Raw genomic sequence first — 72,089 nt, forward strand, 5'->3', positions numbered from 1 at the left:
AATTTTAAAGTGTTTTTTGTATTGAGGTATTACCTAATCTCAACCTTTATCAATAGTAGCTCACACAATAGTGAACATCCACTGCATAACATAATAACCGCACTCATAACTTTTAGATTGTCTGTTAGACAACCTGTGAAAATAAATGTATTAAATTAATGAATGAGACACATTAAATTGAGTGAACACATATACTTTAAATATCTTAAGGTACATCCAAGTGAATCTTTGTGCGTTTGCACTTCCCCTCCCACTTCACATGTTATATTCAAAGTAAGCACTGAAATAATAAGATTTCATGTTAGAATACATAACATTATATAATATATAAGTAATAATAAATGTTAAATGAAATTTTCGTACATATCTATAATGTGTTTAAAATAAGTAGGGATTTCTTATGCAAGGAGCAAAACCAAGTCGTGGTATGATCTTGAACAGATATGATCAATAGTTGTCAATGACACCTATATAACAAATCAATTAGTTTCTCTTATTTCAATAATTTAGTATAACTTATTTAATAAATATGGACTTACTGATGGATGTAAGGAGCAAAATAAATTCGTTTTCCTCCATTCTTTAAGGCAGTGGTGATTGAATGAGTTGAGGGTCTAAAAACCCATATATATTGTGTTTCCCTTCATTGAAGCATAATCCACAAATATACCTAAATTTCAATAAGTTAGTACTAATATATTTAATAAATCAAAAGTATAAAGATTTTAATATTTGAACTTACATCATCCATAATTGCAGAACTGTTATGTTAATCTCTTGATTTTCGGATGCAAGGTCCAACAAATCAGACATGTGAAAGTACAACGGTACATCACTATGCCTTCCAAAAAGATTTGCATCCCATGAAACCTCTACGACTGTTGTATCTAGAGCTGTAGCAACTTCCACCAATACTGCCACATGATCATCAGTGGAGAATTTTTTCTTCCTCGTTTAAGATAGAGATCCTTTCACGAGCAACTACTCCGAGTTAACTGCTAAAATTCTTTGCATATGGCCTAGTGGCCACACCAGTGTTGACCTCAATAGACAATGGTATTTTTTTACCATCATTTATCTTCTTACTCATACTCTTTAATCTTGTGGGTCCTCTACCAGTTCTTGAATGAGGAACTTTGTCATCTGTCATGTTCTTGTTATCAAACAAATATGATAAACATAAAAAATATGAAATATAATAAAAATTATATATTGTAAAACTAAACATGAAACACATGCACATACAAATATATATTCCTTCGTCATGATCATTTCAAGTTGCATTTACAACATCAGCAACATCCTTGTACTCTTTATTGATCGTCGTTCTTGTAAGTGATTCAATCTTACAAATGTCATTATTTTTATCTTCTGGGTCATTATGTTGTTTTTTTCCATGTAGCACAACAAACCAGTGCTCAGACGTAGGATTTTGGATATAGAAAACTTGGGAAGCTTGATATGTCATTATGAATGGTTCGTCATGATAACCTATCTTTCGAAAGTCAACCAAAGTCATTCCTGATTCTTCAACTCTGACACCAATCTTATTGTCAATCCACTTGCATTTGAAATCAGGTACAATAAACTTGGTATAATTAACTTCCCAAATCTCTACTATGACACCATAATAAGGCATTGATCCCACAACAAGATTTTGATCCTTTAAAGTCGAAAACTGCATAGACTCTACCTCCAAGGTGACTCCGTTATTTTTCATTGTACTCCTATCATCTCGAGACTTTGTGTAAAACAAACAACCATTTACTTCATAGCCAGAACAACATAAAACATCAAACTTGATACCATTTGCAAGTTATGTTAATGTTTCAGGTGTTAATGGATCATTCATGACTTTTTGCTTAAACCATGACATGAAAGTTTTGTTATGCTCAATTAACACCCATTTTTTTTATTGTCTTGGATTCTTATATTTGACAATCTCTTTGTGTGTATCTAAGTATGGTAACACTTCATCAGTGTTATTCAGGATATACAAGTGTACTTGCAGAACCTCTTCTCTAGTTTTGTTATGAAATGTACACCTTTTGAAGATTTACTTATATATCTACCGAAGTGCCAACATTTTTCAGGAACTCCTATAGATTTGGTTTTTGACAAGTACTTGAAACAAAACTCAATAGATTCTTCTGAAATGTAACTTTCAATAATGGAACCTTTCGGATGACATTGATTCTTCACATATCCCTTCAAAATCTTCATGTATCGTTCAACTGGATACATCCATCACATATAAACTGGCCCACACGATCTGAGTCGAGTAGAGTTGACCATGACCCATGTTTAGTTGATTTTGCTTAGACCCAAGTCAAGTTGAGTCAACTTGGGCCTAGAATGAGTTGAGTTAGAATCGACATGGGCTCAAGTCAAGTCGAGTCCCATTGTGCTCAAGTGTAACTCATACCCAAGTTGAACCGATTAAACTCGAGCGGAAGTTGAGTTGAGTTAGAGTCAGCTCAAGCCAAAAACCAACTCAACCCTAGATCAAGTTGAGTCGGACTTATCCCAAGTCAACTTGAGTTTAGTCAAAGTCAGTCCGGGCTCATGTCTAACTGAGACCCTCATTGAGCAGAGTCAACCCAGTCCCAGGACTAGACAAACGGGGTTAGGTATGGCCAATTCAAGTTGGGCCTCTATTGTCCTACAACATCGAGCCTACATCGGGTTGGGCCATGTTCAATCAAGTTAGGCAAGGCCTAGGTAAGATCGAGTCTAGTTGAGCTGAGTGTAGCTTGAGCCAAGTTAGGTCAGACTAGGTTTAGATGGGCCTAGGTGGCCAAGTCGAGTTGGCCTATTTTTGGACGAGACATTGGGCCAATATCAGGTTGGGGCCATGTCAAGCTAAGTTAAGTCGATCCATGTCAAGTCAAGTTGAGTCGACCTATTCCCAGGTCAAGTTGAGTCAGTCTAGCCCCGCATTCAATCCAGTTATGTTGGATCTAAGTTGGATTGATTCGATCAAGATTAGGTTAGGTTAGGCCAAGATCAAACTAAGTCCAACTAATTATAAATTGAGTAGAGCTCAGGAGGGATCAAGACAGACTGGACTAGTTGGACCGGTGTCCGATCAATACACACATCAGATCAATTAAGTCAATAACACATGAAATTTAATATAATTACATGAAATTTAATCTATTTGACAAAATATATTTAATCTAATTTAAATTAAATTAAAAAAAATCCCAAATGAATTTGATCTAATTAAAATAAATTTAAATTTTAATCAAATTATTTTGGATTTGGATTCCATCTTAAAAACACCCGAGAAAAGAGTCGATATATATCTCCATATTTTCATGGTAAGTATGGTACATCAGGCTGCTGTTTTAATAGGCCCCGCATAAAGTTGTGTGTATCCAACGTGTACCTGAGTTGTTCAATAATCTTGTTTCTTGGTTAAGAAAAATTATACTACTAGAATAATTCTCCATGAAAATACCCTCTCTTTACATATTTTATAGACCGTAATGTTAATATCAACTTATTACAGAAACAATTTTAAAGTTGGTTCAAACTTTTGACAAAGTTACTTTATGATGATTCCTACACAAAGTTGTTACTTCACTTTAAATAAATTTTGTTATGCCATATCCTTTTTGAACATTTTAATGAGCAACTCTTATAAGTATTTATATTTTTATAAACTTTTTAACTTGTTCCTGCCGTTTGACCTAGCGCAAAGCGTTGTCTCGTCACGATCTTCCTCACCAGCTTGACACCACGTGCCCTTCAAGTCCACACCACAGATTGCCTCTCTGAGAACCTGAAAACACAAGGTGGCACCTCTGCGGCCGGTGGTGCTCCGACGCTCAAGTCAGTGACCAGAACACCCAAAAACTGAGAGAAAACTATACTCTGTAGAACCGTACTAAAGTGCACTCAACCTAGAACAATGAGCCGTAATGAAAAACGTACCTCTGCAAATTCTGTTCAGTTTACCTTTATAGTTAGGTTTTTTCTCTCTCCAGGTAGTTATGCTTTGGACGCGTGGCTCGCATCCAACCCTGCACGTGTCACCATCTAGGCTGGGGTAGCAGGTAGTACCCAGCCCTACACGTGTCATTATCTGAGCTAGGGTAACTCGAGCGTCACTTCTATACTGCATCCAACCCTACACGTGTCATCATCTGGGTTGGGGTAACTTGAGTGTTATTTCTGTGTAGTAACCAGTCGCACGGCTAAGTCTCCTATTCAAGGAGTAATCTAGCACGTAATACACTCTGGAACACCACCTGACAATGCGAGTATCGGATGCAACAAAGTGCACCATCTCTGTGATATCGCTTGTCGCAAATGGCTCCTTCCTTATTGCTACGCCATTCATGTTCTAGCTTGAGGAAACCTTGCCACCAGCGAATGTCCACTCTGGGAGTCCTGCCGCTGATGGGCAACCTGTTCCCTTCAACCCACTCGACCTTCACGCCCCATGCTGTCGTAACAATCGTCTTACTGAACTTACACGCCTGAACGTATTCTTTTGAGCCTCCAGCAGCTTTAACTGAGTTCACTGGGAGGTCCGGCGATGTGCCCCTCGTGGCAATGTCAGACCACCTGATCTCCCATTATCTAACACGTCGATGACACACAAACCCGGCGACAAACGACCATGTTCACTATAGAACGCCGGTTCCATGAATCGGCGACTATGCTCACTTCTGAACTGTTCATCTTTCTCTCGTCCACGTGCTCTGCTGAGCACGCCCCACGTAGTCACGTGCTAGACACATCATCATACCCGATGGCCTGATCGGTACATAACTAATACTTCACCTTTTGACAACTTAAAAAATAATTTATCACTCCATAATTAAATAATATGGGTTAAAAAATTTAGTCGAGATATATTTTATAATTATGTAGTATATAATAAGAGTAATTAAAGTTTACTTATATAGTAAAAAAATGTATTAATTATATATACTGTAATTTAAGATGTCCGTAATTTAGTGGAAAGCAAGAATGGCGGAATTGAACAGTTAATTGTCTATGGTCGAAATGAGTAATATGTAGTAATTGAAAGGTGATCTAATTAAAGGTGTTGTGTTCCCGACACCATTGTTTCCTTGTCTACGTACCTTGAAGACCCTTTGAGGTATACTCATGCATGCATGGATGCATACATAGCACAAAAGCAGACAGACAAAACATATGGATCATTTCTACCTTTCTAAGCATCACAAACACAGACACGGGGAGAGAGAGAAGGAAATAAATGAAACAACACCTTTTTCTTCTTCATTTTTTCTTTTCATTTAATCACCTCCAGTAACCAGAATTCCAGAAAACAACCCACCAAGACACATCTCACCTAACAAATAATCAAATTCATAAATTTCTAATTTGGAATTCATATATGCATAAGGTCCGCATAGTTAATTTATGAAAAATATTATACATAGACAACACGGTTTTTCTATTATCATTAAAAAGTATATAAAAAAAATAGCATTTGGATCTTTGAGTCCGTACACAAAAGACTTTTGGCTCTCTATTTCACTTCATATCATGGTTCTGTCTTCGAATTATCTTGTTTTTCAACACTCCATTCTTATACTTTTCAGTGAGATTGATTTCACTCCAAACATATTCCTTTTTTAGTTTAGTCCAACAAGTCTCCTTCTTCTTTTTTCAAGATGAAAGCCTAAAAAATACTACACAAGAAAATACAGTACGCAAAAAACTATTTTAGATGTTAGTGACATTATTGAAGAAAAAATAGTAAAATCTTTAACACCCATGTTCAAGTATATGATATAGATTCTTTCAGAATTACTTGAATTTTTCCTGCTTGGATTTCAAATTTGTACCTATATATATAAATGTAGGAATGTTGTTAATAAGTTATATGAGAAAACAATTTATACCCAAGCACTTGGAAAAGACTAGGTCCTATGTATTACTAGGCCTAGTCACATCTCCAAATGTTTCAAAAGACCTTTATGCTTACAATTGGTACTGGTATAGGAGAAACATCTAATATATCATTGAGACATTCTACACTACTAACAAGTGTTATATGTTTTAAAATTACAGAGTTATATGTTTTAAAATTACAGACTGACAAGTGTCTCAATTTTCTTATTTGAATTATTTTACTCATTTACTTTATTTTTATTTAATTTTCATGTAAACTGATATTAAACACTACAAGAAAAAAGAGATTTTAACAAAGGTTATTTAGCAGAGGTTGATATAATCATAGGAATTGATTTAATTAACGAAGGTTTTTTTAACATTTGTTAAATTTCAAAGGTTTATTTTAAAATATCAACAAACTAATGGAGGTTTTTTTTTTATCTTCGTTAAATTTCAAAGGTTTAATCTAAACCTCAGCAAAATAACAGAGGTTTTTTTAACCTTCGTTAAATTCCAAAGGTTTGTTTTTAAATCTTAACAAAATAATGGAGGTTTTTTTAACCTCTGTTAAATTCTAAAGGTTTTTTTCCTAAAACCTCAGCAAAATAATAGAGGTTATTTTAACCTTAGTTAAATTACGAAGATTTATTGTAAAACCTCAATAAAACACTTCATATTTTTCAAACTTCAATAAATGAATATAATTAAATCTGTTTATAAACAAATAATTAAGAACTACATAGTTTAATATATTTTATAACTAAATTCTCTAAAATTTTGAAAGTGTAACTTTACATTACATTACAAATAAGTTTTCTAAAGTTTCAAAAATTTATTTTAAAAACTCAGGAAGATAACCTTGGATAATAAGTATATCAACAACTAATCTTGGATAATAAGTATTTCAACAGTATTTGCATATTTTTTTATGACTGATGGTAGTTGGTTTATATAATTCCTAGTATTTTTTTGCTATGAGCTCATACTTCAAAAAACTTGACTTATTTTTTTTTAGTTTTTGATGTACATATATTTTATGTGAAATTTTAGTTTTAATTATAATTGTTAATATTTAATTCTCGTAATTTTGCAATATTTTAAATGAAGGTCTTTAGTTTAAAATGTATCTAATAATTAATTCAATGTGAAAGTGAGAAGTGATAAAGTTAATTTCTCCTCGCAATATATTATTGCAATCTTTATCCAAGAACATACATGCCTTTGAAGCCCACATCTGATAGATAATGTAAATTTAGGTTATATAAAACAGTGATAAACACCAGTTTCTGTCGAGCTAGGTAATAGGAGCTTGAGACCCAAGTTGGAGCAGTAGGGTGATGGAAGAAGCAATATTGGAGTAAGAAGAAGATAGTGCCTTATTTTGTGTTTCTTATCCTTAGATATAATAGACATAAGTGTGGCTGAATTGTGATTTCTTGTTAGGACTGTCGTTGGCGACCATTGAGCTTGTGTCGGAGAGCAATGTGTCTACAGTGGAAGAGAGAAGTAAGAAGGATTGTTAGAGATGGTGGAAAATGGGATTGAAGGTTATTTTAAATGGCAAGTCATTTTATGAAAATTTTTGAAACTCGTGATATTTTACAGAGGTTCTTAAACTCATGATATTTTACGGAGGTTTTTAAACCCATGGTATTTAATGGAGGTTTTGAAACCCATGGCCTTTTACAGAGGTTTTGAAACTCACGGTATTTTACGGAGGTTCTTAAACCCATGATATTTAATAGGGGTTCTGAAAGACTTTTCTTGAGGTTTAAAAAAATTCTCGAGGAACACGTTCCATAGGGATGGTTTAGTGGGGGAACCCACAATCCTTGGTAAATGACTTAATAGAGGTTTTAACCCTGGATAATATAAAAATAAACCCCCGTTAAAACCATTTTTTCTTGTAGTGAAATCAAATCAAATTATTATACATATTCTTATACTTAGAGAATACTACTATTAGGATTTTTAAATAGTTGTTCATTGTGAGTTTGATATCGTCCTTAAGGACAAATTATTATTCCTGATTCAATACACTTGCTATAAAAAAGAGTCATTATACCCTCATGTTTTTGTTTTTAATTTCAAAGTGAGAATACTTAGGTTAAAGTAGTCATGTTTAAAATTTATTTCAAAATAGATTGAATATACATCAATTAGAAAATGAAAAAATTGATTTTGGTACTTTATTTTTTATTCATATCCAAGCTTTTAACTTTGTCATCCCAAAAATATTCTCATTGTCTTTTGTATCATTTCTAGAAAAAAAATTATATTATCCTGATCCCACATACTTTTCATTAATGCTACCCACATTATCTTACATATCATATTACATTTGGTATTCAGTTCAGGCATACAAAACATATTGAAGTGTTGTTTAGATTGTTTATGTTGAGCTTTATTAATCCTATCAATTTATTGCATAAGTTTCACACCCGATTAGCTATCCTACACTCATATTGATGCACACGTGAAACACAAGTTGCAAGATATTTGTATTTCTCTATGTCCTAAATTATATTTTGTGACCACATAATTCAACCCCACTATCCATATGAAAAATTCATTTTGATACCTACTTCTATTATTATATATAATGTCATATGCATATTTAATTGTAAATTCTTTAGAGTAATCTCTTTTGCATTTTATATATCTTGTCCCTGTATTGTTGATATATGTTGTGATAATTCTTGCATCAATAGAGTGATCTGAGGTATTTCTCACTCAAACCAATCTTTCATTCATTTCATTTTTCATTTCCAAGTGTTATTATTCTAAGAACTCATCTCTGACACCAAGGATTGTTTTAAGTTGGAATTATTATACAATTTGGGGTATTTTTTGGCATAAGATATTTCTCCAATTTGTCATGTCAAAATTTAATTTTAGTACCTCTTCCACACTCCTTGGTTTTCTTAGATGAACCTTCTTGGGAGAATGGTATAACTGATATAGGATGACATGTGGTCTTGTTTTTTGTGAAGTTATCCTTTTGTAAGGGTTAGTCTTTTGTAAAGTGTAACTTCTCTTTATATACAAGATTGTGTATAGGGGTTGGGGTGTCCCATGTACCCTTTTATTTATATATTTTTTTTTGTGATTAAAAATAACACTCCCTTCATTTTCGGATGCATATCTCCATTTTCACTTTGCTAAAAGCGTCTCATTAAATAATTGTACTTCTTTTATGCCTAATCCTCCTAATTCTTTTGGTTTACTTATGTTCACCCATTTCATCCATGTTATTTTCTTTCCTTTTTTCTAAACCCCAACCCCATAAAAAAATGTCTTTGTATTTTTCTAATTTTCTTTACATAAGATTTGGGGCTTTGAATAAATAAATATTTTTGTGAGGCTAGTTACAAACTACCTTCATGGGGATGATTGTGTGAAAGTAAACATATTTGCTGAAAAACTGAAAATATGAATAACTTCATATTTAAGTTAACTCATCACATCAATCATAATCGAATGAAAACATTATCTAATGTCTAAGTTAAAAAGAATCATATGATACACAACTCCTTAATTTTTTTTTAGAATGATGATACTAATGTACAAATTATATATGTAACTAGACATATCCAAATAAATAGAAAATATCACACAAATATCAATGAAAAATTCAAAGTATAACTTAATAATCAAAGTATTTTATTGAAGAAACACAAATCTCATCTTAATACTTATGGCATAAATATAATCATATCATATTAAAAATATGGTACTAGAAACTCAAACAAAATGGAATAATTCATGAATTCGATGGTAATTAATCTGATTTGAACAATATGGCAAAATATTTTATTGATTTATAAATTACTTTTATAAAAATAATTATTTTAGTAAACATGTTTGTTTTATTAATTTATATCTTACAAGTTTGGAACTATTCCTTCAACTATTATCTAGTTATTTTATTACCTTTCATTTAATTCCATTTATCATTTGATATATTACCTTATCCTCTATCATAACTATATGCACGTGTCTTTTTATTTAATTATTTATTTATTGGATACTTTAAATAATACTTATAATTTCGTGAATATATTATAAAAACTAGCAAAAATATATGCGCTCTACAATTTTATTACATTAAATATATATAATTTTATTATTTTTATAATTAATTAATTAAAAAAATAATACAATTTAATATATACATATAGTTTTATAATAATAGTATTAAAAAATTTTGTAACTGTTATTTTTAAGAATAAAAATTATTTAGTTATTTTAAAATAAGGGAAGTTATTCAATTATTTATTTTATTAAATAAAAAATAATATTTTTATCTGATAAATGTATAAAATATTATATATATATATATATACTAAAGAGTAAATTATAATTATTATCTCTAATTGTTATTTTAAAAAATAGTAAATAATATTATTTTTATTTTTTATAATTAATTATTAAAAAATAAATTATATATATATAACCGTCATATATAAAAAAAGTATTTATTTATTTATTAAAGGATAAGTTATATATATTAAAAGGTTAATTATTATACATATATCGTTATTTTTTTTAAAAAGAAGGTATTTAGTTATTTTAAATAAAAAAATATTTAATTATTTATTTAATAAATAAATTAGTTTTATTTATTAAAGGATAAACTATATATATTAAAGGGTGAATTATTGTACATATATACCGGTATTTTTTAAAGAAGAAGTTTTAGTTATTTTAAAATAAAGAGGAAATATTTAATTATTTATTTTATTAAATAAATTATTTTTAATTTATTAAAGAATAAATAATTTAAATACGGTTTTCTTTTGACAAAAAGAAATATTTTTTTAAAATAATTATTAAAATAAAATATATTAAATTATAAAAAGTTATTTGAAGTAATTATAAACTAATACTTTTTATAATTTTATTGTGGTCAAATCTTTTTTATTTTGTTGATGATTTTTTTATTATGAGTAATTATTTAAATTTAAAAAAGTAGTTATTTAAAAAGTAAAATTTGTAAGAAATTGTGTATATCTTCTTTATATATTATCATAGATTACGCTTTTAAACGAAAAATTTATAAGTTTTAAATATTTTTACAAAATTGAACTTAACATATAATTAAGTATTTACACTGAACAAGTAAAAACGTCAATAATATAACCTTTAAAATCATCATCACCACAAAAGTCAACAATATTACATACATAACAATATACAATATAAAAACTTTTATGTGTTCAGTCTATATAAATATAAATTGTAAATTTTACCAAAAAAAAAGACTATGCAAGATTGATAAAAGGTACACTACTATTCTCCTTACCAAGCTATGAAGAAAAAATGAATATGAGAAGCAGATTTTGTTGAAAAGTTCTTCGTAGTTTGGTAAGGTGGGTGGTTTAATTATTGAACCTTTTAGGTTCAGAAGGAGCAAACACCGTGGTTCACGAGAAGAATTAGATTCACCTAAAATAAGTTTATATATTTTGGAACATAGTTATCGATTGTATTTAATCATTGAAATTGTTATAGTTTGAAACCATAAAATAGGTTTAACCACTCAAATTGAGTTCTCTGTTATTTAATATAATTTATGAGAGATTATATTTATGTCTTATACTGTTATACTAAATATACTAAATAATATTTATATTTTTTCTAATTTTAAAATAGATATTTATCTATAAGATTCTTATCTTCTTTAAATTTTTTTAATAGATGATATCCACTTCATTTATATTTAATAAAGTGACGCTTTTCTTCCTTATTTATTTAAAATATCATATTACAAAAATCTAAATAAATAACTTACGAAAATAAATAAAAAAAAGATATTTTATAAACAAATAATTGAATAATTTAATTATTATATTATAAAAATATCATAAAAATAGTCTAACTTGTATTAAATTATTAACTTTCATAACATAAATTGTATAAATTGTATATGGTTGTGATTCACCAATATTTAAATGATATAGATGTTTGGCCCTTTTTTTTCTTATAAAAAGCGATAAAAGTCACTATAAAAAATTGATTTTTTATTTTTTTTGTTTTATTATTTTATTAGCTGACCTATCATGAAAACAAATGAGTTGACTTTTTCAAATTACTCATAAAATTGTGTCAACTAAAACTAACCCTATTTTTTAGTACGTGAGTTTGTATTATTGAAATAAATGTACGTGCGTAAATTACGAAGTTATTTTTTTAAAAAAATTATTAACACGTATAAGTTTACTCTTTTCTGTTTAAGCTATACTTTTTTATTTTAAATAAGTGAATATTAAAAAAACTCTTTTTTTTCTTGTACTGGATATTCTTCTATCACATCCTAAAACTATTAAAACCTAATTTACAATTTAATAAATATTGATAGCACATTATTATTTGACACATTTTTCATATATATATATATATATATATATATATATATTACAAAATGAAATTTACTTTAGTGTTAAAATAAAAAATTAGTGTAATTTAAAATTATTATTACGATTTGGGAAATTTTTTTATTTATTATCTATTTGGATTAAGTTGTGGGTAGGGGATCGATTTTAAGAAAAAAGTTCTTAAAAGAGAAACAATTTGAATAGAATAATGAAGTTTTATCTATGGTGTATAAATTTTTTTACGGGTTGTGTAGAATTTGTCTGTCATTTGCAAACCTTTCCTTAATTATGTTAATTAAAATTGTGTTAAGGTAATACAACTTCAATGTAGAATAATATAACTAAAGTTGTGTCACTTATACACAAATTTAGTTTTGAATTCTTGTTATATTTTAAAAAAAAAAATTAGGTTAAGCCTTTTTTTAAAAAAAAAAATCTAGAATTGGTTTTAATTTATTGGTTTTTAGAGTTTATAGTTGATGATTTGAAGACACTATGATTAGATTTTTTTAAAATATATATTATTTATGTAATTATGTTGTATTTCTTATTGTTTGAATAAAGAAATTTGTATTATTAAATTTAGCGAAACAAGAATAATAAAATAACGAACATTCATATAAATAGTGATTGTTTTGATTACATAAATGAAAAAATATTTTCTATGGGAGGAAGTATCACATGGTGCTCTCCTTCTCAACCTTTATGGTCATCATGGGGGTGTAGGTTTGGTTTGTTGTAGACTATGGTCAGTAGGTTCCGATTGGTTTTGGTCAGGTGGTAGATTATCAAACCCATATGAAGGCAACGACGGACAATAACAATGCAATGATGAAAGCAGATGATATGCTAATGGAGGTGTCATAGTGGAAGTAGCAAATATGTTCGACGTCGCAAACATGTTTTGGTGTGATGCAATATGTTGGACGTTGCAGAAATCATAAACTTTATAAACCAATAACTAAAATCAATTCTTGATGTTTTTTTTTAAAAAAAGCTTAACCTACTTCTTTCCTTTTTTAAAAAATAAAAAAGCTAAACTGAAGTTGTACATAAACAAAACTTCAGTTGTATTATTTTATATTGAAGGTGTCACGTTGCACGACTTTAATTAACATAATTAAACAAAGTGACACATAACTTCAACACAACTCATAAAAAATCATACATCATCAACATAATTTCATATTTTTGTACAAATCGTTTCTCACTTTGATGACTTCTCTCTTAATATCGTTTCTCTTAGTCTTAACCCAAATAGATAATAAAAAAAAATCTAAATTAATAATAATGATTTCAAATTACACCAATTTCGTAGTTTGACTTTGGTCATAAATAATCCATATATAAAGAATGAATTCATCTATTTAACACGACTCAGCATATTCACTCACTTATAAAGTCAAGAAGATGTAAAAAATGAAGGAATGAAATGAGTTTTTTTAATAAACTAAAGAGTAAAATAAGGCAGAATCACCAGCAAGTTATGAACTGAAATGGTATTCCCTGGTTTTCAATAAATGGGCAAACAAGTTTTGGAAGACATTTTTACATTCAGAAACCGGGCATAGCATTATCAGAATCTGACCCTATAAAGCACCTCACACAAACACTCGACTTCCACCATAGCAAGAACAGTGAGTTATCATATTAATCCTTCTTTTCATCAAGTGCCACAGAGCTGCCACATTAACATCTCTTTCCTTAAGGCAGAAGTCTCTTATAATATGAACGATTCAATAAGATTTTATTTTAATGACAACATGATTTTTATCAAAGAGAAACCACATATACATGTGTTTGGTTCCATCCCATGTCACCTGTGTCGGACCCAGGGACGAAGCCACTTGAGGGACACACTTTTCAAACTTTTATCAATGTAATATGATTAGTATTTTCTCCATAATAGCATGGTTTAAGATAGGAAATTGAATGCAACAGGGTTCATACAATATGTTACAGCATAGAGTGAGGAAATCCCTGTTTGCCGCACCATGGCACTGACAGAAACAGTTAATAACTGTTTTTCCCTCGGACCTCACAACACGACTAGTGACTGTGAAGCAAATGAAGTGAGGTGAGTCAGAGATTGATGTTGAAGCAAAAGAAGAAGCGCGTGGGACCCACGCAAGCCAACCACTGACTGTCCAACTTTTCCTGCATTAACTTGAAAAAGTTTGATTTCAACCCCTTTCTGCTTTCTCCCATATAAACCCCCTTCACTCCTCTGCTTTTGCCACTTGCTGTCTCCTCTCTCTCTCTCTCTCTCACTCTCTCAACTCAAACCTTCACACCCATCATCAGACACTATTCCACTCTCTATTTGCTTATTTGTTGATTACACACAACACATTTTCACATGGGTCTTTCCAAAACTACCACCTTTGCCATCCGATTCTGTTTTGTATTCTGATCGGAGATTAATTAATCACAGCCAATACTCTCAAATTCTGTCTTTTAATTGGTGGTGGTCATGGCGTATAACAGTGGAATGTCCAGCAAGGAGGGTGCTGAAGAGACCCAGCAGCACAAAGTGTTTGGTGAAAGTGAAGGCCAAGATTCGGAGAAAGAGAAGAGAAAGGGTGTGGATTTGAGCTCAGGGAGGAGACAATGGAAGCCAGTTTTTGATGATGCTTCTATCTCAGAAAGGCCTCTCAAGAAAATCCGCAGCCCCGAACGCCAAAATCCCAATCAACAACCTTCTTCATCATCCTCCTCTATGCTCTCTCTCCAACCTCCTTCATCAAGAATAGTGTTTCCTTTTGCTTTTGAAGGCTCTCAACACCCAATGCCATCATTCCCACACTCATTTGGAACCCCAAACTTGCCTCTTTTTCGTCCCCCTCTTCAGCCAACGCAACAAATGATATCGTTTGGATCCCAACAGAACATGGGGTATCCACCATTCCTATGCCCAGATTCCACCATATCAAACCAACCACAGCTCCAACAGCAGCAGCAGCAGCAGCAGCAGCTTCTTCAGTATTGGAATGACGCACTCAATTTGAGTCCAAGAGGGAGGATGATGATGATGATGAACCGGTCAGGGCATGAAGGGAGACCAATGTTAAGGCCTCAAGGACAGCCTTTGAATGCCACCAAGCTCTATAGGGGAGTAAGGCAACGCCATTGGGGCAAATGGGTTGCTGAAATTCGTCTCCCTCGCAATAGAACTCGTCTCTGGCTTGGAACCTTCGACACTGCTGAAGATGCTGCTATGGCTTATGATCGTGAAGCCTTTAAGCTTAGAGGAGAAAATGCTAAGCTCAATTTCCCTGAACTCTTCCTTAACAAAGGTAAAGTAGAACCATCCCCACCTGCTCCTGCTTCTTCTTCCAACGAAGGTTCAACATCAACATCAAGCCAGAACACAAAGCAACCTGAGCCAGTTCCAGAAGAGACCAACACTGAGAGTGAGGACGTGCCACCAACTGAGACATTAGCAGAAGAGAATGCTGAAACCGAGGAAGGAGTTTCACAGCCTCAGGAATTGGTTTGGGGAGAGTGGTTCAATACAATTCCTGCAGGTTGGGGTCCGGGAAGTCCCGTGTGGGATGATTTAGACCCCAACAACAATCTTCTTTTGCATTCACAACTTCCCTTTGTGAATCCACCTCATCAAGAGTTCCGTCATGAAGCCGGTGCTGCTTCTCAGACACAACAAGATAACAACAACACAGAACCAGGTTCTTCCTCTCCCTCTTGTCCCATGAGGCCCTTCTTCTGAATGGTTAAGATTAAAATTCATGTCTAATATTAGAATCAGCATTAGAATCTCTTTGATTACTCCTTCTTTTGGATAGTGTTTGGAGAACTATTATAAAGTCTCATATTGAACAATTAAAGAAACTTTTTAAACCATACACCTCTCTTGCTTGATTCAGTTAACATTCACTTCGAATTGAGTCAGTTCGAAATCTCCTGCAGTTAGAGATTCCCATTAGTTTTCTTTCTTCTCCTGAACTGATAACTACAACCCCATCAGATATTCTATCTTGGTCGGTTACTGAAGCTTCGCCACATTCACATATGAGGACAAAATTGATAACCCCACCCCACCAACTTTATTTTGTTCTTACTGGTTGCTGATATTTTGAACAGCAACCTTTGAATCATAGATGTTTGAGGCATACAATTTTCATTTCCAGGAAACTTCTGCTTTGATTAGGCTTCATATTTTAAATGGCCTTTCAGCTTCAGACTCGTACCTTGTTCCTAGTGTTATAGTTTTTCTGATTTTGGGTTTCTTAATATCATTATTCTCTTTGCTCTTTTGTACTATTTGTTGCTTTTAACTATGCATGACCAAGAAGGAAACGTTTTTGTGATTTCCTTTTTAATGGTTCTTAGTTTATTCTTCAGCTTGTCCAGTTCATAGATAATTGGTGTAATGTTATGCCGACTTTATCGCCACACCTTCAACTCTTTCTTCTTTGGATTATATTATTTTATCTTATGTATGCTATCAAATTATTTAGTTATAATTTTATATTTTTAATTTATTAATTTATTGTATTAAGATTAAAGTAATATGTTTTATAAATAAAGTTAATAAAAATCAGTCTGCAGATACTATATTGTCGGATCATAAATAAGTCATTTAAATTCAAGTAACCATCTTATCAAAATTGTTTATACAAATAAGAATAAAAATAAGAAAAACCTACTCTTCCTATGAACATCCATGTTATGTTACTATTATAGTTTGGATTTGCCTTCATATTCATTCATAAAATAAATATAGTAATTATGTTATTCCCAATAGTGGACTAGTAAAAAAAGTTATTTTAATTTAATGATGTTAATTAAAAGTTGTTAAAATATCTAATTAAATCATTATTGTTTTACAAATTCATATATTAGATTAATCTATATTATAAAAAGATATGTATGTATTTTATATATTTTATAGTTTTTTAAATAAAAATATTTTAAAGTGATTATAATTTCGGTCTTTAAGTTTTATAATATACGAAGAAAATAAAAAATTTGAACTTACGGCTTCGTTTTAAATATTTAAATCTATCGCTATTAACCTAATCATAGTACTTATATTAGGTCATTATTTTTTTATTTAGAGACTAATATTTAATTAAAGATAATGATGTATAGTATAATAACTGACAAGAATCTAACTAGAAAGAAATTTGGGGTTTCAATGCTTTGGTCAATTTTTCTATTTGTCTTTTGATGGTTAGGACGGTGATGGCGGTGAAGGTAGGTAGGTATCTTAAAAAGGTTTTGAGAGCAATGAATATTGTAAACAAAAGCTATTTATGGACACCAAAATTAATCTATATCTAGTATCCAGGGGTGAACATATTAAATATTAAATAGATGCATGTGTATAAAAATAGGAGATTCCAATTTGAAAACAAACCAAGATTGGGTTGTGCCATACAATTGTCAACCTATTTTCTGAATTTCTTTAAATAGATAAAGTAAAATTATAAAATATATGTAACTTGTTAAAGAGAAAGTAAAAAATGTTACTTAATGTTTTATCCTTTTTTTTCTCGGTTGAAGTAGTGATGTTGTTGTTTTTTTATGGGTTTTTTTTAATTATCATTACAATAATCTAAGTATGTACCTTCAAGAAAACAATTTGCTCAAAGTCTTGGCAGTTTGTTGATTAGGCAAAGTTTAAGATTTTGTTGCACTTAAAACCTTTATAATTGTCAACTTTAAATACATTTAATCGTTATTAATCAATAAAAAAATTGGAAAATATTGTTTCCTAGTGAAAGTTCATTGATAAATGATAATAAAATTATATTCAATCAACCTAAATATATATTCATTTTTAATAATCTATTAATGAGTTTTCCTAACTAAAAATTGGTTATGAAACTTTAAACTATAAATACTAAACAAGTATACAAGTTACAAATTGTAGAGTCAAATTTCATAAGAAGAAACATTATGGAAAGATGAGAATGAAAGGTGCATGATGATTACAAGACTTGCAAAAGGTAATATAGGATTATCTAGATCATGAAGGTTAGTTTTGGTGTAAATTATAAGTAGGTTTTGATGCATATTCTATTATGTTTGGAAGAGGTGACTATCATTTTGAAGCTTAGACAAGTTAGTTCTAACTTTGTTTGATTTTGTTCTTATAATTTTTTGAAGTTTATAATAATCCAATGGAATAGAATATCACATGCGTGATTGTGACATTTGTACAATGGTTGAAATATCTCTAAAGCATTCTCTTTAATTATTATTATTTTTTTTTTGCATTCTCTTTAATTATTATTTTATTCTTTACTTAAAAAGAAGTATATAAGTTATTTTTTACCATTTTTTATTTTTTTAAACTTAGAAGTGCAAATACTTTTAATTGTCACTTTCCACAATAATAATAATAATAATAATGAGGAAGGTGAACATAAAGAATAACTTTCGTATAATATTATATAAGATAAAAATTTCCTTATAAGGTACCTTCACATATAATGAAGAATATTAAAAGATTTCTTTCCCCAAACTACTACACAAAGACCAAAAACAAAGAATATAGATTTACAAGCATTTTTCAAGAATGTAAAATTCAAGTTGTGTATTAAGATATGTTCTTTACATTCATTTTTTATTTTGTTTTATATTTATAATTACTCAAGAATACAACCGTTGTTGAGCAATTTTCATCTTGACATTATTAAATAATTCAAATATTAGTTTCCTTCAATCTATGTTATCAATAATAACTTGATTATTCTTTTTTAAGTCTATATGAAAGATTGTGCTTTCTTTTATTCTTGTGGTCAATATAAAAATATGAAAAAAACAATATAAAAATATAAACAAAAATAAGTACAAAATATCACAAATAATATATAATAGAAATGAGATTAATCATGTGCAGCGTTTCCTTTCCTTTATTAACTATGTTATTAGGATCATTATTAGATTGTTTGGTCTTATTATAGAAGGTTTTATTTTAAAATCATACAAAAATGTTAAAGATAAAGGATATGAACAACTCTGCATGAAAGTTTTTTAATAAATATCAATAACTCATTAATCACACTATTAAGGCAAAGTTCTGAACTAAATAAACAACTAGTAAACAGAATGCATTAAAGTTTTGAAAATAATTACTATTTACATTACAAGCCAATAAAATTGAAGAATATAAAGGTCAATTAAACACTAATATGAGAATATTAGACAAATTAGCATCCATTGTAGAGAAATGCAATTATATAACAAGTGTCTCGAAGTTTATTGATCAATACTTATAGGCTTGTATGTTAAAGTTGGCTTCTAGCTTTGATTTACCTTTCAAGCGGGTTTCATCCAAAAGGCTTTTTGCTAAGATGACCCATCTTTAAGGTTTCTCCTTATATTTTCATTGATTAACACAGTGTGTTTGTGTTGTCTCTTAGGATGTTTTCATAAACAAAAATCTTTTAATGTATTCAAAGTTTTTGGTCCATCTAAGGACTTGTCTTATGCTCGAGACATTAAAATAGCCAAGGGTAACCCAACTTTTGTCTTGTATTTATTATTATTTCCTTTTTTATCCTAAATAGAAGCATATATTTATTATTTCTTGTATTTTATTATTATTTCCTTTTTTTATCATTTAATCAACATATACTAAATTTCTATCCACTAGTGACATTTTCATATGGTTGATTTGTGTTATGGTTAATGGTATTTGGGTTGATAGTTAAGAGGAGGCTAAAAGTAACATGTCCAATGATAGAGAAGGACGGTTTCTTCCTACACCTACATATGTTTTCTCTCACCTCTATAATTTTTTTATTTCCAAAAATATCTCTCTGTAATATTTTAGATTACGTAATCCAGAAGTCTTTTTTTAAATTCGTAATTAGCTTCTGGATTACATAATCCGGAAGCTTTTTTCAGATGCATGATTAGTTTTTGGATTACATAATCTGAAAGACTTTTTAGCTTCCGGATTATGTAATCTGAAAGTCTTTTTTCAAATGTGTGTCCGGATTACATAATCCGAAAGCCACTCTATTGGGTGACACAAGAAAGATAAAAGGGTATTTTCATGTTTTAAATGAGGATGGCAGAAGAACATATGGAGGTGCAGGAAGAAACAGTCATAGAGAAGCTGCATATGGGCCCAACAATGAATGGCGTTATTACGGCCCAAATTCGTTGGTTTCTATAAAAATCTTTATAGATCCAGACTTTTGAACATTGATGAGTATTAATATTAACCTTGGTTAACGTTACTCCCTCTTCTGTTTCATATCTTATGTCTTGTATTTTTGTAAGAATTAATAAATAAATAAATTTAATTTTAATAAAATATATGCATAATATTTTTTCATCTCACAGTAAATATATGTATAAATTATTTAAAGGCGTGATGATATAGTAGTTTATAAAAGAGTAATTAAATTGATATAGCCTATGTTTGCGTGAAGATGACTTAGATGGGGCAAAGCCATAAAGGCTTTTAAAAAGTGGTAGAAATTAGTTAGCTGTTAGAAGACTAAATAAGTCTTGAAATACATCCAAATTGTAATTTGGAAAGTTGGGAGCGAGTTGGGTCTTTCAAAAGTGAAGTCTATATTTCATATTCTATGGTTTTTAAGGGAGTAATGAGAATCTTGGAGGTTCTCTAATCTATGGTTGGTGGAAGCATATGGTTTACTACAATATGTTTTTTAGTTGGTATTTTTGGTATTCTAAAAAATTTGTAGGGTTTTGTTCTGGTCACTTAGGAGAAGGACTTTGAGTTATAGAAGGGTTTTAGATGATAAAAAAATGATAAGATCAAATTGGGGAGTTGTGGATGTTCTTAAGGTTGAGTTAGGCTTAAAATATATTTTTTAATATGGTATCAGAGCCATTTAGAGCCTATTTTAGTGAGTATTTGTTGGGTTTATCAGGTCACCTGCTTTTGGGTCGCTATCAGATCACCCATAATACATTCCACGCACGAGTTGGAGGATCTGAACGTGAGGGAGTGTGTTGGAGATCTCACATCGACTAAAAATAAGAACATTTTATAATATATAAGTAGGCGCAAACATCATCTTATAAGTCAATTTGATAAGGTTGAGTTAGGCTTAAAGTACACTTCTTAACCTTAGTGTTTTCTAATAGGTTTCTCCTTGAAGGATCAAACATGTTATACATCCAGTTACAATCCATTTCTCTGCAAGTTCATCATAAAAAGTATAAGCTAATATACAACACGGAGCAAACATTTTGAACTTGTTTTCAAAACATTAAATTATTTTCTAACTTAACAAGTCCATAATGACTTATATAAGACCTTACAACCAAAAATCTTACGATTGTAGTATGTACAACTGTTTTTCAAGAAGTCAAGTGGTTACATGATTATTTACAAAATATGAACTGTTTTTCAACCAGTGCCTATAATCAATCTTCCTTGTGAGGTGATATAAAACCTCTCAACCAACTTGGTCTTACAACTTCATCGATGTACAATTGATTATGAAAAAGAAAAGTGGTTTTCAACTCATTTTGAAGTGATGAGTTGATTTGGAACCAATATTTATAATGAAACACTATTGTGAAGTAATATAAAATCTCACAAACAACAATATCTTATGAATGTAATGATTAACAACCATTTTGAAAAAGTTAAATGCATCTCAACTTATTATGAAAATATCAACTACATGTGAAGCAATTCAATTCATATACTATAATCATCATGGAATGTTATGGACAAATATTTAAATCAAATTAGTCCTAAAACTATTGTTTTTACAATCAATTTTAAAAATCATTCCAAATTATTCATACATATATTCATTGCATGTTTAGTCTTAATTTTTCATTAACAGTAATGTACATTTGACAAACAAAACACAAGCAACTCATTATATTCACTATCTAGCACAAATATACATAAAGAGATAAAAAAAACTTGAGTTTCATCATACAAACATTTGAAAAACCATAATTTTTTTCTTCATCAAATGCAACTTGAAATAGAATTTGATATAGCGATAAAAAAAAATTTCAACTAAAGTTAACTAAAACACTTTGTGATATCAATGAATGTCACATTGCTTTTGTACAATAAATTACTCTTTTCTTTTGTAGGGTGATAATTCTTTATGATATATGTAGATAACGTTCTCACTTTATCATCAATCTTTACATAAACTACATTGTCTGAAAGCAGTTGACAGCTAATCATAACTACGAACAACAAAGTCGTATTACCTCTTATGCATATTTAATTTTAAAAATATTAATATTATAATATAAGCTCAATTCATAAATTGCATAACATTTCCACTTTTTACTTTCTTGCTTTTTTTTTATTACAGACAATGTTTGGGATACAAACAGAACACATGGAAATATTAACTTCTTTAATAGTCTAAATAAATCCATGTTATATGGTCAAGTTGAAGTCATGTAAGTCCCCAGTAATTGACATGCTTATTTTTTTATTTATTTATGTGATAGTTTTACAAATAGATCTCCCAATCTTTAGAAAGATCTGGAATAATCCAAGTGGGCTTAAATTGATCTTGGCTTGAAACACCTTCCTCATGTATACATTATCATTTAGATATTTATATTTGTGTGTATGATTTAATTACCCATTAAATCTTATCTTTAGTTTCTTCTTATAAAAATTGTTTATTTGATCTATACATAATTACTTTAAAATTCAATGTGATCCACGTTATTGAAAATTTTTAACATTGTTCATCATAAATGATGTGGTAGTAATATGTTTTTGGTTTTGTTATAATTCTATTAGAAAAACAACAGATTGTTTTACAAAAAAACTGATTTAAATTATTTTTCTGTTAAAGATTTCATATCTAACAACTAGTTGTTTTATCAAAATATCTAGTTTTTTCAGTTTGACATAAAAGACAAAATAAACCAAAACTTTTTCAAAACCTTTTGAAAACCACTAAGTGTCATACAACCAGTTGTTTCGACAAATCAACTGAACAAAAAACTTGCTATAGTATCAAGACCTTTGAGTAGCTGCTTTTTCAGCATATTGATTTGAAAAACAACTAACTAAAATTTCATAGCTTTTTAGAAAACACTTCTTTTAAAAGAGATAAAGAATCAAGTGAGCTTGAATCAATACAAGATATGAATTGACAATTCAAAAGCTACTAAACAACACACACAAGCTGATATGAAATCAATAGCAAGATAGAGATGATTCTTTGACATTTTATGGAATCAACTTGAGTTGGATAAAGAATAGGCACTTTTAATAGAATTGGATCAATGTTCTATGTTTTAAGAACTCACCAAAACTTGCACCAAACACCAAACTCATATGGAAGATCCATCTATTGCCAATTGAACCGATTAAAATGTGTTTAAAAGCAAAAGAACCGAATAGAATGCTTCAAAACTGAAATTGAACCGAACAAACGGCAAGAAATGAAGAAGAAACAACTAGGAACAGCCAAGGCAAAGATGAACCGAAGCAAATTCAGAAACAAGATAGAATACCGAACGAAAATGCTAGAAAAGTAAACTAAGACATGATTTAGAATCAAATGAGCTAGGAGATGAAAGAAAGAAGAACTTATGGAGATGGAGGACTTGGTTTGATGGTCACGCCACTTGGATGGTGAAGGCTCCAAGATAAGTGAGCTAGTGCCACCACTTGAGAGAACCAATTGCACTCAAGATAAGACAAGGTGAAGGAGAAGACAAGTTCTCACAATTCTCTCTCAAATGGAGTAGAGTTTCTCTATTACCAATTTCAATTCTGAATTTTACAAGAGCCCACACCTCTATTTATAGTGTGAGGGTGCTGGAAAATAGGTGGGAAAATTCAAATAAAACTCATTTGAAATTCCCACCAAAAACAAGTCACATGGGAGGTGTGACCTTTTTCTACTATGACACCTCCTAAAAACTACACCTACACCTACTCTCCTAAGTCACATGGACAATGTGACTTTATTTTACATATTCATACTCCTTTATTTAATATCCACACCTCCTACAAGAGTAAATCAAATGATGCTCTTTTATTTAATGCTTGGCCTTGCCCCTCATGGGATGGACTTGGGCTTTTTGGGCTTTGGCCTTCTTGGGCTTGGGCTTTGGGCTTGGGCCTCATCTTTATTTTATGTATTCTTTTAATTTTGAGAAGACTAGAAGGAAGAACTTCAAATGTGAGGGTGAATGTCCTCTTCCTTCATTAATAAAAACCTCCTTTATTTGATTCTCATCACAAGCACAACAACAAGTTCTCCAAGTCTTCAAATCAGATTTGGAAGCATCAAAGCAAATTGTTCAACAATCTCCTCCTATTTGATGAAGACAAATCTCTAGTTTGTTTGCATTGTAGATTTAGAACTTGAAAGCTCTTGCAAAACATAATTATATACTATACAATGCAAGTATAGAAGCAGGATAAAACAGATTCACAAAGCACAAAGAGCTAGTTTTTGGATACTCAGAAATGCAGAAAAACCATAAAAACTCAAAGTGTTTTAGTGCCGAGTAGCAACAACAGAATGTAGCAGAATATAACCAAATCAACCATAACCTTCTCCCCCTACTTGTCTTCACAAATAGACAAAGAGAAGAGATATACAATTAGAAAACAAAATGATAAAACAACAGACCATCGAGCATACAAAGAGGCATATTGATACTTTGAGCATCTTGGCTGCACAAAACTCATAGTGATTCCTTTGGTCACTTGTCATGTTGTCCAAGTGGTTGATCTTCAATCTTTCAAATTGTGACATAAGAATCCCATGATCTGTGGGTGGCTCATAGCCCACAAGTGCATGCAGAGCATAATCTTCTACAACTCCAACATTGGACTAGCTTCATAATTCAGATCAACAACTTTCTCAGTTTGATTTTCAATACATTGTTCAGTTTGTTCTAGTTCAAATTGATTTCCAGCATTTGGTGCAGCTTGTTGTCCATCATTTATTTTAATTTGATCTTCACGAGAAGGACCCACTTGTTCTTCCTCTTTGCTAACCCATTTGTCACCAACTTTGATGAATCTCATCTTGCTAAGAGACCCATTATTAATTTTATGAGGTGGTAAACCATTCTTCATCAATATCAAATTCAAAATATTGAAGAAATTTAGATACAAGAACAACATAAGGAAAATGATAATCATTTAACCTCATAGACTTTAGCATATGGTCCTTGAAGATATGGATCCAATTGACTTTGATGTTCTTCATTATGTTCTTTAGGGAGGACAACATGATTATTCCCCCTTGGAGTGAGCATCCATGTGACAATGAAGGCAGTGATCCTTTCATTCAATTTTAAGGCACCAACATGAAAACCCTTCACTTTCAAGTGAGGATTTTTTAGACAACTCACATAGTATTGTATTTTGTTGAAATCCTCCACAATACTTGTGTTTCCTTTGTTGATCCTTACTCCTAAGTATTTTAGTCCAGTGATGGCAGTCCATACAGCAGGAGTAATCTCCATAGAATCATATAAGCTTGGATAATAACTGGGTGTAAATTAACAACTCAAAATCTACTAAATACCACACACACAGTTTCTCTTGAACAAGTAAAACAAAACTTCTTATTAAGCCAGCTTTGGAAGATTACTTCTTCCAAGATAACATGTTATCTAGGTAATAAAGCATGTAGATTTCATTGATCCACGAGTAAAAAATATGATGCATGTTGTTGAATTTGGATATCTACTCAACTTTATAAATATCAAAATTCACTTGGTTAATGCATTAGTGGAGAGGTGGAGAACAGAGACACATATATTTCATCTTCTGCATAGAGAAATAAAAGTGACTTTAGAAGATGTCACATTGCAATTGGGTCTTTCCATTAATAGAGAACCTATGATTGGATTAACTAGTGGCAACTTTGTGTAAATATTCAAACAATTGTTAGATTGTCATGACTCGACAACAACTTTCGTCAACTTCCTCATGATGCAACCAATGATGTGGTTGCTCAATATGCATGAACACATATTCTTTCACTCATTGGGAGTTTACTCATGTCAGACACATCAGTCAGCAAAGTCCAATTGATGTATTTATTATTATTGGCTTATTTAAACAACGCCTCAAATTATAGTTGGGGTTTGATTAACTTGACCTGTCTTTTCATGCATTAGATCATGGAATAAACTTCAATGAAGACAATATTGGAGGTTGTGAGCTACGTTTACATTATTGGGTTTCAGAATGCATTAAATGTCTGTCTCCACCTATCCAACCATTAACCGTAGAAAAAATTGATACTAGATTTGGTTTACCACTTGCAAAAGGGTATAAATATCAGTATACAATTACATCTCCCAAAACCCACGTTTGACTCATTTTTAACATTTTCAGCCTAAATAAAACATATATTGTTTACGATAGGTGGTCATGTGCATCGTCATAAATGGAACACCCACCACGAGTACTATGTCTCTAATAAAGGTGATGTTGGACCAATTACAACCGAAACAAGTTCTTTAACACATGAAACTTACATCCAATAATATTATCCTAAATTGTTTACTAATTATAATGAAAAAAAAATTGTAGTTCTTTTAGACTTTTTACACCAGGGACGATGTCGCTCCTTTGATTATTGATAAGGTTTATAATGTTAGTCGAGTAGTAATTACATTGATTTGTTTTTCCATATTTGAATTTCATCAAGCTGATTGGGCTATGTGACAATTTCAGTTTCACCAAACCATTCCAATTGATCCGATAAATTTATATCAGCTTCATAAAGAAGATATGCGGGGCAAAACAAGGAGGTATTGTCCACAATACCATGAAAGGTGGATAGTAATATGGATTATGGTCAACACAATCGACTCATTCAAGGTGTTTAGGTCAATGGTAATGGCCATTTGCGTGACATCACAACGTACATGCAATGGTACATTAACCATACTATATGTCACATGTTGCCTCCACAACAAACATCCAACGACGATGTAAATTCATTTCCTAACACATTTCATGATGTAGTTTTACTTGTATAAAAAAATGCTTTTTTTCTAGACAGTACGACATGTCAATGAACACTATCCATTCTCAACCTCAATCTCAATATCAGCATGTTGGGTTTTTTTTCTATGGTTAACAATTTTATGAATATTCATTTTGTTGGTCTAGTCAGTCTAGTTTTCAACAACCTCCAATGACCATGTACATGGATCATCACCACATGCCTTTCCAGTCTCTTTTCTAGCAAGTTCCACAAACATGCAACATTTTTTCATAATCAACAAGATGTTTTTTCCAATCCACCAAATGATTTTTCCGGTCCACCAAATATGTTTGAAATTCAACATTCACACATCCATCTACATATAATCCCTCCTCATCCATGGCACTATTATTGATTGACAATACCCTCATAACGGTCTGATAGTCAAGGTCACAATAATGATGACAAAGACAAAGACAATAATGATTAGTTCCACCTCCTCCCACATCTACAATACATCACCAAAAAAGAAGAACAAGAAGATAAAGAAGATCTCCTTATCACACGTCATCTCATAAATAAATTATTCTCCTCGTGTAATAATGTTGAAATTCAACTTTTAATTTCAATTTCCATTCATAACCTTTTTTTCTTTCTTATTTTGCATTCAAAATAATAACTTCAGACAACAAATATATAAATGCACACAAAATTACACAACTTAATTTCCATTATAACCCTGATCACAAACTTTATTAATTTCCATAATTTTAATATATGTTATTTTCATAATTGTTAAATTTTAACAATCAACTACTATTTCTTACTTTTACTATAATTAATTTTTTTTATTAAATCACTTCATATGTTATTGATAAATCACTTCAAATGTTATTAATAACAAAGTAATATATTTATACTTATAAATATATTTTATATAAACACTTAATAAAAAACACAAAACAAAAAGAAAATGAAAAAAAGTTCAAGGTAAAGTCGTGTTAGTGGTGTACAGTGCAATGTAAAAATAAATGAATTTGTGTGCAATGTACAAATAACTGAAGTCATGCCAACCATGTAAGACTTTAACTTTCACTGCCACCAACTAAACTTGTTAAATCCTAGCACAACTTCACTAAATAAAAATAAAAATATTAGACTAAGCAAAGTCATGTTTCTTCATCAACATTGAAGTTGTGTATAAATCACATAACTTCACTAAATTTTAAACAAAATTATATTAAAATAACACTATATTTTACATTAAAATCGTGCTACGTTGACGTTGTCCATTTACTTGATTTTAAAAATCTTGTTTACAAAATTACTTTACTTTTGTAAAGAAAAAATCCACACATAAATATTAGATCTCTCTAACTAAGGTATACGCAAATTCTCATCTACGGATAAAAAAAAAAAACGCAAATTCTCATCAATGTGATATTTTGTCTAGTTTCTAAATAGTTATATCGCAACTAACTAGAGACTAACTGTAACTAAGTTATAAGTACTAGGTTGAAATCATGACATGGTGTGCTAAGAACAAGATGTAAAATGAAAACTAAAATTATGAATAAGAGCCAAGAAAAAATTATAACAAATGTGTATGGTTGAATTTTTATTTAATTAGAGTCTTCATACTAAACAACATTAGCATATAAAAGTTTGAGCTTTTGAGTCTTTTGATTTTCTAGGTCTGTTTTGTTATATTAGAACTTTAGTTGTGTTTTTATTTTTTTTAATTTAAAAGTTAATAGTTGAGTTAAATCGTAAATGTGAATTTAGCCTAATGTGTATGGTACTTTATAAAAAATTGCGAAGTGATAATTATTGATTGAAAATTTATGGTTGAGACATGATAAAAACAGGTTTATTTAAGTTTTATGATTTTAAAAATTTTGTAATTTTTGTTTGGTCACTCATTTTTACTTTTTTTCAAGTGATCGTTTTACCTATTATTTTCTTACTAGATTATTTTTATCTGATTTTTCATTTTTTTCTTAGTCCCTTTGAGATTTTTCTCTTTGATAATTTTAATATTACGACTTTTTATTATTTGATCCTCTTGAATAAAGAATTTCTCATGCATCCCTCTAAAATAAAGGACTAAATAGAAAATTCCCAGTATTTAGATTATTAAAATGGGAACATTAAATTGAAGCCTAAACTATTTATACATGCATAATATATAATTTATGAAATTATTAAAACGAATAATTGATTTTTTTAGTTAAAAACTGTCATTCCTTCTTAATTAGTTGAGACAGAAGACTTGTGAGTGCACAAGCATTTTATATCGATTGACTTCTTTAATTTTTGGCTGTTACAATTGTATTTATCATGCTAATGCCATCATTTTAGCATACACATAGTTTCTTTGTTTGTTTTTAATTGTTCTTTTGAGTGTTTGACAGCATAATATTTCTTTATATTAGTAGAAATACGTTTTAGTGCAGCATAATTGGCTCTCATGTTGTTAGAAGTCCATGTACAAGTGTGACTTTTATATAACCTTATTTCTTTATATTTTTTCTAAACTTGTTTTCCAAACATTTTAAAATATAATAAATTTTCTTGATTCTAATAAAATAATTTTTTACTTTATTATTTATTTTAATGTAATAAATTTTAAATATATAGAAATAAAATTCTCTAATATTAATTCCAAACGAAATAAGGAAATATTAAAAAAAATTATTCTATAATAAGTTATATTATATTCTCTCCACTTACAAAGTGTATATATATATATATATATATATATATATATATATATATATACATGCTATAACATCTATTTTATTAAATAAAATTGAATTCGTATTTACATGTTTTTACTTCATTATTTAAATAAATATTGATCTTATGATTTCGTTAATGAGTATTTAATTTTTATTAACATTGATTAATAAACTGTTTATAAATGAAAATTAAAATAATTTTTATTAAGTAGAATATTTTTTTTTTAAAATTAAATGGTTTAAATATTTATATTTTATAATTACTATAGTGAACATTTAATAATTGGTTTATTTTAGTTTAATATTTTGATTTTTTGAATGCATGCGTGCAATAATTGTTTATGTTTTTTTCTTCATTTATTCCTTTGATTTTATGATGGTGGAGCATGATTTCACTCCCAGACAACTGTTGAAATTTGAATAATGGTACACTTGGTGTCTCATCACTTTTTATCACTAGAGTTGAGATCCTATGATGAGGGAGTTTTCTTCTATTGATCACCATATCTCTAATCTCTCTTTGAATTTTGATGCTCTAATTCCATAGTAAAATATAAAAGCAAATTGTGTCTCCTCATTCATATTTTGTATTTGTTTATATACAAGAATTGTCTTTGATATTTATTACTAAAAACATACTCACACAGACTTCTAAATAAATCCAAATAAACAAATTTTACCTTAAAGATAATTAATCATATAAATATCTTCTCTGTCCACCAATTTCAACTAAATTTTAAACTGCAAATCTTAATAGGTTACACAATAATAATCTTTTCGTAATAATATAAATAATAAAAAATTAAATTAAATAATATTATTATATTTTTTTTCATTTCCTATAATCTAAACAATTTTTATTTCCATTTATTTCTTACATTATTTTTTCTCTTTTACTCCTTTTTTTTTCTTCTCATTTCTTTCTTACATTGTCTCTTCTTCTTCTTTTACTCCTCTACTTTTTATCATTCAATCCAAATAAAAAGTCTAACATATTTATAAAGAATACAACTATTTTAGTAAAATTTTATAAAAGTTACTATCACATATAAAATCTTAAATTGTAGGTTGGAGTTTTCTACCGTCATGGATTAATTTTTCTCATTTATTATTAAAATAAGGTTGATTTTGAAAAAAAAAATACGAGATTTAAGAATCCGTGTCTTTATGGTAAAAAGTCGAGTAAAGGTTCAAAAGTAAAATTGTGTTAAAGTAACACGAATTTGATATTAATTACAAAATTTTGATCAACATATATTTTTTAAGGTTATAGTGACAAAATTTCACATTTACTTTAGACAAAGAAAATATTTGTATTTTTTATTTAAAATATTGGAATAATTCATTGAATTATTAATTTGATTTTTTTATAAAATTAAAAAAAATTTGTAATAAAAAATTCAGTGTAGAAAAAAATATTGACAAATTTTACAAAGTTTTGTAGAAAAAAAACTTTAAATAATCGTAATTTTTTATAAATAGTTCAAATTAAAATGCGTTAAAAATAAAAATTTATTCGAAATGAATTATATTTTTAGTATTTTGAGGATTTTTTTTTATATTTTAAACTTTTAGTTTACGTCTTTGATTAGAATTAGGATTTTAATATCATTTTTAATTAATTTTTCAACTAAAATATAACTAAAACTTTACTTAATTTTATGAAATTTGTGAAATTAATAATTTAATTAATTATTCTAATTTAAAAAAACATAATATATTTTTTAAAAAATTCAATAAAGTTGAAGTTGTGTATCTAGTCACGACTTCAATGTAACTTTAAAAAAATTTGTTCATCAAAATCACGTCAGGTTGACACAACTTTATACTCATTATTAAAGTCATGTTAGATTGACACGACTGTTGGTTATTAATTCAGATTTTATTATTATTATTTCAAATTTTATTACCCTTAAACTATTTGATGGATTTCCTATAAGCTCTTCTTGGATGTTTGTGGAAGATGGTGCAGAAGCTTAATGGAAGAGATGAACAAGGTCCTCCTAAGAGGTGTGATGACCTGCATGAAGAGTGTGGAAATGGGGAGGTTCGGCCAGCCCCTTTGAAGGTGGTGAAATGAAGATTAAAACCTAGAAGCTAGGCAAGGAGTAATGTATGGCACTAAATTGACAGCATAACAATACTCTATTCAATCTTGAAAATACAAGGTGTAGGCTCCTCCTTTTATAGGCTAAGGAGGACCATAATGCAACCCTAATGCTAATCAAAATGAAATGCAAATTTTGCATCACATGGAGCACATGGCCATGTGGAGAATCCTTCTAGAAAGTGACCAAATCTTTAGCAAATCTAGGTCAAGTCTCATGGAATCAAGTTTATGCTATTTACACCACAACTAATACTAAGCTATCCTTAATGGGCCTTCATGTAGCATATACAAGTTGCTTCTTCTCCCATCCATAGCTTGGCCCAAGTCTCACATCCGTAGCTTGGTCATGGACCTAGTAATAGGTCCTAGACGGTCTACCCTTCCTTCTAGACGCTCTCCCTTTAGACGCTCTCCACCTTGTGCTAGACGCTCTTCACTTTGGCCTAGACGCTCATTCCTTTGGCCTAGACGCTCTTGGTTTGGCTTTGGATGCTCACGTCTTGGCTCTTGTCTTTTTATATGAGGTTGTGCTTGGCCCTCTTCCATCACTATTTTACCGTTATATTGCATTAATGGTCAATTTACAGGCCTATTAGTATTCTTAGTTTATAGCTTCCAGTAATTGTAATTATTATATATATGATTGAGTGAATCAAAATGAATAAGATTAGTTTTGCAATTATGTACAATTACGTTCAATCAATTGCTACAACCTTTTGTCTTCTCTTATTTCCTTCCATTAGTTCCTACAACTGGTATCAAGAGCTAGTCTGTTATCATGAACTCTACCCAATTATCAGTCTCTATCCTTAATGGAAAAAATTACAATCGGTGGTGTGTGCAAATGAGAGTTTTGTTTGATTATCATGAGTTATGGGATGTCGTTGAGAGTGGAGTGTCTACATTAGGTGATAATGCAACTGAAGCGCAACGAGTACCGCATCATGATCAGAAGAAGAAGGACAATAAGGCTTTGTATCTCATCCATCAAGGGATGAATGACGAGACATTTGAGCAGATAGAAGGAGCAAAAACTGCCAGTGAGGCTTGGACAATTTTGTCAACCAATTATAAAGGTGATAATAAGATCAAAAGGGTGCGTCTTCAAACCCTAAGACGCCAATATGAACTGCTGGAGATGGAAACCACATAGACTGTTGATGTCTATATAAATAAAGTTCTTGCCTTGACAAATCAGATGAAGACCAATGGTGAAACGCATTCGGAGCAGACAAAGGTGGAAAAGATTTTGAGATCTTTAACTCCCAGATTTGAACATGTTGTTTCCGCAATTGAAGAGGCCAATGACAGTAAGGTTATTTTCTGGTTCTCTATGAGCGCATGAGCAGCGGATGAATGACAATAAGATTGAAAAACCAATTGAACAGGCTTTAGAAGCACAAGTCTCAATTGGTAAGTCCTATCATAAATATGGTAGCTATTTCAGCAAAGGTCGTGGTGGCCAGAATCATGGAGGCGCTTGGCGCGGGGAACGTGGTCGCGGAGGACGAGGAGACATTTATTATAAATCAAATGTTGAGTGTTATAATTGCCATAAACGTGGCCATTATGCAAATGAGTGCAGATCAAAAGGTGATAATCATGCTTCCAATTGTGCTCAAGAAGATAGTAATCACGAACAAGATGAAGAGGATCATGAAGTATTAATGACAACCACATCAAATGAAACTCCAAACAACCAGACTTGGTATTTGGATATAGGTTGCACAAATCATATGTGTGGTCAGAAGGAGCTGTTTGCAGATTTGGATGACTCATTTCGCACAAAAGTGAAATTCGGTGATGGCAGGTTCTTTCTGGTGATTGGAAAAGGGCGAATTCTTATTACATTGAAGAATGGTGATCACAGGTACATCAATGATGTTTTGTATGTACCTGACATGAAAAGTAATCTGTTGAGTGTGGGACAACTGGCCGAGAAGGGTTACGTGATGCACATAGTTGAAAATAAATTCTCAATTTTTGATAAAAAAAGTAATTTGATTCTTAAAATTTTATCAAAAAACCGCATGTTTCCAGTAGATATTCATATGGGTGATTTCAAGTGCTAGAATGCAATAGTGAATAATGAATCGTGGTTATGGCATTTACGCTTTGGGCACTTAAATTTTCAGAGTTTGGAAAATCTTTCCAAAAGAAATTTAGTGAATGGTTTACCCCATATTCATCACCCTGATCAATTGTGTGAGACTTGCATTTTTAGAAAGAATCACAGGATACCATTTGTTAAGGAGCCTTAGCGTGCAAAATTTCCTTTGGAGCTTGTTCATACAGATGTTTGTGGCTTGATGAACATATCATCAGTTGGAGGTAATAAATATTTTTTAACCTTTATTGATGATTTTTCAAGGAAAACCTGGATTTATGTATTGAAAAGCAAGGATGAGGTATACCACTGCTTTAAAATATTTAAAGCATTTGTTGAAAGAGAGAGTGGCAGACAAATTAAGATGGTGCATAGTGATGGAGGAGGTGAGTACAAGTCTAATGAATTCAAGAGGCACTGTGAAGAACTTGGGTTGCAACATAACATAACTTTGTTGAAGATGGATGAAGCTCATCTCCACCTAGCCTTAGTGTGTTTGATGTAGATGTTAGCTAGTTTGCTTTGTAGGTTGCCATATGTCTTAGATGATTCTGCTGTTTAGGCTTGTGTGTTGACAAGGTTGCCTTTTGCTGCACGACCCATCCTAGATGCCAAATCAAGGTAGTAAGATCAAGCTCATGATGTGGTTAAATGGTTTGGAAAAGCTTTTTAAAGTTTTCTTAAATGGCTTAATTCAGTGCAAAAATAAATTTGTTTTATTGAGAGGCAATCGGTTTATTTTGTCTCTGTTAAAGGCTTTTCAAAATTTTGTTAGGGCACCAAAGGTACAACTCAGTCTGTTATTTCAATTAAGCTGAGCTGATAGCTTTATCATCTTTTAACCTGTTGTTTTCAGAATCAGTCTGTTGTTTTGTAAACTGCTCTGTAACTGTTTTTTAAAAGTGGTTAGAAACTTTTCTCTATAAAATAAAATGCCCCTCTCACGTGAAGGGATGCTGAACAATCACAGTTTTGACAGAGATACAACATTTTGTGTGAGAAAGTGAATTGGAACGGTTTTTGCAAAGGTTTTTCAAAAGGAAAATATATGTGAGCTTGTTCTTGAAGAACCTTGGGTTGGTTGAAGGTGATGGTACTGTCTTGGAGCAAATAGAACAACTGGTTGATGTTCTTGCAACACAGTTTCAGGTGTAATCTTTTCCTTATTCATTCTTGTAATAGGTTTAAGTGTTATTCACTCTAGATAGGGTTTCTTGGAGTGCAAGGTATGCTGGAATAGTGTTTTTCAGCCTTGATTGTTGAGGTTCTTGAAGGGTTCAAGAACTGCTGTGTGTTTGTAATTGATTGTATCGGTTTTTAGTGGATTACACCTTGGAGTGAGGTGAACTGGACGTAGCTCTTGATGAGTGAACCAGTATAAAAATTATCGTGTGTTTCTTTTCTCATCCCTGCTCTTAATTCTGTAATTTCACATAATCTGTCAAGAAAGGAATCTGTTATATTGAAACTAAATCTGTTAATTCTGGACCTGGTTAAATCTGCTATTCTAACTTGTTAATCAATCCTCTAATCATAAATCAAGCTGCTGTGTGAATCTGTAATAGGATAAGAAGGGTGAACTGGTTCCTTTAACTAAACTGTGACATTTGGTTCATTACTCTAGATGGCTTATGTTAAGCAAAATTGATTAATTTTGTGCTTTAAACCGCAACTTTATAAACTGAGAAAGTTAATCAATTTGGTTCTGGTATTGCTGCTGGTTGATCTAAACTGTGCTGATCTTGTTTTGATTGTGCTAGATTCATCTGTAAAAACAATCTGTTCCGTTTAATATCAATCTGTTATTTTCACCTCTGTTACATAGTAAATTAGATTGGTTTGCGAAAATTTGATAAGCTCAATTCACCCCTCCCCTCTTGATCTTAGACACTGCTTAACTCTAACAATTGGTATCAAGAGCTAGGGCTTGTATTTTGCTCAAGTGTATGCATGATGTCTGAGTTTAAAATGCCTTTTGTTGAAGGTGCGTCTATTAATAGACCTCCTATGTTTGGTGGTGTTAACTATGCTTTCTGGAAAATCAGGATGAAAATATTTATGGAGTCTATTGACATGGGGATCTGGGATGCAGTGGTCAGTGGACCTTTTATACCTATGCAGGTTGTCAAAGAAGAAACAATAAAGAAGCCTTGGTATGAATGGAGTGAAACCAAGAAGAAGAAGGCCCAATATGACTCCTTAGCCAAGAATATCATCACCTCTGCACTGATTATGGATGAGTTCTTTAGAGTCTCTCAATGCAACTCAGCTAAGGAGATGTGGGAGGTACTAGAGGTAACTCATGAAGGGACTGATGATGTGAAACGGGCAAGGAAGCACTCACTAATTCAGGAATACAAACTGTTCAGAATGCAATCAGAAGAAAGTATTGCAGATGTGCAGAAACGATTTACACATATTGTAAATCACCTCATTGGCCTTGGTAAAGTCTTTGACAAGGAAGAGCTCAACATAAAGGTGCTGAAATGCCTTGATAGGAGCTGGCAGCCTAAGGTAACAACAATCTCAGAATCCAGAGATTTATCCAAGATGTCCACTGCTGCACTTTTTGGAAAGCTGATGGAGCATGAAATAGAGCTGAAAAGATTGAAAGAACAAGAAACTGTGGAGAAGAAAGCCAAAGGAATTGCCTTGAAAACTACCATGGAACATGATACAAGTGAGGAAGAAGAGAATCCTGAACATGATGAGACATTGAGTTTGCTCACCAGAAAATTCAGCAGATTTCTTAGAAAGAAAAACCGTGACAGAACTCAACAAAGGAAGAGGTATCCTAAATCCAATGATTCAAATTCTTCAAATTACACTTGTTTTGGATGTGGTAAACCAGGTCATATAAAGGTTGATTGTCCAAATAATCAAAACAAAGAAAGATCAGCAAGCAAGAAGAGTGAAAGAAGAAAAGGCAAAAGAGCATACATCTCATGGGAAGAAAATGATGTATCTTCATCTAGTGATTCCTCAACCGAAAGTGAGGAAGCAAATCTATGCTTTATGGTGAATGATGAAGAATATAACTCTGATTCAGTAAGTGATTTTTCTACTGATTCTGAAAATTATGATCAGCTGGTAATTGCATTTAAGGAAACACATGATGAAGCAAACAGATTAGCTGTAATTTGCAACAAATTGAATAGAGTAAATAGGGTACTTGAACCTAAGGTCAAAGCTCTTGAAGAAGAACTGCACAAAGCTAAAACTGAATTGGTTAGCCTTGAATTAACTTGTTTGCATGCATCAATAAAAACCTATGATAATTGTAAGAAGCTGGAAAAACAGGTTGAATATTTGTTAAAAACACTTTCAAATTTCACCAAAGGAAGAGAAAATATTGAAACTTTATTAGGTTCACAGAATGCTGTTTTTAATAAAAATTCTAAAATGAAAAGCAATGTGAAAAAGTTGTCCAGTTTTTTGTTCCTTCCAAAACAGGTTTTTCTTCTTTTAGTTGTTAAAAAACAATGCATACTGCAACATGTTTTTACTGTATGAAGTCTGGTCATATATCTAGAACATGTAAAGTTAGAAGGTACCTTGTTCCTAAAGGATTGGCCAAATGGCTTCCTAAGGAAAGGTATTAATCATGCTGGACCCCAGACTAAAAGGGGTACCATATGTGCTAAATCTGTTTTTTTGCATAAAAACAGTAGGAAAAATCAGTGGTACCTGGACAGTGGCTGCTCAAAGCACATGACTGGTGATGTGACCCAGTTCATAAATCTGAAACTCAAAGCTGAAGTGCATGTCACATATGGGGACAACAATAGAGGAAAAATTCTTGGAAGAGGAGATGTTGGTACTAAAGACTCAACCACTATTGAGAATGTACTGTATGTTGAAGGGCTAAAACATAGTCTTCTAAGCATTAGCCAGCTGTGTGACAAGGGATACAAGGTCAATTTCGAAGCCAACACTTGTACAATTTCAAATGAAATTTCTGGTAAGGTGTTGTTCACTAGAAAAAGGGTAAACAACATCTATCTCTTAGATATTATAAAGAGTTGTTCTGAAAATGAGTGTTTGTTATCTAAAAGTGATGAGTCATGGTTGTGGCATAAGAGGCTAGCTCATATTCACACAAATCACTTGAATAAGCTAAAGTCTAAGGAACTAGTTTCTGGTTTACCAAACATAAAATTTCAGAATAACAGATTGTGTGATGCTTGTGTAAAGGGAAAACAGATAAGAACTTCATTTAAATCTAAAGATGTGGTTTCTACAAATAAAACCTTGGATGTTTTACATATGGACTTGTTTGGACCATCTAGGACTGCTAGCTTAGCTGGAAATTACTATGCCTTGGTGATTGTTGATGACTTTTCAAGATATACATGGACCTTGTTTCTTGCTTCTAAAAATGATGCATATAAAGTCTTTAAGAAACTTGCTAAGGTTCTGCATAATGAAAATGAAAATAGGATAAAACAGATTCGTAGTGATCATGGGGAGAATTTCAAAATGCAAAATTTGATAGATATTGTGAAAAACATGGGATCACACATAGTTATTCTGCTCCTAGGACACCCCAACAAAATGGTGTAGTTGAAAGGAAGAATAGGTCACTAGAGGAGTTAGGTAGGACCATGTTAAATGAATCTGGTTTACCTAAATATTTTTGGGCAGATACAGTATACGCTGCTTCTTATGTGCTTAACAGAACTTTGATTAGACCAATTCTTAAGAAAACTCCCTATGAATTGTATAAAGGTAGGAAGCCTAGCATTAGTCATCTTAGGGTTTTTGGCTGCAAATGTTTTGTTCTAAACAAAGGTAAAGACAATCTGGGGAAATTTGATCCTAAATCAGATGAGGGAATACATATTGGATATGCTATAAATGGTCATGCTTATAGAGTGTATAACAAAAGATTGCTTGCAGTAGAAGAATCTATACATGTTGTATTTGATGAAACAGATTTTTCTGTGCCCAAATCTGTTCTGGATGAACCTGGTATGGATGATTTAAGAACCATTTTGCAAAAGAATCAATCTAGTGAGCTTGATGCAACTAATCAAAAATTCTGTTAAAGAATCTACTGTGAATGCAGGATTGCCTAAGGAAAGGAAGACACCCAGGGATCTTACACTAGACAATGTAATTGATAAAATTGAGAAAGGAGTCTCAACAAGGAATTCACTTAATAATTTCTGCAGAACAGTGGCCTTTGTTTCACAAATTGAGCCTAAAAGTCTGGAAGAAGCACTGCAAGACAACAATTGGATAACAACAATGCAGGAAGAACTGAACCAGTTTGAATACAATGAAGTGTGGACTTTGGTTCCAAGAAAGCATGAGATGAATATCATAGGAACCAAGTGGGTGTACAGGAACAAGATGGATGAACATGGGGCTATCACTAGAAATAAAGCAAGGCTGGTTGCTAAAGGTTATAACCAAGAAGAGGGAATTGATTTTGGTGAAACCTATGCACCAGTAGCACGTCTTGAAGCTGTCAGATTACTTCTAGCATTTTCCAGCATACAAGGTTTCAAGTTGTTTCAAATGGATGTCAAGAGTGCATTCTTAAATGGTTACATTAATGAAGAGGTGTTTGTATCTCAGCCTCCAGGGTTCGAAGATCATAAAAATCCAGAGCATGTGTACATGCTTAAGAAGGTGTTATATGGATTGAAGCAGGCACCTAGGCAATGGTATGAGAGGCTAAGTGAATTTCTGCTCTCTCAAGGATATAACCTTGGCAATTCTGATAAAACCCTGTTCATAAAGAAGAAAAGAGAAGACATTATACTTGTGCAAGTCTATGTGGATGATATTATCTTTGGATCCACAAATGAAGAGATGTGTGAAGACTTTGTGAAAACAATGAAGAGTGAGTTTGAGATGTCAATGTTAGGGGAAATGAATTTCTTCTTTGGATTACAAGTGAAACAACTCAAGGATGGAATTTTCATAAGTCAAGAAAAGTACTGCAAGGAGCTGCTTAAGAGGTTTGATATGGATCAACGCAAAGCAATCAACACTCCTATTTCAACAAGCTGCCAGCTGGAACAAGATTGTGCAGGAAAATCAGTGGATCAATCTAAGTACAGGGGTTTAATTGGTTCTTTGTTATACTTAACTGCTAGCAGGCCTGACATTATGTTTGTTGTGTGCTTATGTGCCAGATATCAATCTGATCCAAAGGAATCACACTACAATGCAGCAAAGAGAATTCTGAAATACTTGCAAGGATCTAAGGATGTTGGATTATGGTATCCTAACAATGTATGTTTAAATTTAACTGGTTTTTCAGACTCTGACTTAGCAGGTTGCAAGGTTGATAGGAAAAGCACAAGTAGGACTTGTCATATGCTTGGATCAAGTCTAATCTCATGGCATTGCAAGAATCAGGCTTGTGTTGCTCTTTCTACAGCAGAGGCAGAATACATAGCTGCTGGAAGTTGTTGTGCTCAAACCTTATGGCTAAGGCAACAGCTAAGTGATTTTGGAATTCTATTAAACAAGATACCTATAAATTGTGATAATACTAGTGCTATAAAACTGTTTAAGAATCTTGTCATGCATTCAAGAACTAAACATATTGAAATTAGACATCACTTTCTAAGAGAACATATAGCTAATGGAACTTGTGATATCAAATTCATTGGCACTGAATTTCAATTGGCTGATCTTTTTACTAAACCTCTTGCTAAAGATAGGTTTTATTTTCTACTAAATGAATTGGGTATCATTAGCTTAAATTGTCCTCTGCAGTAAAAATTTCAATCTGTTACTTTTTTTTAACATGTTTTGTTCTCTGTTTCAGAATCACAACTGTGACTAGGAAAGAGAAAGATTTGCTTTTCTCTCTCTCACTTTATATTTGACTGCTTTTACGGTTATTAACCAGCAGGTCTATGCCAATTAGCGTGTGGGTATCCTAACTGATTGGATATTGTGTAGGTGCAACAGATTTGATTTGCCAAAATCTAGTTCCAATATATTCTTACGTAAATCAACACCTGAACCTGTTGCACCACAAGAATAAAATCTGAAGCATATCTGTTTGATTTGGTTTTCTTTAAACCCATAATTCTTGAAATCTGATTAAATTGATTTCCTTTAAAATTTGTGATTTTCAAAATCTGACTTAAAGCTCTATATAAACCTGGCACTAGTCAATTGTTTGTTCACACATTCTCATCTATACTATAAACTGTCCAGGTTCAAATATGATTCCTTACATGTTTCGTTTCTGCTATTATTGATAATATGAATTGCAAACTTATTTTTTTCTAGCTGGAATTATTGGTGAATAGGTGCAGGCAACAACAGACTAAGCAATGGCATCCTCCTCACACAGAAAGAAGAAATCCAAAGAACAATCTAACAGAAGCCAAGGCATTCTGGAAAACTGGTTTGCTGGAGATTCTGAAGCTATGACAAGGTTCATCCATGAAACAAGCAGAAAGCAAGTCAATATGCCCAAGGTGCTGAAATTTTCTAGGTTGAGGGAAGAAAATCTGACTGAAGCAAAAACTCTGTTCAAGCATCAAAAGCTGAAAAACTTCTTAGAAATGACTGGAAATGTCTATCCAGACTTGGTGAAAGTGTTCTACAGTAATCTGGTTCAAGATGGCAAAAATCTGGTCTCCCATGTGAAATGTGTGAAGCTGAAAATTACAAGGGAAATATGGAGCAATGTGGGAGGAATCAAGTATTTAGGAATGAAGGTTAGCAAAGGGAATACTGTTGGAATTCAAGGGTTCAACAAAATGCAGTTTTATAGGAGCTGTGTTAGAAATCCTGCTGAACCAGTAGCTAGATTTCATGCTGGAAATCTCACAATAATTCCAAGACTCCTAGCCTACATAATTGTTTGGCAGCTTACTCCAAGAGGGAGTAATCATGCTACTCTTCATGAAGAGGATTTGATTCTGCTATACTGCATAATGAATCAACTCAAGGTAAATTGGGTGAGTACAATGGTAGAGCATATGCTCAAATCCACACGGCTTCTAGATTATCGTTTTCCATATGCTATTTTTGTGTCAAAGCTAATTGATTATTTTGAAGTTGGCACTGAAAATGAGAGAAATGACACCATTAAGGCAGCAAGTGAAATAGACAACTCCACTCTCTTGAAGATGGGGTTCCAAAAGGAGGATGACAGCTGGGTATTTAGAAGGAATGCTGCAAATAGAGCTGAGAATGAAGCAGCTGATCCAGCAGATGAAGAAGAAGAAAATGCTGATGGTGTGCAGCACATGGATGAGTCACCAGCCCACTCTTCTGCAAAGGAGGATGTTGCTGCTACAAGCCAAAATGCACTGGTTGCATATGAGGAACCTGTGTATAGAGGTGAACCTCTATCCATGTTCGAAAGACAAGTTCTAAGCAGGCTGGACATACTCACATATGACCAAAAGGCACATTATGATATGGCTCAAGCCAGGTTTCAACACCTGGATGACCAAATTGAAGGAGTTCAGGAGCAGCTAGCTGAGCTTTACTACCACAACAAGTGATCCTATTTCATAATCTTTATCTTTTATATCTTGTTGAACAATTTGGGTTTAGTCTGTTAGTCTTTATTCTGCACTGGCTTTAGTCGGTTTTATTTTGGGTTGTAATAGAACTCTATACTGGTTGTTTGTTTGAATTGTTATGAATGTCTATGGTATGTCTTTATCTCATGCTTTATTCTGTTTGATGAATCCAAAGGGGGAGAAGAACAGAGAAACAACTCACAAAGGTTGATGTTCTGGTTCAAGCTACAGGGAGGTAGCACAAAACTCACACAATGCTATATTCTGTTTTTTATTTCTAAAAGTTGTTGTGCAGGTTTTGGCAGTTAGCATAGTGCAGGTTTTGATCATCAAAGTATGCAAAGAAAAGAGGTTTTGTCTCCATCAAACAGGGGGAGATTGTTGAAGATGGATGAAGCTCATATCCACCTAGCCTTAGTGTGTTTGATGTAGATGTTAGCTAGTTTGCTTTGTAGGTTGTTATATGTCTTAGATGATTCTGTTGTTTAGGCTTGTGTGTTGACAAGGTTGCCTTTTGCAGCATGACCCATCCTAGATGACAAATCAAGGTAGTAAGATCAAGCTCATGATGTGGTTAAATGGCTTGGAAAAGCTTTTTAAAGTTTTCTTAAATGGCTTAATTCAGTGCAAAAATAAATCTGTTTTATTGAGAGGCAATCGATTTACTTTGTCTCTGTTAAAGGCTTTTCGAAATTCTGTTAGGGCACCAAAGGTACAACTCTGTCTGTTATTTCAGTTAAGCTGAGCTGGCAGCTTTATCATCTTTTAACCTGCTGTTTTCAGAATCAGTCTGTTGTTTTGTAAACTGCTCTGTAACTGTTTTTTAAAAGTGGTTAGAAACTTTTCTCTATAAAATAAAATGCCCCTCTCACGTGAAGGGATGCTGAACAATCACAGTTTTGACAGAGATACAACATTTTGTGTGAGAAAGTGAATTGGAACGGTTTTTGCAAAGGTTTTTCAAAAGGAAAATATATGTGAGCTTGTTCCTGAAGAACCTTGGGTTGGTTGAAGGTGATGGTACTGTCTTGGAGCAAATAGAACAACTGGTTTATGTTCTTGCAACACAGTTTCAGGTGTAATCTTTTCCTTATTCATTCTTGTAATAGGTTTAAGTGTTATTCACTCTAGATAGGGTTTCTTGAAGTGCAAGGTATGCTGGAATAGTGTTTTTCAGCCTTGATTGTTGAGGTTCTTGAAGGGTTCAAGAACTGCTGTGTGTTTGTAATTGATTGTATCGGTTTTTAGTGGATTACACCTTGGAGTGAGGTGAACTGGACGTAGCTCTTGATGAGTGAACCAGTGTAAAAATTATCGTGTGTTTCTTTTCTCATCCCTGCTCTTAATTCTGTAATTTCACATAATCTGTCAAGAAAGGAATCTGTTATATTGAAACTAAATCTGTTAATTCTGGACCTGGTTAAATCTGCTGTTCTAACTTGTTAATCAATCCTCTAATCATAAATCAAGCTGCTGTGTGAATCTGTAATAGGATAAGAAGGGTGAACTGGTTCCTTTAACTAACTGTGACATTTGGTTCATTACTCTAGATGGCTTATGTTAAGCAAAATTGATTAATTTTGTGCTTTAAACTGCAACTTTATAAACTGAGAAAGTTAATCAATTTGGTTCTGGTATTGCTGTTGGTTGATCTAAACTGTGCTGATCTTGTTTTGATTGTGCTAGATTCATCTGTAAAAACAATCTGTTCCGTTTAATATCAATCTGTTATTTTCACCTCTGTTACATAGTAAATTAGATTGTTTTGCGAAAATTTGATAAGCTCAATTCTCCCCTCCCCTCTTGATCTTAGACACTGCTTAACTCTAACAAACTTGCCACTACACACCTCAACACAACGGAGTTGTTGAGAGAAAGAATAGAACAATCATGGACATGGCGAGGAGCATGCTTAAAGCGAAAGGTATGCCAAATTATTTTTGGGCTGAGGCCGTAACATGTGCGGTATATTTGATAAACAGATCACCCACTCGGAGTGTTCCTAACACAACTCCGATTGAGGCATGGAGTGGATTCAAACCCAATGTGCAACACTTGAAGGTATTTGGGTCAATTACTTATGCTCATGTTCCCAATGCAACAAGATCAAAATTGGAGGATAAGGTAGTGAAGACCATTTTCATTGGATATAAGCATGGGGGATACAAATTGTACAATCCAATGACAAAGAAGGTGATTGTTAGTTGTGATGTTACATTTGTTGAAGATGAGGAATGGAAATGGAATGCAACAGCTGAAATGGATTCGAAAAAACGATATATTTACGTTTTGAATGATGATGTGGAAGATAGAGTCACTTTTGAAGCACCTACAGTTCAACCTGAAGTTGTAATTCAACCTGAAGTTGCAACTCCAATTGCAACTATGATGGAGCGACCAAGAAGGCAACAACGACAACCTGTACATCTTCAAGATTGCGAAGTAAATCTTGATGATGAAGTTGATGACAATGGAGATTTGGTTCACTTTGCTTTTCTTGCAGAATCAGAACCTGTGGGACTTGTCGATGCCATTCAACACCCCAAATGGCAAAAGGCTATGAATGAAGAATTGATGGCGATTGAGAAAAACAATATCATGACTCAAATTGGGAAGGTTGTTCCAAATCAGAATTAAGGGAGGATGTTGGTTATTAATTCAGATTTTATTATTATTAATTCAGATTTTATTACCCTTAAACTATTTTACCATTATATTGCATTAATGGTCAATTTACAGGCCTGTTAGTATTCTTAGTTTAAAGCTGCTTCCAGTAATTGTAATTATTATATATATGATTGAGTGAATCAAAATGAATAAGATCAGTTTTGCAATTTTGTACAATTACGTTTAATTAGTTGCTCCAACTTTTTGCCTTCTCTTATTTCCTTCCATTAGTTCCTACAACAACTTTACTTTTGATATGGCCAAAATCGTGTAACTTTAACATGACTTCTTAACCATGAAATCGTGACAAATTGACATGACCTTCTCAATTTTATATTTTTTTCAAAATCAACCTCATTTCAATAATAAATGAGAAATTATCCAAAAATGGTAAAAAGAATCGATATTAAAACTTCCATCGATAAACTTTTTGAAATTTAACTCCATATGATCTATATGGATTAATTTATAAACCAGTAAAAAGACATATTCATTGAATAGGAATATAAACAAGTTCCAACTTTCAAAGCTCTGTTATTTAAAAAAAGAGAGCATATTTTTAGGAAACATCTCTAATAGATATGATTAAAAGTATTTTAGAAAATATATTTATGAAATGAAGAATATTAAATGAAATTTCATTATCATATTTAATAGGTAGGAAAATAGTTAATTTAGATGAGTAAAAGAGAGTAACATATTAATTAATAATGCGTAAATATTATTTTTAACATTAACCATAATCTGATCCTTGTCTAATGAGAATCCGAAACATCAAACTTAAGCGGAAGCTGATTTACCGCATCAGTTACACTTTTAAGCTCACACGATAAAAAAAACTTCGATAGGATAACTTTTTCTTTTTTTCTTTTTTTGTCATTAAAAATTACGTAAAAAATTAGTGGCAGATTTCAGTAACAGTGTCCAGCTTGAGAACAAGAATGTTGTCGGTGCTTATTTCATTACAGTTTGCCGACAACTTGGTATATGCGTTTTATTTCTTTTTTGAAGCTTTATAAAAAATTTATCTTTTATACTTTCAAATTATTTACTATTATAATTTGCAATTTTAAGTATATATATAGCTTTTTTTTAATTATTTATAATAAGTTTTCCATTGTATATGTTGCTTAATAGTTAAAATGGTGAAGTGAATCATGAGATTAATTCGTTTAGATTGAAAGAGAAATTCTATATAAAAGTGAAATAATAAAAAATAATAATATTGATATTTTATTTAAATATATATACATACATATATTTATATATATATATATATATGTTATTTTACGTAAAACAATATAACATTATTTTATTAAATTTATATTTATTGGAAAAATGAAAGGCTGTCTTACTAGATCTAAAATTATATGTAGAAATTAGATACAAATATTTGTACACAAAAAATATAAATATTTTAAATAAGATTGATTAAGATCACGCATAAAATAAAATGTGACTAAACAGAAAATAGTTTTTCATATTATAATAGTAATACGATTTATATACACTAGGAGGAAATAATGTTGGTTAGGTAAATAATAATGGTGATTTGTTATATTACATTCTTAATAAATACGAGTGATTGGTACTCTCTTGTGTTCTATTGAAATGCATATGGGTTACTCTTAAGATTAATTAGATAATTTATTTATATTTTATTAAAATATAATTAAAAATAAAGCAAGAATATAAAATTTGTCTTTAACTTTTTTAAGAAAATAAAAAAATAATAATGATTTGTAAAAAATAGTACCGACTAATTTGTAGTGTGTAGTGTATATCTGCTTTTAAAATATAAGTAGTTATATCTTTTCTTTTTTTTTAATTTTACAATGGGTAAAATACGAATATAAGATGTAAATACACAAAATGGAGAATCCATTATATATTGTTATATATTATTAGTCATACATCCATGATCATAGTTGAATATAGTTGAATACAATGATACAATCCAACTGATTACACTTGATTTATTCTAAAAACAAACAAATCATCACAACTTTATAAAAACAATATAATTTAGTACAATCAAATCAAACAAAATATATTTGATTCTTTTCAAAGTTATATTCTTCTACACAAAAACTTCAACTTCAAATGATTCAAAATAACACATAAATTTTTTTTAGAAGACTTATATTAAGTATGTCCAATAAAAAAAATAATACCTTAATCATTTAAATAACTTTTATTTTGCATGTAGGTCTTAATTCCATTAGTTAGGGTAAGTTTATTGTATAAATAACTCTACCGCTAAACATATGTAATAATAGAGTAACAACTTTCCATAAACTTCTCACTATTTGATGTTTTAATCTATGTACTTTATACTAAAATAGGATATATTCTTTGAATATAATAGGTTTGTGTACTTAATACTCAATACTACTAATCACATTCACATTCTCATTCAACATATTATTCCAAGTATTTGATATCAGATTACACGGTTTAATAATATGTTAAATTCAATACAATTTAATATAATTATTCAGATGTTAGTTCAATAATCTCAAATATTACATCATCCACAATATACACACATGTTGGTTAAATTGAGCATAAATATGTATTATTTTTTCTTTCAATCCAATTATAAATCTTATTTCAACACATATATCAATTTTATATATACATAAATGTTTGCAAAACTATGTACAAATCATATATATCAAATATAACATATCATCTTAAAATAAAGTAAATTTGTTGTATGAAGTATAATTCACTTAGTAAGTTTAAATCATAGATTAACCTATTAATCTTAGGTTAGGATTCGTTGGAAAAATTCTCATTTGTTAGGTGAAATATGTCTAAAAATGAATTTTTGCTCTTTGAATAAGATTTGTTGAGTGAATTCTCATATGTTGACAAATTATGTAATTTCTTTTCGTAAAATTAACACAAAATAGATCTACAACCAAAACCATCAATTCTAACTTTCTTATATCTAATTTTAAACAACAAAATAGGACTTTTTATCAATAAAACTTATATATGTACCAACTCAAATAAAATATGGCTATCCAACATTAAAAAACAAGCCAAAAACCACGCATAACTCATATTTTTTAAAACTCCACTTTATATTTTCTTAATAATTTCTAATACATTTTCATATTACTTTATATACTTAACATTATTACATGATTGTTCACTCTAAATTTTACCGTACAAACTAAAATTAAAAGTGCATATATTTAGTTTCTTAAATAACAACCTCAACTAGTTTAATAAATTTTTACTATATCAAATTCATTTCTTCAAAATTTCCTTTACTTGATAGAACCACTGAAACTTTGAAATACTAACATCTAGAGCTAAATAGTTATCAAATTTTGATCAAAATTAGTTTTCTTTACCTAATAGAACCAATGAAAATCTGAAATACTAACATCTAAATAATTATAAAATTTTAATAATTTACATTGGTATGGTTAATAAGATCTTATGGAAAAGATTAGAAATAACTTTAGAGTCAAAAGAAAAAAAAGAGAGGAACAATTATGTAAAAGAAGAAGAAAAAAAAATGTAAGTTTCATTCTTAATATTTTGTCAAATTATTAAATTATTAATTATCTTTTAGTTCTTATATTTAAGTGTTAAAAATAAATTTTATCCTCTATATTTTATAAAGTTCAATGTTGTCATAACTTTTTTTAAAAAGTTAATTTTATCCTAACTTTTTTCTAAAGTTCAATATAGTCCTAATTTTTTTAAAACAATTCAATGTAGTAATAACACATATAATTTAATGTTTAGAGACAAAATGTTGAAAAAAATTAGGATTATATTAAATTTTTAATTTTTTTTTGAACTTAATTAACTACTATTCATTATTAAATATATTTAAATATTTCCACTCTCAACATTTTAAATAATGTCAACATATTGGAGAATGATATTATAAAAAACCTTTAGACTGATTTTGACCAACAAAATATAACAAATTTGATGATTACATTATTTTATTATATTAGGATGTTTATTATGTTAATACGATATAAAAAGGTTTTTAAGAAATTTTTTCTCTACATGATATTCATATATAAATTTAAGTTATAATGTTAATTAAAATACAGATTTTTTTTATTAAATTATATTTTTAAATAAAAATATTTACATTATAATATTAATTTTACAAAACTTCTATAATTTATTTTTAATTATAAGAAAAATTAACTATATAAATAAAATATAATTTTGTTAATATTAATCTATATGCCAATATATATATATATATGTCATAATTTGACATATTCTTTTATATGTGTTTATATTTATAATTATTGAGATACATAAATTTAAAGTATAATATTTTTAAAATATTAAATTAAATAATAATTATTTAAATATTTTAAAGATATTAATTATATTTTTTAAATATTATATTTTTTTTATAATTTAAAACACAGTTATATAAATAAAATAATTTTATGATTTAGTCAAAATTTATTTTTCAATATACTTTATAAAATTTTAAATTTAAATTTAATTTTTAAAACATTGCATATAATTTAATAAAAAATATCATTTAAATATACTTTATGTTATATGTTAATATTTTTTAGTTTATTATTTTATGTGTATCCAACATTAAATATAATTATATATTAATATGTTGTTATTATCTTATCATGTTGTTATTTGATTCTATCTTATTCTTTTATTATATCATATAGGTCCACAAATGAATTCTTAAGATATTAAATAATGACAGAGTTTTGATTTGGTAATGATATGAGAATACAAAAGAAATTACTCCTATATAAATTAAGTTGCTAGTAAAGTAAACAATACTTGGTTTATGCTAATTGGCCTAATTCTATATTTTCATATTGCTGATGCTAACCAACAATATTTTAGAATAAATAATTTTGCACAAAGTCACTGAGTGAATAAAATAAATTGGGTAGAAGATTATTAAGAATATGGTCCCTGTCATTAAATTAGAACCTTAACATCCCACAACATAATTTCTGTAGCAGACAAAACTGACCAAAAACTTCTACAAGTCCTCAGTTTTCACAACTCAAAAAGAATATATTTTCTAAGCAAAAAGTCAAATATCTTCATCTAGACTCAGAAGCCTAGAAACCTATTGAAAAAAAAAAATAAAAAATCTTCAATCAAACCATATTTTCTCCCAGTTGAATTTGTTAGAACTATTCAAAGCAGTTTGTATGAAATCAAGTTTCTTCACAACAAAATCAATAATAAAAATATTTTGAATACATTCTTGTCACTTTTTTAATATTTTAATATTAATTAAAATTTATGAAATTATAAAAATTTAGAATCTCAAAATTTATTTAATAACTTATAATTTTTAATAAAATTTAACCAGTAAAAAATATATTAAAAATAATGTTTTGTCAATTATCACTCTTCAATTTAACCAACAATTATGATATGTTTTCAGAATAAATTACTGAATTTTTCATCATCATATTTTCTTCTTGAAAGCTAGCTATGCCCTATATTTAATTATTTGATTCCACCTCTGCTTTTAAATTAAAGCAATTTCTTTTTTTCTCTTCCACAATGCATGCTACTATCAGAAAATAGTTCAATTTGACATTTTTCTCCAATAGTGAAACTATTTTTATTTTATTTTAATATTTTATAATTTATATAATGAAAAAAAATATACTATCAAGGAAAAAAAAACCAAACCAACATAGTTTGAGAAAAGTATACGATGATGTCAAAATTAACATTAAGGTGGGTCATCAGCTCATGTAGTTCCAACATCTGAAGTGTTTTTTTTTCATGAATTTTCTTTAAAAATAATAAAAAACAAGCATTAAAAATCTGAAATATATTTATATTAATTTCTCAAATAATAATAATAAGCTTTAATACATCGTAGAAAGTTACAAGAATGTTTGTTGCGTGGAAAACGCCATTTAAGCTTGATAAACTGGGGGTCAAATCCTGAAACCTTGTTAATTGTGATGCATCGAATAGAAATATTGAAGAAACTTTGCAAGTTGGGTTGCTTGAGTTTTCAATTTGCTTGCGTGACAAAAAAGGGTTGGTCCCTTTTGTTGAATAGCTAGTCCTACCCTTCAATTTCGGGAGGTAATTCTTTTATTCTTTCAGTTTCAGATCCATAGGCCAAATCTATGGTCATGACTTTGGTGAGTCCCCGATATGTCATATGACAGTCCAACCAAAAACAGCACCCCTCTAACTTAAAGCTAGCAGCTTGAGGCAATTTTGAAGTTTGAACATCAAATAGCACACACTGCTCTAATTGGGATCCGAATCAAAGATATGGGGTTCCAAGAAAACGGAAATGGGGACATGGGGATGTCTGGAATCCCCTTGGGAGCAAAGAACAAGTACAAGAGGATGAACTCTGAGCTGCCTGATGACAACGATGATGTTTTGCTGCAGCAGCAACAAGAAGAAAGGAGGAGCAGTACCAGGAATTATGTTCTTGCCTGTGCCATCTTTGCTTCTCTCAACAATGTCCTTCTTGGCTATGGTAAGATTGAAAAGTTTCTGTTTTGGTCAGTTTTGTGGAAATCGTCTTCATTTACCACTTTGGTTTGGTTGCTGCATTTTCCATGGACTATCTATTCTGTTTAGACTGTGTCGGAGATGGGTTTTTGATAATCCATTCAATTCCCATCTTGTCCTTTGTTCTGTGATTTATCTTTGCATTTCTAGTATCTATGAAACAGATCTAGAAAACTTTGGGTTCAAAGCTGGCAATTGTGAAAACTCAACTGTATATTTACCAATGAGTTTAATTTCTTCCAAAAAAATAATAAAAGATCATCCATAACTTTTAAGGCAGTTATTGTTTAAATTAACAAACTCTCCACAGATTACAGTTTCTAACTGTGATTGAAAGATGACAATGTTATCTATTATGGGTGTTTTTCTGTGGCAATTAATTTGATATTGAATCCTAATTCCGGGTTATTTTGGAAGGTCTCGAAGTTTATGTGATTTATTTTGATTATCGTTTTGCAGATGTAGGTGTCATGAGTGGAGCCGTTATATTTATAAAAGAAGATCTGAAGATATCCGAGGTTCAAGTAGAGTTTTTGGTTGGTATTCTTAGCATTATTTCTCTGTTTGGTAGCCTTGGCGGTGGAAGAACATCAGATATTATTGGTAGAAAATGGACAATGGCCTTAGCTGCAGTTATCTTCCAAATGGGTGGACTCACAATGACTCTTGCTCCTTCATATGCAATACTAATGATTGGAAGATTTCTAGCTGGAATTGGAATAGGATTTGGAGTTATGATCTCCCCTATATACATTGCTGAGATATCACCAAACCTGAATAGAGGCTCTCTTACTACCTTCCCAGAGATTTTTATAAATGTAGGAATTATGCTTGGTTATGTGTCAAATTACGCGTTTTCTGGCCTTTCAGTACACACAAGCTGGAGAGTAATGCTTGCAGTGGGAATTTTGCCCTCAGTGTTCATTGGCTTTGCGCTTTTCGTTATTCCTGAGTCACCAAGGTGGTTGGTAATGCAGAACCGAGTTGAAGAAGCAAGATCAGTGCTGTTGAAAACAAATGAAGATGAGAAAGAAGTGGAGGAGAGGCTTGCAGAAATACAACAAGCTGCTGGATTTGCCAATTCTGAGAAGTACGAGGAGAAACCGGTGTGGCGTGAACTCCTGTTTCCTCCTCCTCCTCTTCGCCGAATGCTGATCACTGGACTTGGAATTCAGTGTTTCCAACAGATCTCAGGAATTGACGCAACTGTGTATTACAGTCCTGAAATTTTCCAAGCAGCTGGGATTGAAGACAATTCAAAACTTCTAGCTGCTACTGTTGCTGTTGGCATAACAAAGACTATTTTCATTTTGGTAGCAATCATTCTCATTGACAAACTAGGTAGGAAGCCCCTTCTCATGATAAGCACAATTGGGATGACAGTTTGTTTGTTCTGCATGGGAGCTACACTTGTTCTTTTTGGAAAAGGATCATTTGTGATTGCATTGGCTATTCTTTTTGTTTGTGGGAATGTGGCATTCTTTTCTGTTGGACTAGGCCCTGTGTGCTGGGTTTTGACCTCTGAAATCTTCCCTTTGCGAGTGCGTGCTCAAGCATCTGCACTTGGAGCTGTGGCTAATAGAGTCTGCAGTGGCCTTGTGGCCATGTCTTTTCTTTCAGTGTCTGAGACAATCAGTGTTGCTGGAACATTCTTTCTCTTTTCTGGTATTTCTGCTCTTGCCATTGCCTTTGTCGTTACAGTAGTTCCTGAAACTAAAGGGAAGTCGTTGGAGCAGATAGAGACGATGTTTCAGAATGAGTATGAGAGTCAAGGGAAAGAAATGGAGCTAGGAGATGTTGAACAACTTGTGAAGAACAAAACTGATTTAACAAATTAATTGATTAATTAGTCCCCACCTTTATGTGACTCGTGAATTTTTATTCCATGGTTACTCATCTTTCACTTCTTATGCCTAAGGCTCTGTGCATGGCATGCTGCTTGCTACTATGGGGAGGACATGACAGCTATGAATATGATCTTCTGCCACCAGAAAAATTGAGATATGTGAGTAGGAACACAAGGAATATGAAGTGATGAACATAAAATGCATTCTAAACTCTTCCTAGTTGTACAATTATCCTTGTTTTTTTTTTTAAAATTTACATTAAAGTCAAATATAGCATTGTATACTGAAGGTGATTTTTGGTGGAGATGATCATGTCTCCATATGTATGTTCTGAGACAAATTATAGTGCCTATTACAGTGTATCGAAGAGGGATGTAATTAAGATGATTCTTTGACAGATTATATTCTATTCAGTTCTGGTCTCTGAATTGTGACAATCTTAAGATGAAAATTTAAACATGAAAAGAATAGTTGATGACTTCAATTTCTATCATGGTCTTGCAAATAAAATATGAAAGTAGAAAGAACAGAATAATGCCGTGTCCATAGCAATGGGAGTTTTTCACGGTTTGCCAAGTAAATTTAGGAGGAAAATGAATAAATCAATTCAGTCTTTTTCCTTCATTCACAGCAAATGGTGATACTGATTATATTTTAACTATGTTTTGTTTTCTTTTTCATTGTTATTATTTTTCATAGTTTGTTATTATTTTCCAAGTTTGTACAATAACTTAATAAATGGTTTGCCAAGTTTGTTTTGTTTTCCTTCATTCACAGCAAATGGTGATACTGATAAATCAATTTATTTTCTTTTTCATTGTTATTATTTTTATTATTCTTGTGACTTTTTCAAAACTAAAAATATTTGTTTATAAAATGACAATTAAACATGTCAAATTGATTAATACCTATCTATTTTTTTTTTAAAATTTCACAAAACTCTTTTTTTTTCATAAGGAAAACGACTTAAATTATATTAACTCGCAATTTTTTTTTGACAAACTATATAATTTTTAATTTATATTAGAACAGAGTACAACTACGAGTGAGATTTCAACCATGAAGTAGAAATTCATCTTTTATAATATAGTTTTCATCCAAAATAAATATAATTTTGTAATTACGTTTTTTCTATTTATATGATATGAAATTAATTTTCACTTTAAGTGAACAAGTTTAGTTCACTCCCACCAATGACTTAGTCACAATAAACTATTATTTGTCTTTTTTTACAGAAGCTGAATAAAATAGTGAGCAATAAACATGCAAATTAGGCAAATTAGGACCATGATATTTTGAAGCTCAATAAATTATTACACTTACGTTATATCTACTATTTTACCTTTCATCTCATTAAAAGTTTACCAAACTCTGTCTAATACAACTTTGCACCAAATAACATCCCATTTTTTATTCTCTAAATTACTTCAACGCATTAAATGTGCCATTTGCGTATAAATCTCACCTACACCTTCAATGTTTTCTTTTATATTGAACCTTACCTCTTCCTCTCTAACCTCTAAATATGAAAAACAAGGGATACATTTTTACATTTCTTTTTACAAAATCCTTATTTCAATCCACACCTTTCAGAGTGATGTGTATATATGTAATAATTGTGATTAAATGAAACATCTAAATTTCCATTTCATCTAATTTTCATTCTAGTTCATCTAATTCCTCCTTTTCTTAATCATTACATAGCTTATCCTTTTTCATAGTCTTCTCTTTAGTTTTTTTTTCAATCTCTTCCCCTCTAGTGCAATATTTGAGGTGGACATTAATATTTTTACAATAATATTCCCATCGCAAAATGGAAAATGTTGAATTCACAGTATAGATGGATGAAAAGGAAGATATAAATAAAATCTGATCGATATAAACAATGTGATAAAAAATAAAAAAGTTAAAAAAAATGAGATTCAAATAGGGTCAATGAAACATTAAGTGTATAATAACTCCTACAAAATCTCCTCAACTAAACTATCACATGATGTTTATCTTCAAAACTTCATTGTGTTCCTTTAGCTTTCATCCGTTTCCTCACTCTTTCACTATATTTCTAAGACAGTGTTTCTGAGACTGTTGTTGACTTGCTGTAAGCCCCTCCTTGTAAGATGGAGAAGATCCAACACAGTGAAGTGGAGGTGAAGGGACTGAAGCTGCACGTGGCAGAGATTGGAACTGGTAAGCTAATTCCTTCAAGACCCTCTTGGAATACTGTCTAACAGTTATTTGCATCTACTTCATATTAATCATTTTTGTGTTGGTGAAGGCTCCAAGGCAGTGCTATTCTTACATGGATTCCCAGAGATCTGGTACACATGGAGGCACCAGATGATTGCTGTGGCAAACGCTGGTTATAGGGCTATTGCCTTTGATTTCAGAGGCTATGGACTCTCTCAGCAACCAGCTGAGCCAGAAAAGGAAACCATGTTTGATTTGGTTCATGAAATTGTGGGTCTTTTGGATGCTTTAAACATCACCAAGGTAAGGATATAGATATGTTGCAGTACATTTTCATGACTATGTCAATGTATATATATGTTTCTAGAGTACAGAAGTATATGGGATCAATTCTAGAAATAAGACCCTCTTAGGTTTAGATCTTCTATATGCAGATCTAATATGTAACTTATTTGAAGAAAATATTTGAAATTGTAACATGTGTTATATATATTAGCTAATATGAATAAGACTGGGAAGTATAAATTTTATACCTGCATTCATACTTGGAAATTTTGTAAATAAACTATACTCAGACCAAGATTCATTTGATAATATAAATAATTTTTATAGAGAGCAATTGAGTTTGAGTCTAATATTCCTCCCTATTTGCATCTGCAATTTCATTGTTTATAACAGGCTTTTCTAGTTGGGAAGGACTTTGGTGCTATGCCAGGACATCTTACAACTGCAGTGCATCCAGAAAGAGTTGCTGGTATCATAAGTTTAGGCATTCCTTTCATGCTTCCAGGTCCCTCTGTAGTGGAGAGCCACCTTCTGCTCCCCAAAGGCTTTTATATTACTAGGTGGCGGGTACGAATTCCATCTTGCATCATAGTTTTTATATAGTTTAATTAGTATTTTCTCTCTATATTTACGAACTGCTCATCTTAATCTTTAAATGTACACCTTTTAACTCGTTTTAAGACCTATATATATAGAGAGAGATTGTGAAGGTATAAAGACAAGTGTTTTTATATTCATTGGCATGTTTAGTAGTAATTATTCATTGATTCCAATTCCAATTCAGGAGCCTGGGAGGGCAGAAGCAGATTTTGGCCGCTTTCCTGTGAAATCTGTGATAAGAAACATCTACATTCTCTTCTCCAGAAGTGAGGTTCCAATTGCTGCTGATGATCAAGAAATCATGGACTTGTTTGACCCATCTACTCCCCTACCTCCATGGTTCTCTGAGGAAGATCTTGCAACCTATGCATCTTTATATGAAAAATCTGGATTCAGATATGCATTGCAAGTTCCTTACAGGTAAACAAAACTCATTTCTCCATTTTAAATTGAATTGCTACTCAATTGTTTTCATTTTCCCTAAACAAAGGCTTTTGTAGACCATAACATCATTTTAACCTTCCAGTTAGTTTGATTCCTAAATCCTAGTGTTTGATCTTAATAACTTCAATTAATTTAATCGCTAAAATTAACGTCATCGGCTGGTTTGGTCCATAATATTATCAAAGCAATCAATTAGGCCACAATGTTAGCTGCCAAGTTAACTTATACACATTAAACTTTTGAAACAAATTGATTGATAAAAGACTAATAGATAGAATCAAGGACTAGTTGCTTTTTCTCAATGTGAAAGACTAAATTAACTAAAAATTGTTGCTGATTAAATTTGCTTTTTTTTCTTTCAAAATGTCAAAAGACAAATATGATGTATGTAAATTTTTGTGAATCTAGCATTTTCTTGACTCCTTAAAACTGTCATAAATAATCTTGATGGTACAGATGAGTATTTATGATGTATTCAGGAGTATCAATGTGGATGTTGGCTTAAGTGATGTAAAAGTTACTATTCCGTCACTTCTGATCGTGGGTGAGAAAGATTATGTGTTCAAGTTTCCAGGCATGGAGGACTATATTCGAAGTGGGGCAGTGAAAAACTTTGTTCCTGACTTGGAAATCACATATATTCCAGAAGGAAGCCATTTTGTGCATGAACAAATGCCAGAGAAGGTGAACCAGCTCATCATTGAGTTCCTTGACAAACTGAGTCTCTAAATTTTACTTTCAGGCTAAAAACAACTTCTATGAGGTTTGTTGCATTATCTAGGTGAATAATAAAGCTTGGCTAACGTTATTGTTCTTTGTATCCCTTGGACCTTGTATTATGGTAAATTATTTGACATAGAGATGAATCTGAATGATTTGGAAATTTCAAGACTCTTTGGATGGTGTTTAATCTCACAAACGTTATAATATCATGTTCTTAAACTTTCTGCTGATGAAACGAATATATTTTAAGGATTTTGAACATTTTAGTTTAATAAAATTTGTCAAGCTCCTAGTTTGTCTACCTTCATTAGAGCTTTTGGTAGAAGACATGAATTGTATGGTACCAGTGGTGGACACTCTAGAACTACCTTAGTGATGTTTCTAATCAAAAGTACAAAGCATGTTCAAAGTGACTACTTGTATGATGATGTTTGCATACCACACTTACATGTTATGATTTGATCTTATCAAAATGTGAAATCTTCAACACACCTCACTTCAAGAACATTTTGAGTATGAGATTAGATATTTATGGGTAGTCCAACAAAAGCTGGATCGTTGTGACACAATAGTCCCAACGAATCTCGTTAAGATAGACTTTTTAACATGACTCAGATACTATCTTAATAAGTGAGTTTATGTCTAATTGAACTTCACAAAATCAACTTGAAAGGTGAGGTTTGCATCCCACTTATATGTTATAATATGGCCATATCCATAACGACAATTGTAGCTAATTGAGAGTTGTAAATTCAACTGATACACTATATAGAGTGAGTTGTGCGATAGTTCACTAAGAAAGAAATTTCGAGTTGTAATTCTTGTTCCGGCCAGTTGACTCGAAGTGCCTTTGTGCGCCTATGCCACTCTTTCGTCCAGAATCTTTGCGTTTGCACGTGCTGTTCCTGTGATGAATGCCTGAAAACACAAAGACATGGGGCGCCCTAGAGGCCGTTTGCACTCCGACGCTCAAGTCAATACTAGGGCTAGGAAACACCAAACTGTATATCTCTCACTGTGTGTATTAAGCGACGCAAAAGAATAGCGTACCTGACCAAGTTTGTTACCTTACTATTTATAGACTGAAACTAGGGTTTCCTTTTTGCCCGAAATGGGCTTTTCTGATGGGGCGGGCCCAGAACTGTTGTTACCTTACTCTTAGGATAACCTAGCGCGTGGGGTCCCAAACTAGAGTGCAACCTCTGACGGGGTGACCACCTGGGTGCCTCCTCATGCACCTGATCTCTGGGGTCACCCACCTCTGGGAGTGCCCAAGTTGTTCACGTGCCATGCATGCAGCTCATCCCTGGAACGCGACCCTCACCGGTCATATCTTTCCAGTGGCTCTACACTTTGTGTTACACCTAAACGCGTCATCCACTCTACACGCATGAACCCTCGTGATCTAGGTTTCTCCCTTCCTGATAACTGGTGTTTGGTCTAGGATCCACCTCTTGTGGCCCAGCTCTACTGTTTGGGTTCCTGACGTTCGATCTCTCCACACTGTCTAGTGGCACGTCGGTACATCCTGATGACCGATGTCTGACCACTCTTTGGCTTCCTGGCGCACGGGTTTCGCGAGATGCTGGCTCGCGCAGCACGTGGGACCTGCTTACGTGGCACCAACATTACCAGTGGTCAACAACGCCCAAAGACTGGTCGGTACATAAGCCCCCCAGTCTCGAGCTGTAACTCGTTCAATGGAGAGACTAAGTCCTTGTCCTGGGTGACCTACGTGGCTCTGTGTGACAGGACGTGAATACTGCACCAAAGTGACGTCTTTCTGGGCCTGTCTTATCCGTGCACACATGTTTTGATCAACGGTTGGGGCTTAACGTCGCTTACGTTTCTTTACTTTCTTTAAATGTTTGAAAACGCGCGCGTCTAATCACTGTTCCATCATTCTCTGAAACCTTTGATTGCTTCGTCTTCTTCCTCAATCATTCTCGCGTTTCCCCTACGCATTCCCGCATCTTCTTGCCATCTGATCAAAGGTACAAACTTTGATTATTGTCCACACTCGTTTATTGATTATGATACTGGATAACTGCCTGGGCTGTTTAATCTTCAACCACCCTCTGTTCCTTTTTCCTGAGTTTCCTTCGAGTTAGGATTCAAGAAACCCGAGACTCTGCGGTGCTAACTCTTGTTGTCGTAATGTTGTGTTTGCACACTCTACCTCCGCGCATTCGCATGCTTGATCTATATGTTTCTTTTGAAATTTGCACGCAGGTATGATTCTGAGTGAAGAGAAGCGGGTTAGATTGAGTGATATCCTCGCTCGTCTCCGCGGGATTTCTAGGGATGTGGGCACTTCTCGCCACCACGCCCTTGCTTCTGCCACCGCCGCGCCTTCGCCCACTCTTTCCACTCCTGGAGTTTCGGTCCCTCTCGCCGCCGTCCAATCGTCTCCCACCCCACACTCCCTTACAAGGGTAAGGTGGTGGTGATCGAATCAGACGAGAACTCCGCTGAGGGGCCAATCTTTAAAAGGCCCAAGCCTACGCCGGTGATGGTCTCCCATTCCTCTTCTACCGGTCACTCGGTTTCGCCCCTGGATCACACGACTAGCGTTCCCCTGCTCCCTGACCTTGGTGGGACGAGCGCTTCTCCGACTCCTCCTGCTCTCGAGCTGCCCCTTGTCCTTCAGCATGTCCTTAAAGGCTTCCAACTAGGGGTGACTGTGGACTCAGACGAGGCCGTTGTGAGGGAAAGACTGGACTTCAATTTTGGGGCTCTTCTTGCTCAGTCTAATGCTCTTCTAACCAGGCCTAAACCGGTAGAGGCCAAGACTGAAGAGGAAACGTCCCTGCTGGCTCGTTTGTTCGTTGTCCGTGAGACTGCACTGAAGCAAGAGTTGGCCCGCCTTCGCCGTTCTGAGAAAGATCTTTCTAAAAAACTTCACATCAAGTGCCGAGAGGTTGCTGAGCTGGAGGCAAGAGTTCTGCCCTTGCGAATCCGGGTCTTCGAGCTAGAAGAGGCTGCTGATGTGTCCAAGTCCAAGATTGTGGGGGCTTGAAAGAAGGTTCATCAGTCGGGAGGTGCAGCTGGGTCAAGTGGAGGCCGAACTTCTTCAACAAGCTAAGAGATTTGAAGAAGCCAAGGCAGAGCTGACCGAAGATGTTCTTGATGCCTGTGACACGGGATTCGGACATGCCCTTGCTCAAGTTGCTTGCGCACATCCTGGGATGGATACTACGCCTTTCACGACATTAAACCGTGTCGCAAACGAGCAAATCGTTCCCAGGGTCTTTCCTTAACTTGTATTTGGTTATCGGACAAACAATTTATTATCTGCTCAAAACTTTACTTTCTCGAACATATACATGCTTTCATTTCCTTAAATCGAAAATTGCTCTTTGATTTGCTTAACTGCTAACTCGTGGTGCCTGGCACCAAGACATTTCTTCTAGCGTTTTGTTGTATGTTCCCCTCATCATGAGGAGGAGTTTTAATTGTGAACTAGGTCGTTCCTCCTTGGCGTTCTTGCTTAAAAGGAGAGGTGTTCTTTACGAACCTACTTCTCTACTTTCGAGGCCTCTAATTGCAAGGGGAACAAACTCTCAACTGACCTCGGCTAGGCTCAAAGGCGCGGAGGATTTATCTGGTGAATTATTTTGTTTTACCTTGGCGTTTTCACTCAAGAGGGGAGGTGTTCTCTCACGAACCTACCTCTCCGCTCACGAGACTTCTAATGCAAGGGAAACAAATTCTTAACTGACCTCGGCTTCGCTCAAGGGCGAGGAGGATTTAACCGACGAACTATCAACTGACCTCAGCTTCGCTCAAAGGCACGGAGGATTTAACTAGCGAACTGTTTCGTTTGACCTTGGCGCTTTCACTCGAAAGGGGAGGTGTTCTCTCACAAACCTACCTCTCCGCCCACGAGACTTCTAACGCAAGGGAAGCAAGTTTTTTAACTGACCTCGGCTTCGCTCAAAGGCGAGGAGGATTTATCTCGCGAACTATTTCGTTTAACCTTAGTGCTTTCACTCAAGAGGGGAGGTGTTCTCTTGCGAACCTACCTCTCCACCCACGAGGCTTCTAACGCAAGGAAACAAGTTTTTACTGAATTGTACATAACTCGAGAAAATATTTCAATCGAAATTTGTCTGGTGACCTCGTTAAAAAACCCTTATAAGGGAAAAAGAGTGTCCCCTAGTACCATGTACAACGTTACTGCTTAACTGAAATAAAACTTGAAATCAGCCGTGTTCCATGTGCGAGGAATTGGGCCTTTGCTTAAGCGTCTCAAGTCTGCCTACTTCGTCCCGTGGACTTCTGTTACTCTGAAAGAAACGGCCCACACGGGAGAGACCTGACGTGAAACCAACGGGGCTGCCTTCTCTGGTACCTGGTGTCTTTCTTCAGGTCCTTGGCATACTCTGCTTCCCCTGTGTATAAGTTTTTGAAATTGGTCCCGTTTTTGCACAAGGACTGAACTGATCGCCTAATCGATCCTCCTTGGGCACCAACTAAACGATGTGCTTGGCTGTGGTTTGTACAGGAGGGCTGGCTAAGTACTCCTTCAACCTGATGAGCGCCTCTCTACGCTCTTGGTAAGGGAGGTCGCCCCCTCCTGCAACTGGTGTAAATCCAGACAAGACAGACACGCGCTTTTCTAGGTTTGTCTCCGTACCACACTCAATGAGCAAGGAACTCAGAAGCTTCCCTGATTCTTTCCCAAACACCTCGGGGTTCGGTTTCAACCTGTACTCTACTATCTTTTCGACCAGACCTTGTGCCGTTTGACCGGGGATGTTGCTCAACTTGGAGACCTTTTCTCCAATCTCTCTTTTCCCAAGGTTGTCAAACGGATCAGATTTGGTCCCGCAGGCGATTTCTGCTACGATCCTGTCGGGTTCGGCGCGACTGACCTCGGGCAGGGGGACCTCCTTAGTGTACGGTGGTCCACTAGTGACCATAAATATCCCTCTCCTTGTTTTGAGGCTGTTCTGGTAGCATCTATTGGCCTCCTTCTGATCTGATTTGATGGTAATCACCTTTCCTGTCAGGTCTAGTAGCTTCATCTTCATGTGCCTTATTGACGGCACCACACCTAACCTATTCAGTGTTGATCTACCCAACAACATGTTATAAGCAGAGGAGGCATTGACGATAAGGTACCTGATGCTCTCCGTACGTGACGCGGTGCCATCCGTGAAGGTGGTCCTCAACTCTAAGTATTCGCAAACCTCTACCTGGTCTCCTGCGAAACCGTACAAACAGCCGCCATAGGGCCTTAGCATGTGGGGGGATAGTTTCACTTTGTTGAAAGTCGTCCAGAACATTACGTCTGCCGAGCTTCCCTGATCTACTAGCACACGGTGCACCTTTCTTCCTGCGGTTACCGCTGAGATCACCACTGGATGGTTGTCATGGGGGACAACATCCTCAAGGTCAGCCTTGGTAAAGACTAGGTTGACGTCACCGTCCGTGCGTATCTCCTCCGTTGAGAAGCGGTACAACCTCCTCCCGAGAACCCTCATGCGATGGTGTGGACCTCACCGTGTACGGGGACTTCATGCCCTGGGCCACCCTTTGTTGCCGCCATGTCCTCGGTCCCCTGTTTTTCTTGCAAATAAACCCTAAACCCTAAACCTTAAATCCCTTAGGAGACCGTTCTTCACCAACTCGTCTAGCTGGTGTCCCAATGCTAAGCAATTGCGTATGGGATGACCGAATGCTTGGTGGAACTCACACCAGACGTTCTTGTTGGGCCCGAGCCTCTTGTCGGTCTTGGGAGGTACCATCAGCCTCTCAACTACATTGGGGATAGTGATGAGGTCCTTCAATTCTACCACGAAGTCGTGCCTTGGCGGCACATTATCTCTCTCGCGCCCCGTCGCATTAGGCTTTCTTGGTTGATATGGTTGCTGCTTCATAGGAGTCTTCATCTCTGTCGTTGCCACGTGCACCCTTAGGGTTTGAGGACGACCTGTCGCGCGCGACTGCGTGGGAACCACGCATGTGCGTTTTTCACTAACTTCTTCCTCCGCTACAATATGAGTCACTGCGCGACGCCTTATCTCGACAAAGGTCTTGTGATGGTGATGAGAATCAAAAAGATGTTATCAATAGAAGAAATGGACAAGGGCCAAAGCATTTAAAGTTCTTCTTATTAGTCTTTGCAAAAGATGAGGCCTAAGCCCAAAGCCCAAGCCCAAGAAGGCCAAGCCCAAGAAAGCCCAAGTCCAAACCATGAGGGGCACGACCAAGCATTAAATAAAATAGCATCATTTGAATTACTTTTGTATAGTTGTAGGAGGTGTGAATATTAAATAAAGAGAGTGAATAGTTAGGGGGGTGTAGATGCAATTTTAGGAGGTGCTAAAAATAGGAAGTGGATCACACTTACTTCATGACTAGGTGGCACCAATTTGAATTAGATTTAGAGGGAAATTTGAATTTCATTAGCTTTACATTTCAGCACCTCTAAAGGTTATAAATAGAGGTGTGTGCTCTTGTAAAATTGAGATTGGAAAAATAGAGTAAAGTTACTATGCTCCATTTATGAGTGATTGTGAGACTAGTTCTCCTTTTCCTTGTCTTATCTTGTGATGCATTGGGAGCATTCAAGTGGCGGCAAATCTGCACTTATCTTGGAACATTCATCATCCAAGTGGCGTGTCCATTCCCAATCCTTGCTTCAATCACATAAGTCATCTTCCTTCATCTTGTTCGTCAATTTCAATCGGTAATTTTGTTTCTAGGTTTTGTTCTTCAATTTTAATCGGTGCATTTTGTTCTTTTGATGATTTCAATCGGTAGATTCATTTCTTCTTTCAATTCTGTCTAGATTTTGCAATTTACACATTTCAATTGTGTTTCTATTTGTGTTCTTGTTTTGTTCTTGCTTTCCTTTCAATTCCGCCAAGTGTTTGTGATAAGGACATGACACTCATGATGTATATGAGTTTGGCTCTTCATTTGGATGGCTTTGTCCTCCATTGATTTGTCCTTAAGCCTTCTTAAAGTGTTGTTTCTTATCAAAGTGCCTATCCAGCTCATATAAGATGGTTTCGGATGAGTGACTCGCTAAAGGGTCCTAGCACAATGCCCTTCCTGAACGCTTGCACCATCATCTTTTCGTGTTTAAGGTTCAACCTCACCACTTGCGCTCCAAAGCGGTGGAGGAACTCCTTCAAAGACTCTCCTTGATACTGTCTTAAATCAAAGAGATCATAAGAGCCTGACGGGGGAGCTCGATTCGCGATGTATTGTGCCCTGAACAACTTTGTGAGTTGCAAGAATGACGTTACATGGCCATCGGGGAGGCTAATGAACCAGTCCATCGCTGTTCCTGCCAAAGTGCTCATGAACATCTTGCATCGCACTGTTGAATCAAATGTGTTCAAGCTTCGAAGAATCCAAATTCTTTGAGTTTGATGGAAGGCTGGATGTGCTTGCTGTTGCTGAGGTGCTTTAGAATAGGATCTGGGGTAGATTATCTGTGTAAATCCACTCTTGATTGAATCCAAAGCTTAAACATTTTCAAACCTTTTGAATTGAAAGTGTTTTTCAAACTAAGTGAAAAATAACCTATTGTTTTGTCGAAACAACCGATTGTTTTACTCTTAGTTGTTTTGAAAAAGGTTGAAAACTGTTTTTGGTGATTGACTTGCTGTCAAACCAAAACAACCGATTGATTCGCACATTCAACCGATTGTTTGTTTTCAAATCATAACAGAAAAATGTTATGTGTGTTGACTGAGATTAAAATGATTTTGTAATTGAATGCGCTCCTGTTTTAAATGCTTTGACCATTCTTTGAAAGCTATAAAGAGTTTGTTCATCTTTTGTAACAAACAAGAATTGAGATTTAATCATAGAAAAACAAATTTGAGTTTTTCACTATTTTTTCTTTCAAGAGAAAAATATTGCTTTGAGCTTACTTTGATCAAGAGAGAGTGGAATAGGATTTTCATTTGTATTGATTTCAGATCATTCTGTAACAAGTGTAATCCTTCTGTACTTTGTGTAAACTCTGGAGTGTTAGGCCAATAAGTGTTGTGTGCTCTTGAGGTTGTCAAGATCAACATTCTTGGTGGTGTATGTGCTGAGCCAAAGGAAGTGTGTTTCTTGAGGGGATCAAGGTCACTTCTTTGGTGGTGTGTGTAAGTAATCTAGGTTTGGTTACTTAGTGGATTCCCCAGTAGTTTTCTGGGAAGACTGGATGTAGCTCTTGGTTTAAGAGTGAACCAGTATAAACTGTGTGTGCAATCTCTCTCTCTCCCTTAAACTCTTTAATTTCAGTTTGTATATTTTTCAACTGGTATAAACAACCGATTGTTTTTGCGAAACAACTGATTGTTTCTACAAAACAACCGATTGTTTTTCTGGTGCTGTATTAAATTGCTTTGTGTTTTTGCCAAACTGAATTCTGAATCAAGTTTTCTCAAAGGAATTTCATTCTAGACTAAAAGTTTGCGAAAACCCTCTTTAAACCATTCACCCCCTTCTAGTTTAAAGCCATACATTCTAACAATTGACATCAAGAGCTTGGTTCTTGAAATTTATTCAAGTGTGATCCTAAAACTGTTTTTATATGGCTGATCTTTGGGGAGGGTGCTTCAATCAACAAACCACCTCTGTTTTGTGGTTTGAACTACCAATTTTGGAAAGTCAGAATGAAAATCTTTGTTGAATCCCTTGACAAAGGAATTTGGGATGCAATTGAAAATGGCCCCTTTGTTCCAAAATTTGAAAAAGATGGATCTTCCATTGAAAAACCTTGGTCTCAATGGACTGATTATGAAAGCAAGAAGGCCAAATTTGATTGTATTGCTAAAATCATCATAACTTCTACCTTAAATTCCGATGAATTTTTCAGGGTCTCTCAATGCAAATCAGCAAAGGAGATGTGAGACACATTGGAGGTAACTCATGAAGGTACCAATGAGGTGAAAAGAGCTAGAAAGCATACTCTAATCCAAGAGTATGAAATGTTTAGAATGCTCAAGGGTGAGACTATTGTTGAAGTTCAAAAGAGGTTCACTCACATCATCAACCATCTCATGAGCCTTGAGAAAACCTTTGAAAAAGAAGAGCTAAACATCAAGATCCTCAAATGTCTTGATAGATCTTGGCAACCTAAGGTAACTGCTATCTCTGAATCAAAAGATCTAACATCATTAAGTATGGCTTCTTTGTTTGGCAAGCTTAGGGAACATGAGTTGGAGATGAATAGACTCAATGTTCAAGAAAGTGAAGACAAGCATGTAAGAAGCATTGCCTTAAAAGCTGTCAAGCACAAAAGCAAGCAAGAATCCAGTGATGAAAGTGATGAAGAGAACCTTAGCTTGCTATCTAGAAAGTTTAGCAAATTCTTGAAAAGAAACCGCAAAAAAGACATCAACAAAGAATGGTATGGAAACAAAAAATCCAATGATTTTAATTCCAATAACTATACTTGTTTTGGTTGCGGTGAGAAGGGCACATAAAGGTAGATTGCCCAAATAAAGAAAGCAAGGAGAAGAAGTCAAGCTACAAAGAAAAGAAGGGAAAGTAAAAAAGGGCCTACATAGCTTGGGATGAGAATGAAGTCTCCTCATCAAGCTCATCATCAAGTGAAGAAGAAAAGGCAAATATATGCTTGATTGCAGAAGGAGATGATGAGTCATGTAGCTCAAGTGATGTAAGTTCATGTGCTTCTCTAAATGCTGAAAATTATAGTAAATTGCTTGAAGCTTTTCAAGAAACACATGAAAAAACTAACCGATTGGTTCTTTCAAACAACCGATTAAAAGGGCTTAACAACTGGCTTGAAAAGAGAGTTAAGGAACTTGAAGAAGAGCTGGAAAAATCAAAAAGTGATTTTGAAAATCTGGAAAGTCATTGCAAAAACTCTTCTTGCAAGTGTGACACTCTCATTTGTGAAAATTGTGAAAATCTTGAAAAGAAAGTACATTATCTTGTTAGTACTGTGGATAAGCTTTCAAAAGGAAAATCCAACTTTGAGAATGTCTTGGCATCTCAAAACTTTGTTTTTGGAAGAGCTGGATTAGGTTTTAATCCACAAAACAAGCAAGATAATTTTTCAAAGAATTTTTCAAAACAGCCAGTAAAACAACCGATTGTTAAGTTGAAACAACTAGTTGTTACATGCTTTAATTGCATGAAGAAAGGCCATTCTGTCAGTTTCTGCAAAATAAGGAAATATTCTATTCCTAGAGGTTTTATGAAATGGATTCCCAAAGGTTGTAAGGTTTCAAATTGTTGAACCAAGTGGTGTTCAAGCTTTGAAGAATCCAAACCCTTTGAAGGATGTTGAAGGCTAGGCTGTGCTTGCTGTTGCTGAGCTGTCTTAGATAGGATCTGGGGTAGATTGTTTTGTAATCCACTCTTGATTGAATCCAAAGCATAGGCATTCTCAATCTTTTTAAAAGAAAAGTGTTTTTCAAAATAAGTAAAAAACAACCGATTCTTTTGTCGAAACTACCGATTGTTTTATACTTAGGTGTTTTTAGAAAAGATTGAAAACTGTTTTTCAAATGGTTGAGCTGTTAAAACCAAAACAACCGATTGATTCAAAGAAACAACCGATTGTTTGTTTTGGTACCATAACAGAAAAATGGTTTTTGTTTTGACTGAGCTTTAAATGATTCTAACTGATTACTCTCCAGTCTTTAATGCTTTGACCAATCTTTAAATGCAATGAATAAGTTTGTTAAGATTTGATAACAAATATCTTTGAATATATTCAGTAAAACAGATTTTTTTTAACAAGAACAAATTTGAGTTTTTTCAAAGAGTTGAGATTGCTTAGAGATTGAGATTGATCAAAGAGTGTGAGATAGGATTTCTGCTTGTATTGATTTCAGATTTGCTTTTGTAACAAGTGTAATCCTTGTATCTGTTGAACAAGTTTCTTCTGTGTGTTTGCTGAGAATTGTTGTGTGTTCTTGAGGGGATCAAGATCAACATTCTTAGTATTGGTGTGTTGGCCAAGAGAAGTGCGTGTCTTGAGGGGATCAAGGTCACTTTCTTGGTTGTGTTGTAAGTGATCTAGGTTTGATTGCTTAGTGGAATTCCTCAGTGGTTTCTAAGAAGACTGGATGTAGCTCTGGGTTTAGAGGGAACCAGTATAAACATCTGTGTGCATTCTCTCTCCCTTAACTCTTTAAATTCAGTTTTGATATTTGTTTACTGGTATAAACAACCGATTGTTTCTGCGAAACAATCGATTGTTTTTTCTGGTGTTGTGCTTTTAGCTTTGTGTTTTGGCAAACTGAATTCTTTATCAACTGAATCTGGAAGAAAGTTCATTCAAGGCTTAAAAAGTTTTTGAAATCCCTCTTTAAACCATTCACCCCCCTCTAGTTTAAAGCCATACATTCTAACAATTGGTATCAGAGCCTGGTTCTTGAAAGTTATTCAAGTTGATCCAAAAATCCTTTTTTCTATGGCTGGAAAACAATCTTTTGAGGAAGGTGTTTCAATCTACAAACCACCTTTATTCTGTGGATTGAATTACAAGTATTGGGAAGCCAGAATGAAAATCTTTGTGGAATCTATTGATAAAGGAATTTGGGATTCAATTGAGAATGGTCCTTACATTCCAAAGTTTAAAAAAAATGGTTCTTTCATTGCAAAACCTTGGTCTCAATGGACCAATGATGAATGTAAAATGGCCAAGCTTGATTGTTCTGCTCAAAACATAATAGCTTATGCACTTGATACTAATGAGTTTTTCAGGGTGTCAAAATGCAAAACTGCTAAAGAGATGTGAGACACACTCAAGGCTGCTCATGGAAACAATGAACCAAAGGAGGCAAGGTCAAAAAGCCAAGCAAGAAGGAAAAGAAGGCAAAACAAGAAAAGCCTCAACCTCTGCTTCATGGCCAGAAAGGAAGATGACTCAAGTAGTGTAAGTTCATCTAACTCTGGAAATTATGGTCAATTGATTCAAGCCTTTCAAGAAACGCATGAAGAAGCCAACCGATTGGCTCTCTTGAACAATCGGTTAAAAGAAAAGAATAGCTGGCTTGAAAACAGAGTCAAATCACTAGAAGAGGAATTAGAAAATTCAAAAACAGATTTTGAAAACCTTGAAATTATTTACACAAACTCCTCTTGCAAGTGTGATGCTCTAGTTTGTGAAAATTGCGAAAATCTTGAAAAGAAGGTCCACTATCTTGTTAAAACTGTGGATAAACTTTCTAAAGGCTAATCCAACTTTGTCTTGGCATCTCAAAACTGTGTTTTTGGAAAAGTTGGATTGAGTTTTAACCCACAAAACAAACAAGATAGATTTTCAAAATCATTTTCGAAAATGCCAGAAAAACAATCGATTGGATCATCGAAACAACCGATTGTTACATGCTTTTATTGCATGAAAAGAGGCCATTCTGTGAGGTTCTGTAAAATCAGAAAATATGCTGTTCCTAGGGGCTTTATGACGTGGATTCCTAAGTGCAATAAAGGTTCTATTGATGAGTGTAAACCAAATGGACCCACATTTATAAGGGGACCAAATCTTTGTACTTGAAAATCTTCTTTGTAGGAAATCTTGAAGGAGAGCAAGCAACAATGGTACTTGGACAGTGGATGCTCCAAGCATATGACAGGGGACAAATCAAAGTTCATGAGTATCTCCTTTAGGCAAGAAGGGCATGTCACCTATGGGGACAACAACAAGGGAAGGATTCTTGGGAGAGGATCCATAGGAGACAAAGACATCTTGGTCATCCATGATGTGCTCTATGTAGAAGGGCTAAAGCACAATCTGCTGAGCATTAGCCAACTGTGTGACAAGGGATATCAAGTGATGTTCAAGACAAACACATGTGAAATCTGTCTACCCAACACCAAAGAGGTAATGTTGGTAGGTAAGAGAATCAACAATGTTTATCTTCTAGATATCTCTTCACCATGCTCAATTGGTTGTCTTCTATCCAAACAAGATGAATCTTGGCTTTGGCATAGAAGAATTGCTGATATTCACATGAATCACTTGAACAAGTTAATTTCAAGGGATCTTGTGATTGGGCTACCAAAGCTCAAGTTTGAGAGGGATCACATTTGTGAAGCTTGCCAAAAAGGGAAACAAGTGAAAAGCTCTTTTAAAATAAAAAATGTTGTTTCCTCTTTAAAACCCTTTGAGCTACTTCACATGGATCTCTTTGGTCCCTCAAGAACTATGAGCCTTGGTGGAAATTATTATGCTCTTGTTATTGTTGATGACTTTTCCAGGTTCACTTGGACTCTTTTCTTGGAATCAAAGAGTGATACCTTTTCTGCATTCAAGAAGCTAGCAAGAAGGCTGCAAAATACAAAGAACTGCAACATATGCTCAATTAGAAGTGATCATGGAGGAGAATTCCAAAATGAGAAGTTCAGCAAGTTCTGTGAGAAGATGGGGATCCTGCACAATTTCTCTGCACCAAGAACTCCACAACAAAATGGTGTGGTAGAGAGGAAGAACAGGTCTCTTGAAGAGCTAGCAAGGACAATGCTTAGTGAATAATCTCTTCCTAAGTACTTTTGGGCAGATGCAGTGAGCACTTCGTGTTATGTGATGAATAGAGTGCTTATTAGGCCTATACTGAAGAAGACCCCATATGAACTCTTCAATGGAAGGAAGCCTAACATCAACCATATCAGAGTATTTGGGTGCAGTTGCTTCGTTCTCAACAATGGAAAGGAAAACTTGGGGAAGTTTGATGAGAAAGCGGATCTTGGCATCTTCATAGGGTATTCTCTCATAAGTCATGCATACAGAATCTAGAACAAGAGGTTGTTGACTGTAGAAGAATCAGTTCACGTTGTCTTTGATGAGGTAGATCACAGAAACATCTAAATCCCGAAGACCAGGGCTGAAGAAGATGAACAAAGCATCAATTTGGAGAAGCTGGAAATCTGTGCAGAAAAACAACCGATTGGTTCACAGAAACAACCGATTGAAATTCTGCATCAGAGTGAGCTGCCCAAAGAGTGGAGGATTCCTAGAGATCTGTCAGTGGAAAACATCATAGGGCAGATAAAGGAAGGTGTCTCCACACGTAGCTCCATCTCAAACTTCTGCAGGAACACAACTTTCGTCTCTCAAATTGAGCCAAAGTCAATTGATGAAGCTCTCAAGGATGAGAAATGGGTTGAAGCTATGCATGAAGAGTTAAATCAGTTTGCAAGGAATGAGGTATGGTTTCTTGTCCCTA

General features: G+C 33.1%; 3 protein-coding genes across 3 annotated transcripts; all 3 read left to right on the forward strand.

Moving 5' to 3' along the window:
* Positions 1-14,498: 14,498 nt before the first annotated feature.
* On the forward strand, positions 14,499-16,703 carry LOC137832676 (ethylene-responsive transcription factor ERF053). Its single transcript, XM_068640980.2, has one exon. The coding sequence runs from the start codon at positions 14,731-14,733 to the stop codon at positions 15,982-15,984; it is 1,254 nt and encodes a 417-aa protein (XP_068497081.2). The 5' UTR covers positions 14,499-14,730; the 3' UTR covers positions 15,985-16,703.
* Positions 16,704-51,187: 34,484 nt separating this feature from the next.
* On the forward strand, positions 51,188-54,104 carry LOC137817949 (putative polyol transporter 4). Its single transcript, XM_068621176.2, has 2 exons — positions 51,188-51,809; positions 52,304-54,104. The coding sequence occupies exons 1-2, from the start codon at positions 51,596-51,598 to the stop codon at positions 53,680-53,682; spliced, it is 1,593 nt and encodes a 530-aa protein (XP_068477277.1). The 5' UTR covers positions 51,188-51,595; the 3' UTR covers positions 53,683-54,104.
* Positions 54,105-55,634: 1,530 nt separating this feature from the next.
* On the forward strand, positions 55,635-58,090 carry LOC137817956 (epoxide hydrolase 2). Its single transcript, XM_068621182.1, has 5 exons — positions 55,635-55,878; positions 55,967-56,181; positions 56,557-56,730; positions 56,948-57,183; positions 57,687-58,090. Exons 1-5 carry the CDS (start codon positions 55,809-55,811, stop codon positions 57,934-57,936), a joined length of 945 nt encoding a protein of 314 aa, XP_068477283.1. The 5' UTR covers positions 55,635-55,808; the 3' UTR covers positions 57,937-58,090.
* The last annotated feature ends 13,999 nt before the right edge of the window (positions 58,091-72,089 follow it).

This window comes from Phaseolus vulgaris, chromosome 11, assembly GCF_051622355.1.
Source record: "Phaseolus vulgaris cultivar YP4 chromosome 11, ASM5162235v1, whole genome shotgun sequence".
Taxonomy (NCBI): domain Eukaryota; kingdom Viridiplantae; phylum Streptophyta; class Magnoliopsida; order Fabales; family Fabaceae; genus Phaseolus; species Phaseolus vulgaris.

Excerpts from the sequence above, each read along its gene's own strand:
- LOC137832676 (XM_068640980.2), top strand. The coding sequence starts at position 14,731 with ATGGCGTATAACAGTGGAATGTCCAGCAAGGAGGGTGCTGAAGAGACC.
- LOC137817949 (XM_068621176.2), top strand. The coding sequence starts at position 51,596 with ATGGGGTTCCAAGAAAACGGAAATGGGGACATGGGGATGTCTGGAATC. Across the intron at positions 51,810-52,303 it reads CAATGTCCTTCTTGGCTATG|ATGTAGGTGTCATGAGTGGA; the intron begins GTAAGATTGAAA and ends ATCGTTTTGCAG.
- LOC137817956 (XM_068621182.1), top strand. The coding sequence starts at position 55,809 with ATGGAGAAGATCCAACACAGTGAAGTGGAGGTGAAGGGACTGAAGCTG. Across the intron at positions 55,879-55,966 it reads CGTGGCAGAGATTGGAACTG|GCTCCAAGGCAGTGCTATTC; the intron begins GTAAGCTAATTC and ends GTGTTGGTGAAG. Across the intron at positions 56,731-56,947 it reads TTTATATTACTAGGTGGCGG|GAGCCTGGGAGGGCAGAAGC; the intron begins GTACGAATTCCA and ends ATTCCAATTCAG.